We start from the raw sequence: 72,089 nt of genomic DNA, 5'->3' as shown, positions 1-72,089 counted from the left end.
AATGCGTGTAAATCACTCTAGCCACGAAGACATTGCACTGAAGTGTCTACCTCCACCACCGTGTCCCTCCACATGACAACGATTCTCAAGTGGTAGAGTAGTATATGATATTAATGGGGAAAAGTAACATAAATATAACAACAAGCTCCTCCGTCATGGACTTCCAACCACAAAAATGTGATATTTTTTACGGGGATGAAGTTCCTCTGTCATGGACTCCCAACCATAAATAAATTTGATATTTTTTACGGGGATGGAGTTCCACCGTCATGGACTCCCAACCAGAAAAAAAATTTGATATTTTTTACGGGGTTGACAATAAATATAACAATAAGTTCCTCCGTTAGGGACTCCCAACAAAAAAAAATTGATATTTTTTACGAGGTTGACAATAAATAATGGTATGAGGTTACTTCTTCTTCAATAATAATGTCTCATCAAAAGAGACACAATAGCAGTAACTGAAATGGGTTTGGCTTGGGCCCATTTAACACGACCCAAAATAATTCTTTTAAAATGACCCATGAAATAGTCCAATGCACATATCTAGACCAAATAATATGTTGACCAAGGAATAATCTTGTTAATTCATAAAAATTAACAATCCAGCCAGAGAAAAAAAAATTTACCAAGTCGCGCCGAAAAACCTTGGGCATGTATACCGAGGCCTAAAATAAATGGCCCGAGTCAGGTTGATCCGGATCCGAGTTGACCCAGACCAAGTTGGTCCGTGGTTGCTTGGGTTGCTCTCGGCCCGGTCCGGGTTGACTCGGGTGAGTCCGAATTGGTAGAATAGGAGTGGGCCAGGGCGCTGATTTAATTGATGTTTCCCAACTTAGTTAACATCTAATTTGGCACCGGTCATCTTCTTCCCCGTGGCAGAGCTGGAGCTTTGTAGAAACGACGCAGCATCGAGAGACTTCCCAAAATAAATCAATCCAGAAGATTAGTTTCCGAAAAAATAACGAAGATTTGTTTTCGCAGAAAGAGAGCTATTAGAATGTAACTCACATTTACCTTTTTAATGTTTTATTATTTCTTTATTCTGTAACTTATGTATTTTTTCCTTTTTCTCTTTGATGTATAAAACACTGTTCTATAACTTTGAAAGCCAGAAATCAGAAATCTATTTTTTCTCATTTGGTCTTCTCGATTGTGCCTCCCCGACGAGCAGAGCTCAACGGCTCTTTGTTGTCTAAAGTTCAAATATGGTATCAGAGCGAACGATTCTCCTCCTTCTTTGATTTTTCATCGTCGATGCAAGGTGTACCTTTTAATTCTGGCAATGATTATCGGCGCGTCCTCCTTTGTTTCCGACAGAGGGGTTTCCCTTTTTTTTCACCTCTGCTAGGGAGGGGCTCCGTGATTGAAGATATCAGGCGTCTATTTCCGGTGTCATCTGAGGTTCTGGAGCGGCATCATCTCTTGATCTCGGAGGTTCTTACAGCGTCCTCTAGATTCTCCAGGTTCGTTGGCCTCTTGTTGGTTTCTGGTTTCGTCGGTAAAGAGGTTAGATTTTGCCTCCTTTTTTTTCATTCCGTCTAGATTTTGTCGCCGAGGGATTCTTGATTTCGTTTTTTTTCTAGATTTGGATGTTGGTGACCGAGGGGCTAGCAGAAATTTTGGTTTGGTTGTTGGAGGCTGAGATTAGAAATTTTGGTTCATATTGTTTGGATTCTGTTGGATTCTATTGCCGAGAGGTTAGAAATTTTGTATTTGGTTGTTGGTGGCCGAGGGGCTAGCAGAAATTATGGATCTGGTTGTTGGCCGAGGGGCTAGCAGAAATTTTGGATTTTATTAGTTGCAGCAGTTTGATTTTTTTTGCTGCAAATGTTTGATTTATTGAAGTTGGATTTTATCAGTTGCCAAAGTTTGATTTATTGCTGCTTCCGTTGATTTATTATGGTATCTCATCACTCTATGGCGACTTCTTCCAATTTTGGTGTTCATACCAGTTCAACTCGTTCTGCCATTGAAGAACCTTCGAATCCCTATTATATTCACCATTCGGACAACCCAGGGAAAGTTCTTGTCTCATAGCTACTTATGAGTGAAAATTACATCAGTTGGAGTCGTGCGATGTTGATCGCCTTATCCGTGAAGAACAAAGTGGGATTTGTCGATGGTTCCATTTCTGAACCTCAGAGTGCTGATCCTAATTTGCTCAACTCCTAGACCCGGAATAATAACATGGTCATCTCTTGGATCTTAAATTCGGTTTCCAAAGAAATTTTTGCGAGTATTATTTTTGGTGCTTCTGCCCGAGAGATTTGGATCGACCTTCGGGATCGCTTTCAACAGAGAAATGGCCCTCGTATTTTTCAGCTTAAACGAGAATTAATAAACTTGCGTCAAGACAAAGATTTTGTTAGCACTTATTTCACAAAGCTGAAAACTATTTGGGAAGAATTGATTAATTACCGTCCTAATTGCTCTTGTGGGAAATGTTCTTGTGGTGGCGTTAAAAACCTTACTGATTATCATCACATGGAGTATATCATATCCTTCTTAATGGGCCTTGATGATTCTTTCTCCCAAGTTCGTGGTCAATTGCTTCTCATGGATCTGATGCCTCCGATTAATCATGTTTTTTTCTCTGATTGTTCAAGAGGAACAGCAAAGGAAGACTACTCATGCCTCTGATTCGAACACTCAAAACACTCCCATTGGCGCAATGGCATTTGCGGTTAAAATTGCTAAATCTTGTTCTCAAAACTCTCAGAAATTTCATTCCAATTACAATTCTTCCCGGAATCAGAACAATAAAGAGTTTCATTGTAATCATTGCAAGAGAGATTGACACACCATGGAACGTTGCTGCAAGCTCCATGGCTATCCGTCTACAACTAAAGCCAAAATTAACAACTATTTTAATGTTGCTGCTCATCAAGTCTCTACTGTTGATGATAGTCAAGGTTCTACCTCTGTTGAAAATTTTGTTTAGAATCTGAACTCAAATCAATATCAGCAATTCATGTCCATGTTTTCCACACATTTGAGTAGCTCTGCAAAGGTCACCACTGGTCCGAAATCTTCCACAACCAACTGCCTGGCAAGTATTTGTTTTTCTGTGTCTTTAAATCCTCTCATTTCTTCACAGCAAATCTGGATTGTAGACTCAGGAGCTACTCGACATATTTGTTCTCTAGCTCCTGCTTTTCTTTCCTTGCATTTTGTTCATCACACTATAGTTAATTTGCCTAAAAACATTCTCAAATTTTGGTCCATTTTGCTGGTGATGTTAAACTACATTCTAACCTTGTGCTTAAAGACATATTGTTTGTCCCTCAATTCAAATTCAACTTGATCTCTGTTAGTGCTTTAGTTACTGCATCTGGGCTTACTGTACGTTTCCTTCCTGATTGTTTTGTTATCCAAGATCTATCCACCCACAGGATGATTGGCAAGGGCGACAAAGTCCAAGATCTCTATGTTCTTCATGCTCAAAGTTTGAATTATGCTTCCACTGCTTTTGTTAGCAATGTTTCTGCTCATGCTTGGCATAATAGGCTAGGCCACATTTCTTTTAAGAAACTTGACTCTTTGAAAGATCAATTGCAATGTGATGCAACTAGATTATAAAAGTCAGATCCTTGTTACATTTTCCCTCTTGCTAAACAACGTAGGCTATCTTTTAAATCGCATAACCATTTATCAAAATTTCCTTTTGATCTTGTGCACTGTGATATTTGGGGACCATATCAAATTGTTTCCTATACTGGTCATCGTTATTTTTTAACTCTTGTTGATGATTGTACTAGATTTACTTGGATTTATCTATTGAAGAATAAATCTGATATTATTTCCATGATACCGAAGTTTTTTAATATGGTTTTTACTCAGTTTAATGCCAAAATCAAGGTTTTTCGATTCTGATAATGCCCTCGAGTTATCTTTTGCTGAGTTTTTTCAAGATCAAGGAGTTTTGCACCAGTTTTCCTTTGTTAAAAGGCCTCAGCAAAACTCAGTTGTTGAACGAAAATATCAACACCTCTTTAATGTGGCTCTGTCATTGTTTTTTCAATCCCGAATTTCAGTCTCTTTTTGAACAGAATGTATTCTTACTTTGGATTTCTTGATTAATAGAACTCTTTCTCCTCTCTTGCACCACAACACACCTTTTCATTTTCTATACAACCCAGCTCCTGATTATCCTTCTTTTCGCATCTTTGGTTGTTTAGCATTTGTTTCCACCTTAGTTGTTCATTGAACCAAGTTCCACCCTCATGCTCAGGTTTGTGTGTTTCTTGGTTATCCAACTGGTGTAAAAGGGTATAAATTCTTTGATGTGGAGACAAAATGGGTTTTTATTTCAAGAGATGCAGTGTTCCATGAGGAAGTTTTCCCTTTCCATACTATCACCAGTTCCGATCAAATTACTGATCCCTTTCCTGATTTGGTTCTGCCTCACTCCTCAATACAAGCTCATTCTCTTCCAAAACTTGACTCTTCACCTATTCATGATTCCCCAGCTATTTTTGATGTTCCAGTTGATGATATTCCAACTAATGATATTCCAGCGCTTGTTCTTTCCACATCTGCTGGTGCTAATCTTCGAACATCTACTAGGAAGACTCATTCACCTCATTACTTGCAGGATTATCACTACAAATTACTTTTTGGTTCTTCTCCATCTACTCCACCTTCTCTGTCTTATCCGATCTCTAACTACATCTCTTACCATGCCCTTTCTGATTCGTACAGGCAGTTTGTGCTCAGTGTATCTTCTCAGGTTGAACCTCAATACTATTACCAAGCAGTGAAGTGCCCTGAATGGAGGTTGGCTATGCGTGATGAGCTGACAGCTCTGGAAGCCAACAACACCTGGACTGTCACTTCTCTGCCTCCTGATAAACATACCATTGGTTGCAAATGGGTATATAAAATCAAGCTTAAATCTTATGGTTCTCTTGAACGATATAAGGCTCGTTTGGTAGCCAAAGGCTACACACAACAAGAAGGTTTAGATTTTGTTGACACTTTTTCTCCAGTGGCCAAATTAGTCACTGTGAAGGTTCTTCTTGCACTTGTTGCCTCTCATAATTGGCATCTAGCTCAGCTTGATGTCAACAACGCTTTTTTAAACGGTGATCTTTTTGAAGAAATCTATATGGATCTCCCTCTTAGCTATCTTCGACAGGGGGAGTCCTCTTCATCTCACAACAAACTAGTTTTCAAGCTTCACAAGTCCCTTTATGGTTTGAAACAAGCTTCGCGACAATGGTATTCCAAATTTTCTCATGTTTTAATCAATTTTGGCTTTCTCCAATCGAAATCTGATTACTCTCTCTTCACCAAAGGTAATGGATCCTCCTTTGTTGTACTATTGGTTTATGTGGATGATATCATCCTTACTGGTCCTTCAGCTCGTGCTGTTGCTGAGCTCAAACAATTTCTGCATACTCAGTTTAAGCTAAAGGATCTTGGTTGTCTCAAGCACTTCCTTGGTCTTGAGATTGCTCAGTTCAAGCAAGGTATTGTGCTTTCTCAAAGCCATTACACCTTACAATTACTTGAAGACACAGGTTACTTGGCTTGTAAACCCACTAGTGTTCCCATGGATCCCAAGCTTCATTTAACTGCCACTGAAGGTGACCTGCTTCCTGATATAACACAGTATCGATGGCTTGTTGGGAAACTTCTTTACCTCACTTTATCTCACCCCGATATTACTTTTGTCGTTCATAGGCTCACTCAATTTATGGCTCAACCCCGCCTTCCTCATCTCAAGGCAGTGCATCACCTGCTTCGTTACCTCAAGAACAGTCCTGGTCAAGGGTTGTTATTTTCTTCTACCTCTTCCTTGCAGCTGTGGGCTTACTCTGATGCTAGTGCTCCAGTGCGTTTGAAGGCTTTTTCTAATGCTGATTGGGGATCATGCCTTGATTCTCGCCGATCTACTACAGGTTTTTGCATATTTATTGGTGATTCTTTGGTCTCTTGGAAGACTAAAAAGCAGATCTCCATCTCTCACTCCTCCTCCGAGGCTGAATTTCTAACTCTTTCTTCTACTGCCAGTGAAATTATTTGGTTGCAGCAACTTCTTCAAAATTTTCAAGTCAAGGTTGCATCTCCTGCGTTGCTCTATTGCAACAATCAAGTTGCGATACATATTGCTTCTAATCCCACCTTTCATGAGCGTACTAAACATATTCAGATAGATTGTCATTTCATTTGTGAACGAGTTACTTCGGGAGTCCTCAAGTTACTTCCCATTCGATCTCAATACCAGTTAGCCGACATGTTCACTAAACCTCTTCCTTCTACCCAACTTTTTTCTTTGTTGTCCAAGATGGTTGTCAAGGACATTTACAAGCCACCTTGAGGGGGAGTATTAGAATGTAACTCACATTTACCTTTTTAATGTTTTATTATTTCTTTATTCTGTAACTTATGTATTTTTTCCTTTTTCTCTTTGATGTATAAAACACTATTCTGTAACTTTGAAACCCAGAAATCAGAAATCTATTTTTTCTCGTTTGGTCTTCTCGGTTGTGCCTCCCCGACGAGCAGAGCTCAATGGCTCTTTGTTGTCTAAAGTTCTGGTGATAGGATCCTACTGCCGTGATGAGCTGTAGATGATGGGAACCAACAATCTCGGATGAATTTCTGGTAGCATATAACGGGCTGAATTAAGTAACAAGTGGTTCACTCTGATTCATTTCATGCGGCGGCCTTTTGTCTTCAGAGATTTTCTGAAACTTGCAGACAATGCAACAGCCTGGAATCTTTGACGAAGAAGATTTCATTGTTGGAATATTTTGAAGTCTCGGCACTGCCAGAGTAGCAGTGACACTACCCGTGCCAAAACAATCTGTATGTCCAGAAACAGACCTACGATGGAATCGTCTATGAGAGGATTTGATAAAAACCACCACACTTCGAAGGTGGAGTTGATGATCAATTTAAAAGCTTTACAATGCCATATACAGAATATTACAATCAATCTTAAATGGAAATTATACAAAGAATTAGCCTGTAATCAGGGCTAATTATCCTCAACGGAATGTACCGAAATGAAGCCTTGAATCAAGGTGATATATCTTTAACAGTATCTTCAACACCCCCCCACAAGCGAAGCGTCGGATTGGAACGAACGTGAAACTTGGATCGAAAAAATTCAAAAAGAGGGCGAGAAACACTTTTGGTGAAGATGTCAGCAACTTGTAGATGAGAGGGCACAAACTAGGTGCGAAGTTTGCTAGTGACAACAAGTTCCCGAAGAAAATGGTAATCTAATTCATCATGTTTGGCCCGCTTGTGGGAAATAGGATTGGAGCTTAAGAAGATAGCACTTTTGTTGTCGCATAAGAGCAGGGGCGTTTGTGCAACTGGGACCTTGAGATCATGCAAAAGATGCGTAAGTCAAAGAAGTTTAGCAGCGGTCATAGCTAGGGCGCAATACTCAGATTCACAACTGGAGCGGGTGACAGTGGGTTGCTTCTTTGCACTCCAAGAAATGAGATTGTTACCAACATAAATGGAGTAGCCTGATATGGAACGATGAGTATCGGGGCAGCCAGCCCAGTCAGCATCCGAATAAGCGACTAGCGCACTAGGAACAGTGGATGGACGAAAACTAAGGCCAAAATGGAGAGTGCCCTTAACATAGCAAAGAATACGTTTAACAGCAAGAAAATGATCTTCAGTAGGGGCGTGCAAAAATTGGCTGACAGAATTAACAGCATGAGAAATATCTTGGCGCGAAATGGTCAAATATTGAAGGGTGCCAACCAGAGACCGATAGAGAGTAGGGTCAGAGAAAGGAGAACCATCAGCAGACAAGTGTTGGGAAACAACCATGGGAGTGTGAATAGGTTTGCTGTCGAGCAACTGAGCGCGAGTGAGAATATCCCGAGCATATTTTAACTGACTGATAAATAGACCATCAGAAGTGGGTGAAGCTTCAAGACCAAGAAAGTAGCTGAGGGAACCCAAATTCTTGGTAGCAAACTCAGAATGAAGCTTATGAGTAAAGCTGTCAAGCAGAGATGGATTATTGCCAGTAACAATAATGTCATCAACATAAAGAAGCAAATATATAAGGCTAGAGTGTTGATGAAAGACAAAGAGAGAGGTGTCGACGCGGTTGCAAGAAAACCCAAGTGTGAGAAGAAAGGAGTTGAAACGCTGAAACCAGGCACGAGGCACTTGCTTGAGGCCATAGAGAGCTTTCTTTAACAGAAAAACATGAGTAGGAAAACGAGGATCAATATACCCAGTCGGTTGTTCCATATAACCATGTTCAGTAAGATTTCCATTGAAGAAGGCATTCTTGACATCAAGTTGCCAAAGAGGCCATTTATTGGTAGCAGCAAGAGAAAGCACAACACCGACAGTAGTATCTTAGACAACCGGACTGAAAGTGTCAGTGTAATCGAGACAAGGTACTTGAGTATAACCTTTGGCAACAAGTTGAGCTTTGAGACGCTCGACAGAACCGTCCGAAAAATATTTAGTGCGAAACACCCATTTAGAGCCCACTATGTTGGTGTTGAGAGGACGAGGAACCAAAATCCAAGTGTCATTTTGTTGCAAAGCTTGAACTTCTTCATCCATGGCAGCAAGCCAAGAAGGATTCTTAGCAGCAGATTTGAATCCTTTCGGTTCAGTAGAAGTAAGAAGAGCTGGAAGAAGTCCAGAAGAGCCCAAGACACTGAGATGCGTTGGATGACGAGGCTTGAAAATACCAACTTTAGCTCAGGTAATCATAGGATGAGAACCCAAGGGAGAAGGCGGATGAGCAGCAGTCTCAATAGAAGGCGGATGAGCAGTGGTCTCAATAGAAGGCAGACTTGAGACCGAGGATGGCAAAGAAGCACCTGCAAGAGAATTATTAACCTACACAGACTCATCCAAAGGGTCAGAATAAATATTACACGGGGGGAGCTGGATCAAGGAATGTGCGGGAAATGTGGAGGAGGGGAAGGGATGTGTGGCTCAATATGATGAAGACGAGGTTCCAAGAAATTGGATATGTGAAGAGAAGAAAGTGGTTGGGCCTGGGAGCTAGGGATTGTAGGAAAGTGAGTTTCATCAAATTGAACATGACGGGTGATATATAGCCGAGAGGTGAGAGGATCAAGACAACGAAACCCTTTGTGAGAGGGACTATAACCTAAGAAAAGGCAAGGAACACTACGGGGAAAAATTTTGTGAGGCATATAATCACGTAAGCAAGGATAAACACGACAACCGAAAGGATGAAAATTTTCATAATTCGGAGAGTAGCCGTATAAAAGGTCAAAGGGTGACTGATGTAAAATTTAGTTACATCGGATTTTATACCTCGCAAGCGTACGAATCGTTCATGTAATTTAGCGGGAAGCGAGGGTCATATCCACAGGGAAGACTGAATTTTGTGTATTCTTCAGTCAACTAGTCTAACCAAATATGATGAATTAATCTGAACTAAAAAATAATTATATACTAAATTATCAAGCAATCATATGGTTAACTACTTGCACAATAGGAAACATCAACTCTGGATTTTACGGTTATTCGTGCCTCTCTCGAGTGCCACGTAACCACGGATCCGATTTCTCAATCCTTGCATCTAGACCCTCACGGGCACATAGAGTGAAAGACAGAAATCGGATTAAAATACCAAAATCCAACCTAAATTATAATCCTACCCTAACTAGTTAATTTAATCAAATATCCGGAAAACAAACATTCAATAAACATTAATTATCAAATCACATTTAATAAACATTCAAGACCTAAGTTCAAACTATAGAAAAATTAAATTCCAAAATGACGAATTACTCCCCTTCTCCTTCCTCTTGCTCGGGCAGCAACTCGTTCTCACGGGTGCTGCAATTTCCCAAAATTGGTGGCTTTGGATAGCAAGAGTGAGTGGCCGGAGGTAGAGATGATGCCGGCGACGAAGGATAGAAGCAGACGGACGGAGGTGACGTCCAGAGAAGAATGAAACAGAGCTGAAGTCCTCTAACCGGCTCTCTCGAGTCTTGGTCGGAGTCGGAATAGCTCCAGGAATGGTCGAAAATACGTAATCAACGCCAGAGGATGGTCGGAATGCGGAATTGGCACCAGAGAAGCCCTCTCGGATCACCTCTCGGTCTAGCGAGTAGAAACTGGCACTATCGAACTCACCGTGACAGAGATGCTCTCGAGCTCTCCTCGGGTCTGTTCTCGGTTGCCGAACGGCGGTGGACAGCAGTGGACGACAGTGGCTCGGCGAACGACGGTGGCAAACTCCTCTCGGGTCTTCCCCTGTTTCCAGTGCTCTATTTTGGTCGACGCCCCCCTCGCTCTTCTCTCGACGCTCTCCCCCTTTAATACAATTTTTCATTTCTTTTAATACGATTTGCCCTAAAAAATACCTCCATTTCACTAAGGGCATTTTGGTAAATATCTCCTTCTCCACCAAAATTCTCCTGAAATTCCATAATTGAATCCATAAAAAGCATTTCAGGAATAAATAAACCTTAAAAACAATGAAATATAATTCAGGAGAGAAAAATATGCAATATCGACAGTGATTAATGCCAAATTCAATAAATGCACTTTTCATTTGAAAACCGATAAATAACCACCTATAACATAATTATAAAGGTTATTCTATTATAATTAACCTAGTTCTCATGTCAGAATATGGCATCTATTAGTGACTTACCTCCAAGAAGTGGAGTAGGCAACCGGTTGATGATATAAACGGTAGTGCTGAAAGCGTCAACCCAGAAGTGAGGAAGATGAGAGTGGAAGAGAAGTGCTAAGCCAGTCTCAGTTAGATGACGATGTTTTCTTTCAATGCGACCATTTTGAGCAGGAGTATATGGGCAAGAGAGTTGATGATGAATGCCAGAAGAACGTAGATGGGCTTTGAAGCAATTAGTAGTAAATTCGGCACCACCATCACTTTGGAAAATCTTGATACGAGTGGAATGTTGAGTTTCCACAAATTTTTGAAATAGAAGAAAAATATCAAAGAAATAAGATTTAAATTTCAGAGGATAAAACCAAGTGAATCGGGAATAATCATCAATAAAAATGACATAGTAGACAAAACACGACGTTGATTGGTTGGGGAAGGACCCCAAAGATCGCAATGAATGAGATCTAACACATGAGACGACCTGCGTTCATTTTGAGAATAAGGCAAACGATGATTTTTAGCAAGTTGGCAGGTACTACATAGTTTGGGAGAAGGAAATAAAGACGTAAGAGAAAGATGTCCTTTTTTATTTAAAAATAAAATAACAGAGTGATTCACATGACCAAGACGAGCATGCCATAAATCATATGAAGCACACAGAGATTTATTTCAAAGAACAAAAAGAAAAGCAGAGTTGTCGCGCTCAAGCACATAAAGCCCTCCATCTCTTTTACCAGTTGCCACCACTCTTCTTGTTTGACGATTCTGGATAGTGAAAGAAGCATTATTAAATGTAACAGAGAGGGGAAATCAGAAATTAATTTACTAATTGAAAGAATATTTTTTGTGAGATGAGGAACACCCAAGACATCTAATAAGTGAATATTTGGAATAGGAGAAAAGGTACCAGTGTGGGTAATGGGTAGAGATGCACCGTTTCCTACAATCACAGAGTCCTTACCCGTGTAATTTTTGGACCGATCCAAAGTAGATGGATCGGTGGTCATATGGGCGGAAGCCCCAGTGTCCAAAAACCAGTCAGCAAACTCGGATCCAAAGAGAGAACAAGATGTGTTGAAGGTTTCAGCAAGATGAGCCGAGGAGTTAGTCTGAGCATACCGTTGATTGCAACGATCAGCATAATGGCCCTCAATGCGACAAATTTGGTAGCAGGGTGGATGGCGACCTTGACCAAAGTGGGTGCGTCCTCGGTTGGAAGAGTTGCGGCCGTGGGAATGAGTACGACCTCGGTGGTTACCACGAGAAGCAAAAGAAGTTCCATGGGTATTGGTACGACTGCGATTAGTGGCTGTGAACGCCACAGTGGTGGCAGGAGGCTCAAGAGACCGTTGGAACAACTCAAAACTTTCTGCTTTAGAAACTAAATCTGCAAAATAGGGGAGAGTGGTGAGAGCCATCAGAGCGGTAAAAAAACTGGAAAACTCAGCGCCGAGGCCACGAAGGAACTAGTGCACTTTGTCAATATCCTCGACAGGTCTACCAATGGCATGGAGCTGGTCACAGAGGGCTTCAAAAGTACGAGCGTACTCAGCAACTGGTTTGGTGTTGTGTTTCATCAGTTGCAAATCATCCTTGAGTCGTAGTTCACGGGCTTTCGAATGATGGCTGAAAATATTCTCCAACGCAACCCAGACATCACGGGAAGTGGAGAGGCCAACAACATCATCCATGGCTTCCTCTATGAGAGAGGATAGAAATAAACTGAGAAGTCGTCGATCAGCTGATTTCCATGCAAGAAATGTGGGGTTGAGTGTGGTAGAGGTGGCTGGTGAAAATCGAGGTGGCGGGACAAGATTACCATCGACGTAAGCTAACAATTCTTGACTCTCAAGGAGAGGAAGAAATTGGTTTTTCCAGAGAAGATAATTAGAGGAAGAAAGCTTGATGGTGATCATGTGGATTAGAGTGTTAAAAGGGAGAAGATGAGAAGAAGATTCGGAAGCCATGGGAGAAGCCAAGCGATTTTTTTTATTTTTTTACTTTGATTTTGACTTTGACTTTGAATTTGAATTTGATCAAAGAGATTTTGGGCGTCAGTCCATAGAAGCAGCAAAGCAGCGAAGCGGAAAAAAAAAATTGGGCAAAGCAGCGAAGTGAAGAAAAATAAATTTGGGCAAAGAAGGATCCGAAGGGATGATAGTCGATTCACCAAGAGGCGTGACGATGTCTTCTATAAATACCAAAGCGAGAAGCAGCAAAGCCGAAAATAAATCGGTGAAGGAGAAACCGGCAAACAGCGATCGGACAGCGATCGATGGTAGATTGGTTCGCGTTCAGTTGGAGGTTCGCTTCAGATGGTAGAGAGCAGACGATGAACAGAGGAGATGAACAGTGACGGAATGCACCACCACTGGCTCTGCCAAGAAAGCAAAGTTGTCATCTTTCTTCAATGGCGACGATGACAGGGGCGATGAACAGGGACGCCGCAGAAAAAATAAAGGGGTAGTGAAACTCGGCGGAGAGGAAAAAAAATTTAGAATCACTCTGCAGAGACAGGGTAGAACGCCTGCTTTGATAACATTAGAGGATTTGATAAAAACCACCACACTTCGAAGGTGGAGTTGATGGTCAATTTATAAGCTTTACAATGCCATATACAAAATATTACAATCAATCTAAAATGGAAATTATTCAAAGAATTAGCCTGTAATCAGGGCTAATTATCCTCAACGGAATATACAGAAATGGAGCCTTGAATCAAGGCGATATATCTTTAACCGTATCTTCAACAGTCTATTTTTGTTCTTTCCAGCGAGCGGATTCCCAATGTGTCTGTTCTCTTCTTTGTGAAGGAAAGGGATCCTCGAACAGACTTCCTCCTTTGTTCTCCATTGTGTCTCCCATAACCACGGAAGCACGGTGTTCCTCTATGCGGTAGAAGGAGCACACAACCAGGAGTAAGCACTCCCTGTTTCATTAGGAAACCTTGTTTGTCACAACCTCCCATGATTTTGAAGACATAACCCCTGAACTCCTCACCCAAAGCATCTCTGATGACCTCTTACGAGATCCTCTTATGATAAAAAGCCCACAGTTTCTGCTCATCTATGATCTCGAGCTTCTGCTGACATCCCGTAGTGGGATTAGCGATATTGAACTTCAAAGTGAATGGAGTTCTATAAGGGCTGGGGCCATAAGTTGAGAGTGTGCCATGGAGAAGATCAAAGATAGAAAGGACACTACAAAGTAATTGATGGCTTCGATGAATGTCCCACAGGATTCGAGAAACGTGAGAGGTTGGAGAAAAAAACTTGTATCGTCGGCTATTGCTAATGGCGAGAAGACTAAATAAAAAAGATAGCAAAGAAATATGGGCTGAACAAAGAAAACTATACTTCAACGACGCTGAGAAAAAAAATTCTTGGACCAGCTAGAGTGGGAAAAAAACAACTAACAAAATCAAACCCAATTGTTGCAACTAGGGGTGGCATTGAGCCGAGCCGAGCCCGAACCTACCTATGTTTGAGCCGAGCTTGATTTAAATATTTCGAGCGGAGCTTCGAGCCAAACCTCGTCTTGAGCCTAAAATTGTTTTCGAACTCGAGCCCAAAAATTTTAACCGAGTTCGAGCCGAGCTCGAGCTTCAACATACATTTAAAACTTTTCAAAATATATATATAAAAAATAAATTGTATATAAAATTATGCATATATTTTACATAAAATTGGGTATGACCTCTACATAAAATTGGGCATAACCTATATATATAATACATGTATAAGATTGGGTATGACCTCTACTTAAAATTGAGCATAATCTATGTATATAATACTTATATAAAAGTCGGCATGACCTCTACTTAAAATTGGGTATAACTTATATACATAATACCTACATAAACACTCCATAAATTTGTTTATACATTCCATAAACACTCCATGAAATCATTTATACACTCCATACACTTCATAAAATAGTCTAAACACTCCATACAATGCATAACATTATGAATAAAGTCCATACAATGATCAAACACAACAAAATTAAATGAAATATCACTACAAATTTTCAATCACCCAAATAAAAACTATAAATCCTTTAAATAAAATCATATTACTATTAGAGACTTACTAAACAATTACAAGAAATATTTTAAAATTTTCTTAGGAAAGTCAAATGGACCTCTTATTACCTTTTCTAAGGAAATAAATAATAATTAATAATTAATCTAATATATTATTATACTTATTGATAAATTTTTAATCAAATAAAAAGTTAAACACAAAATTGCTATAAAAATTGCCTCATGCTAAAAAGATTATATCATCAACTGTCAAATACTTATTCAAAATTTTTCTATACAGTTTGCTAGCCCATCTTGGCAAGAAAATCTTACTTAGAAAATTATATGATTTTTTAACAAGAATTTATAATTAGAAAAATATTTTCAAAAACCATGAGGCACTAATTGTCCCTATATTTCTACTAAAAATGTCTTTTCAACATTTAGTGAAAAAACCCCTAATAGTCTCTAGAAACGTATTTCTACTAAAATATCTTTTTAATTTCTTCAAGAATCATTAGGAAGGGACAGAGAGTTTTTTTTTCCTTGTTTATGATCTCACACGTAGGGGTGGCTTTGAATAAATTATATATAAAATTATGCATACATTTAAAAAATATAATGATAGGGGAGGTTCAGGATTGAATTTCAATAATGGATTAAAATGCACCAATATTAATCTTTTTTACTACAATTGTTGTCTAGCTTGTTTTGTAATTTTTAAATCTGGCTATAAATTTACTATGGCCTCCTTAGTGCCCCTAGATGAAAATTTATATTCTAGGAAAAAGTAGAAATATTTTACCTATGATACATATTCCAAAAAAAAACCTTTAAATAAAATCCTATTACTATTAGTGACTTATTATAAAATTAAAAGAAATATTTTAAAATTTTCTTAGGAAAGTTAAATGGACCTTTTATAGCCTCTTCTAGGGAAATAAATAAAAATTAATAATCAATCTAATATATTATTATACTTATCGATAAATTTTTAATCAAATAAAATGTCAAACACAAAAGTGCAATGAAAATTGCTTCATGCTAAAAGTATTACAGCATCAACTGTTAAATACATAATCAAAAATTTTCTGTACAGTTTGCTACCCCATCTTGGTAGAAAAATCTTACGTAGAAAACTATATGATTTTTAATAAGAATTTTCAATTAGAAAAATATTTTAAAAAAAAAATATGAGACACTAATAGATCATAGAAACTTATTTCTATAAAATGTATTTTTAATTTTTTGCCAAGAGCTACGAGGAAGGAGAGTTTAAGGAATTTTTTTTTTTTACTTTATGATCTCGCACGTGCAAAATCATCTTTGCATGAGGGAGGGGGGAGATTATTTCTCCCCTGGACTTACTGGTTCAGGTTTGCCGCCGAGACGATGCTGAGGGAAGGGGGTTACGACGCCGGGGAGGACCTGTCATCGGGGATGACGGTTGCGACGGCCGCGACGACGAAAATAGAGGCAACTGCGAGGAGAGGAAGAAATTGAAGGAAGAAATTGAACGGACAGGCACAGAGGTGGTCGACGAGCAGCTGTCGAAGGTGGTAGAGGCGGCGACAACAGCCAACGGGAGGGGCTCGGCAGTGACGAGGGGAGGAAATTTTTTTCCTCCCCTCGCTCTCGCTCCCGCTCCCGCTCCCCCGCTCCCAACCCGATACCGATCTTGACTCACCTCGAGCCAGCTCGCGAGCCGACAAACCGAACCTGGCTTCGGTCAAGCTCAGCTCGTTAAGGTAAACAAGCCGATTATCGAACTCGAGCTCGGCTCGAGATCGATAGATAACGAATCAAACCAAACCAGCACCGAGCCGAACTCCAGCCACTTGTGAGCCAGCTCGGTTCGAAGCCACCCCTAGCAGCAACTGTGACAAAAAAAAAAAAGAACCCTAAAAAAAAAAAGCCATAGTTGGAGTCTGAAATCAAAGCTCTGATACCATGTTGATTTTCAGGACTCCATGAATTTAACTCATGGAGAAAAAGGGAAAGAAACCCATTGGGAGAAAATTGGAGGAAGAAAGGTTATGGAATTGATTCTTCCTAACCCTCCCCTTGAAGCTCTATTTATAGATTTATGAAACTAAAATATTACAATAATACCCCTCAACTTAGGGTTTAGGGTTTAGGGTTTAGGGTTTTAATCCTGGAACTTTAACATAATTACATCAATATCATCTCTATGAGATAACCCTTTATTTACCATCCTGCCATCAATATATATGGGCCTATGGGCCTTCTCCTTGATTTGTAGGCCTTGAGCCCATCTTCTATATCTCTTGGATCTATGGGTCTTCCTTGGTCTAATGGGCTTAAGCCCATCTTCTTATACACTTGGATATGTGGGCCTTCCTTGGTCGTGTGGGCTTGGGCCATGTTTTCCAACATCAAACTCTAACACTTAAATATAAGTCCTAGCATTATTAAATAACCCAATATAAATAGAAGACTAACATGACTAAAATACCATTAAACTAAAACTCTTTTGTGACACCTCCTTCCATTATAATTGTGGCTCTATAAGACTTCTTTTTGTGTAAGACTCATAATGTCACCTCACGTGATAATGGTGGGTCCCACTAGTTCGTGTGAGCATGGTGGATCCATATCTTATGGGATTGGGCCCATCTTCCAACACACTTGTATATGTGGGTCTTCCTTGGTCGTGTGGGTTTGATCCCATCTTCCAACACACTTGGGTATGTGGGCTTTCCTTGGTCGTGCGGGCTTGGGCTCATTTTCCAATACTCCCCCTTAAACTGGGGGTAAGAGAACATCATGAATTCCCAGCTTGCTGCAAATGATGTATAGGATCTTCTCGTATAAAATGGCAGTCCTCCATATCTTTCAACACTCCCCCTCACGTTGATGCTCTCTTCCATGAGGCTCAACTAGCATAAGATAAGTGAGAGTAAAATCATTCCAAGCCATATGACATCGCTCCATACTCCAGTCATAACCCATACTGGATGTAGGGCACACTCCTATCATTCTCAAGTAGTGGCACTCCTATCTTTCGCAGGTAGTGGGTCTACATGTAGTGCTCAGAAGTATAGTTAAAACTCCCCCATCACCACCTCCATAGGACAACGACTCTCAAGTGGTAGGAGTAATAAATGCCAATTAAGGGGGGTAACATATATGTAGTAATAAGCTCCTCCATCACGGTGTCCCAACCCAGGCACCAACTCTCACAGCTAGAAATGGGTGATAAATGCCTGTCATTCACAAGACGGTGATAAAACACGTGATACGTGATAAATGCATGTCATTCACAAGACGAAAATAAAGGAAGTTATAAGTGGGTAATGCTTGTCATTCACAAGACGGTGATAAAAGACCCACGGGTATATATATGTAAAAAAAGACTCAATGGACTTAAAACACCCATATACATGATGGACTTAAACTCCCAACTGAAGCAACACTCAAAAGGTTGGCCCAAAAATGTATGTGAGAGTCAAATAAAGGATGGTAGGAGTAAGGTTGTCAAATAACCAGGAAGATTGGATGTTGAGGCCACCACTTCTTCAATAATAATGTCTCGTCCAAAGAGACACAATAACTGCAGCTGAAATGGGCCTGGGCCCATATAACACGAACCAAATTAATAAAATCCCTGTAAAAGGACCCATGAAATAATTCGATGTGAGTATCTGCACCAAATAATATATTGACCAAGGAATATGTTGACCAAGGAATATGTTGCGAATAGCTCAAAATAATAATTCAACCGGAGAAATAGAATCGAGTCGAGCCGAGTCAGGTATCACCAATAGTTACCACAATTATTACTGCGAGTCAGGATTCTTGATCTTTAATTTTCTTTGCTGAAAAAAATTTATTCTTGGATGCAAAAGTTTCATCTTTTGTGGTCCCCCTTTCTTGAATATTCTAGTCACATAAAACTTACCACAATATATGGAATAAAATACCTCTTGCTTGTACTTCTTCTACTTCCCCCTCAAACTGGGAGGTAATGACTATGTTTCCAGCTTGAACCAAATAATATAGATGTAGTAATCGAAAAAGGGGTAAGTGGGATATTTTCCTGATATAGTTGATCAATAACAATGACTAAAAAAGTGACGTAAAAAAATCGGCTTAAATTCGAATTTATCAATGCAACAGGATACCAGTATGACCTTTGATTCTTCCAATGAGAATATATCCTTAAATATAGATCAAATTAACATGAAATTTTCTCCTTCTGAAACTATACATAAATACCTTTCATCCAAGTATAAATTCTCTTCATAAAATATATTTCTATTGAGACTTATAATCTGATAGATCTCGGTCTCTACCGAACTAAGTACTCTTTCCCTTTTTTTCAGCATGACCATTGATTCTTCCAGGATCAATATCTCCATATAAAAAAGTCAGATTGAGAATTGTTTGAATAGGTAAGAAAATAGACTTACAGATCTTTCCTTTGATATATAATTCTCCATATAAAGTCTCGTTCTTGATAGCATAAAATAGCTCGAAAGTTGAAGCTTTCTACTGCTGCAGGAACCTCTTTTGTAGTCTGACCTTTGCTGCTTCAAATATCGATTTCTCTTTGTAGATAACTCCGATTGCAAAAAAAAGTTTTTTCCTTGGGAAGTAGACTCAAATATATTTCTTTAAATATATAACATACAATATTAAAATCTCAGTATAGAGGTAAAAACGTAAATCAAATAACGGGTATAGGGACTGAAAAAGATAAATACGAACCTAAACTGCTAGGGATAATAGATCTGAAAAGGATCACATTATCTCTGTGGGTTGACCGAGTCAACTCACAGAACCTACTTTGATACCATGTTGAATTTATGGAAAAGTGGAATAGTTCATTGACTTATTGTAATCAGAGTACATGAACCTCTATTTATAATAGAGGAATGTAGTAAAGTCCAATTACAATTAAACTACCTTTGTCCCAATTATACCCAATTATACCCAAACTCTAACACTTAAAGACAAGTCCTAGCATAATTAAATAACCCAATATAAATAGAAGACTATCATGACTAAAACACCTTTAAACGAAAACTCTTCTGTGAGACCTTATTCCATAATAATTGTGGCTCTGTAAGATTTCTTCTTGTGTAAGACTCCTAATGCCACTTCACATGATCATGTGGGTCCCACCAACTCATGTGAGCATGGTGGATCCATATCTTATGGGCTTGGGCCCATCTTCCAACGCACTTGGATATGTGTGACTTCCTTGGTTGTGTGGATTTGGGCCTATCTTCCATCACACTTGGATATGTGGGACTTCCTTGGTCGTGTGGGCTTAGGCCCATCTTCCAACAAGTTGAATCTCTGGACGATAGAAAATCCACCTCAGGGTACTATACCCAAGTTGGAGGCAACTTTGTGACTTGAAAAAGTAAAAAACAAAATGTAGTGACAAGATCTAGTGCAGAGGTAGAATATCGAGTTATGGCACATGCAGTAAGCAAACTTCAATGGAATAAATCCTTCCTAGCAGAAATGGGATTTAACAAAGGTGGCCCAATGGAACTCCATTGTGATAATCAAGTTGCAATCGACATTGCTTCCAACCCAGTCTTTCATGAAAAAACTCAGCATGTAGAAGTTGACTGTCACTTTGTTAGAGAGAAGTTACAAGCAGGCATTAAAAGTCTCAAACATGCTTCATCTCACAACCAACATGCGGATATAGTCACAAAATCAGTTAGCTTGAAAGTTCTCTCCACTATGAGCACCAAGTTAGGGATATATGATGTCTTCTCACCACCAGCTTGAGGGGGGGTGTTAGAAGGCACACATGAAGGGGAGGCATGGTTGGTAAATAAGGAGGATCTCACCCAAGTGTAGGGGTGGTAAAGTTATAAATAAGGATGACTTCTATAAAGAAGGCATAAGTGTGTAATTATGTAAGGTGATGTATGTCCACTTATGACTTTTTTTTTTTTTTTTTAAAAAAAAACATGTAGCCCTAAGGGCATCATAATCATTGTAAACATCCTCCCACAACTATAAAGAAATATATGTTGTCTTCTTCCACATATAAATTTCAGTTTTTTATTGTCAAATTGGCACTTTCCTTGCAAACCACTTTCTCTATCTTCCATTGTTTCTTATTAATGAGCTCAACTAAGGTCATGGTGCAACATGTAATATAAAACCTACTCAAGAATTCATGCTCCAATTGTTCCTAATTGTCAATTGATTCCAATGGAAGTTCAATGGACCAACTGGATGCATTCCCCATTCAATGTGCGTCCAATTTTTTTCACAAGGAAGTCCTCATCTATCAGCATTGTTGCACGTCTAAATGAAATAAGTAATGTGTTTTTTAGGGTTTGCATCATAGTTAAACTATTGAAATTTTAGTGGATGGTACTTGAGTGGCATTCTGAATGGTTGAAAATGTTGACTATAATGCCTCACGATTAGTTGGGATACTCCCCCCAACACGTCGACTAATGGACTACTTCGCAATATGTTAGTAATGATTTCATTAAATGTGCCCATAGTGAGTGTGCCTCCTTCTACAAGTTGGACACCACAAAATGTTGTTTGGTAATCTAAAACTAGATTAGAGGAGGTGATAGTAGAGGCTTGGTGTTTTCAACAATGTGAGATACCTCTCCCATGATGTTCGTAAAGAATTCTAGTTTATTCATCAATTGGGTGATTTAGGCATCCATTGCGAAGATTTGTTCATCCCCACCTGGAGTTTAGATATTTATTCCTGTAATATTTTTGCCTATGTCATCATTGCGGTAACTTTGATTAGAGGTGACAAGATCAATGACACAATGGGTGACGCATCGTTTGAGAGTGGTGAAATATATAATCCACATATTGGAAAAGTAACACTATGCAAAACTTCTTGAAATGTCTAATCATTGAGAGCACTATAGTTATGCACAAATATTGAAATTGCACCTTTTGCAGGCTAGTTGGAAGGCTATGTGTCAGTAATGTCATTACTATGCTCAACTAACTCTATCACCTTTGAATTTTTTCTAGAGAGAAGACGATGTTTTGGTTGTTGTCTTTTCTCCTAAAGGAAGGCTAATTGTTGGAGAGATTCTTTGTCATAGCATCAGTGTCAGGGCTAACATGAATCATAGAAAAAGTACCAGTGATGGCCCCCTTTTGGGAGAAAGAAGTGTTTGAATGCATAGTGGCCCTCTTGAAGGCGCATGGGTAAGTAGCAATTGGATCATAGGACCTCATGTTTGAGCGAGTAGGAGTCGAACCAGCAGCGTTAACTTGCTTTCCTTTGTAAAATCTAAATGATGTTGTTGAGTTGACAATGGAGAAAAAGATGAGATGTAGAAAAAATCCCACAAGGTATGCCAAAAATGTGTACATGCAAATGAACCGGTCCATGAAATGGTGCGACCATAAGTGTAGTACCATAACACAAGAAGATTACTAGTGATTTTTTGGGCTTCTGTAAAAGAAGTTGGTTGACTCATATATATGATGTTTTGAGATATATCTGCTTGAAGTTTGGATGAGAATTCTGATCTCACGCTTACCAACAATCCCAACTTCTAGGGTTCCTTTTCCAGCTTATTCAACTCTCCCAACTCTATGTTCAGCTTCCAATTTAGATCCTCCTCAAATAGCAAAGCAATCTCTATCTATAGAGGGTAGAAGTGGCTCAACCACACTTCCTTTTTCTCTCCCTAAAATTTTCTTTTACAAAGACCTTGTTTGCTTAGATGTTGACATGTGGTAGGACCAGGTTTTTATTCTTTAAGATCATGGTACATGGTGGAGCTTAGTTTATTTTGGAGCTTAGTTTATTTTGGTGGTAATAGGCTAGAAAAGTTGCATTATGGCTTTCCAGAAGGAAGGTGCAAGAGCGTATACCATTGGCCGTAGAATTCGCAGTTAACGTAGTCCTTAATAAAATTGAACACTGGCGGCTCAAATTTTCACGAGGGAAAAATGAAGAGTTGTTGAAACGTTATGAAAGCCCCATTCCTGTAGTAAAGATTGGGATGGTTAATCATTGACCTTGACTCTCCCAAAACGAAGACAGCTCGTTCTCCATGTCAATCAGACGGGTCGATCCATGACACAGGTTACCCAGCAAAAACTAGCAAACATGGTAATCTGAGGCTTCGCTCACCAAGATGAGGGAAGGTTTGCCAAGGAGAAACAAAATCTGAGCACAACAATAAACTCTTAAGTGCAGCCCTTGGCACCGTGGAGAAGACTGCAGCTCTTGGCACCGTGGACTGGTGGTAGACAAGAGGTGGCAGGATTTGTGAGAAACTCTATCCTGGTCAGATGCTGGCGGGGATTGTAAACACCCAGGGAAACTCGGTCGACACCAAAGATTCACACAATATTCAAAATGCAAAATATATTATATAAGTGCATCAATGCTGACTGCCTTCAGATACTAAAAAGGAAGTGCAATAATTATTCATAGGCAAAAAAATTGGCTGATATAAAGTAGAAGAGTACATAACATGATTATCTTGTTTTTCTCAACAAAAAAATACTTCAATTTTCTGTCGACCATTGCCTGCCTAAAATACCTTAATTTAGGACCCGCAATGTCTACCAAAATTTATGCACTTGATTCTAATTCATAACCACCCACAAATATATGAAAAGTGTCAACAAACTTCAGTTGACAACATCAAGAACCAATTTGCGTGACTTCAGAACAGACCATTTCAGTCTCCGGTAATAGGCTGCTTGCAGAAGAGCAAGAGACAGAACAAAGATCCATTTGAAACCCATCTGCAAATGAGAGGCAGTCCAATTTTAAGACAATAATGATTTTTCTTTTCTTTTTTTAAGCAACCTCATTGAAAATTTAACCGCAACATTTCAGAGGATGAATACATAAAAAAGTATCAGAGTAGTTCATCAATCAACTTACCAGCTTCCTCTCCTCCATTTCAGGTTCCGCTGCCCATGACAAAAATGTTACCACATCTTTTCCCATCTACATCCAGTAGTATGGCACAAAATTACAGGCATATGAGAATGGACACCAAAAAAGGCTGACAGAGAACTCTCACAAAAATAAGGCATGTTTGGAGGAGAACCTGTGATTCACTTGCTGGTGTTCCATCTTCATACTCAACAGCACCATCAATGAGCATTTTCGGCATTGCTATGGCACCACCAGGGAAGTAAGCGTTGTAGTGAAGACCATCCCGAATCTATACAAGAAGCACAACTTCTCAACTGGAGGGTATATTCTGGATAGCTACTACGATTGACCCTATTTACTAGTAAGGCTTTGCTCGCATTTCAAACTTCTTTATTTATTTTTTTTTCTTTTTCTCCTTAAAGAAAAGGTCGTAATATCTATAAAGGAACTATTTTAAGAAAATATTCATCCCAAAATGAAAAATTGAGGTAAAAAAATCAGAAGTGTATATAGACAAATCATTGAGTGATTTATACAACAGAAGAGGGACACATCGCTGGTAACATAAGCGCTGATGACATCTGATTGAACAAGGAGATGCAGGGATAAAGGAGAGCTGGACATTGGTTGATAACAGTAAAAATAGGAAGACAATTTCTCTATGACATCTTGCATTACTAAAGAGTAGTAAATGAATGAGCTAATAAGTTTCAGATTTCTAATTTACCAAGTGATAGTGTAATCTCATGTAATATTTTATTTGTACAATCGATTGCATACAACAGGCCAGTAGCATCAGGTCAGTAACATTAGTTCAATGGATCAGCGTTGAGCTCCCAGTGCACCCTTCAGAATTTGGGGGAAAATATTTGAGTAATACCAGAGTAAAGGTCACTAAAGTAAAAAAGTGTTAAAATACAAATATAAGGGTATTTTGATAATTTCCTATGGTTGTGTCAATTTTCAGTTTATTTTGAGTTGTATTTAGGAAGATATAAGAGTTTTTTTTACACAGGGGCAGTGTTATAAATTTATTTCTACTTTCACTTAAAGTGAGTTTATAAGTCAGGGGGAGGTTGAATTCCAGTCTCCAACTAGTGCTCTTCAGCACTCTTCTTCTCATCTCCTTCATTTACTTCTTTCTTCTTCCTTCATTTCTTTTTCTTTCTTTTATTATCACTTTTTACATGGTATCTGACAGGTAAAGTTTGAGTGTGGGAAGTTCTATACAATTCTTGTTCTCCTTTTTCAAGCCTGCGACTTCTACTAGAGGGATTTTTACAGATCTGCACATCTGAGTGAGTAAAAGTCAGATCTGTTGAATTTCTAAAAAAGAGAAATATTCATTGACTTGTTGTAATTTGGGTACAATAAGCCTCTATTTATAATAGAGGAAACAAGTAGAATCCAATTACAATTAAACTACCCTTGTCCTAGTTATACCTATAGTTAAACACTTTTTTTTTTTTTTTTTTTTTTTTGAAAATTTTTCGTTCCAATTTTATTGGATGTCTCCGAAGAGACACCTACAGTTAAACACTAAAAGATAAATCCTAGTATAATTAAACAATTGAACATAAATGGATGACTAACATAACTAAAACACATTTAACTGAGACTCTTCTATGAGACCCCCTCTTGTAAGACCCCATATTAATTTTAGCTTTGTGAGACTTCTTGCTATGAAAGTCATGTCAAACTCTTTGTACCTACTGTTCAACAAGATCTTTCCCTTGTTTTTGTGCCAGAACTACTTGGTTGATGGCCTGTACTACCTTTTGAACAGTTTCTGATAGTTGTCCCCAGAGGGTTTTCCCCTATATCATCATAGATTTGGAGTAGGTCTGGACGACTTGCGCAAACTTATCCAAGTTTGTTTAATGCTTGCATAATGTGATAAGTTGGAAAAATAGACATGCACTGGGTCTAAAAGTGATCTTTATTACAATTGAAGTTGTGAAATTGTTTTCTAGGGTTTGTGACATATCCTGAGGTAAGTGAGGCCCACTTAATCTGTCGAAGTTTTGTGTTACATTTCCAGTATACTTTTGGACTAATCTTTGACGTGACTATTTATTAATTGTCACTATATCAGATTTTGGTAGACATGGCTGAGACAGAGAAATTATTATTCCAATTAATCCATCTGGAAATTATGAGAGTAAAGATTCTCATTCTATTTAATTTCCCTCAATAAAATTGAATGGGAAGAACTCCTAGAATTGGTCTCAGTTAGTCCTTAGGTTTTTTAAACAGAGAAAAAGAGAGTATCTTAAAGAGGATCCTCTTATGACTAAGGACTGGGAGGCAGAAGATAGCTAGGTAATGACTTGGCTTGTTAATAGTATGGAATCTAGATTTAGTGACCAGGTGATCTATTGTGAGACATCTAAAGAAATTTCGGTTACTTTGAAAATCTATTTTATCTCGAGAGAGTAAACTATCCAAAGTGTATAATTTTTATGCCAAGTATTTCAACATGCGGCAAGGTAAACATTCTGTTACTAACTACTTTACTGAGATACGAGGTGTCTTGCAAGAAATTAATACATTACATCCTTCTACCACAAATGCAGATCAACTCAGAAAAGAAAACAATCGGGTCCAAATAACATGTTTCTTAAAAGGATTTAGACTGAAGTATGATGCAATCTAGGCCTATATGTTGGCTGATGATGAAGTAACTACCCTTGAGAAAATATTTGATCCCATGATTCGGGCAAAAAGTGCAGTATTGAAAAAGGTGAAAAGGAAACCAGAATAAATGAAACATCAACTCTCAATCTCAAATCTACTCCCACTAGATCTGAGGGATCTGACACCCCCAAAGGTCATGGAGGGGGTGGAAAAGGTCATGGTCGAAACAATTCAAGTCATGGTCATGAGCACAATGATAGAGGTGATAGGAGGTGTGTTCACTATAAAAGAAATAATCAGTTCTCAGAAAAATATTGGGATAAATTCGAAAAACTGGCATGGTCCAGCTCAAGTTTAACTGAAGGTGAGAAGTGTCCAATAATGAGACTCAAGAAGAAATTTAGCAATTATGTCAACAATATGAGCAAATTGACATCCACATCATCACACCCCACAACACAAGACACCGGATCTTCTTCCTTTGCAACTGCCACTATGGTAAACTCCGGTATGCTTGCTCTACATGAGTCATCTAGTCCCTCATGGATCACTAACTCTGAAGCGTCATAATATCAGGTATGCCCACCTTATTCTCACTTGTACTTCCTCTACAAACATACTGAATTGTCACCTTAGTTGATGGGTCCACTTCATGGTAAAGGTACTATACAAACAATTCAACGTATGTCATTGTCCCACACTTGTATGTTGCCAAATTTTCCGTTACTCTTTTGCCTGTAAGTAATATTACAAATTTTTTGAATTGTTTTGTAATCTTTTACCCTACCTCTTGTGTTTTTCAAGATTTGTAGACGAAGAAAACAATTGGTTCTAGGCATGAGAAGGGGAGCTCTATTTTCTAGATAGCGTGTCTATTCCAAAGGTTGTGGCATTATCTACAAAACACTTTACCATATTTGTGAACTAAGCTACATCGTTTCCTTCTATGTCATTGATCTATCTTTCGAGTGTGAATCCTATTAGTTTGGAAGCATCATAGAGCTAGTTTTACAACCAATTCAAGTCAAAATTCCAATTTTTTGGAATTAGTTCATTTTGATTTATGGGAAACATGTAGAATCCCAAGTGTATTTGGTTTCCACTATTTTGTCTCCTTTATGGACGACTATAGCAGAGTAACATGGGTATATCTCATTCAGGAAAAATCAAATGTCTTTGATGAATTTACCAGTTTTTCAATGAAATGAAAACCCAAAATGGGTCTTCTCTTTGTATCTTTTGTACTAATAATGGTCCAAAGTTCCTTAACCAAAAATTCAAATTTTTTCATGAAGTGCATAATTATACATCCAACTTTGTGTGCATACACTCCCTCAACAAAATGGGATTACTAAATGAAAAAATAGCCATTTACTCGAGATCACCCAAGTTATATAATTTTAGATGAATGTTTCTTTGTCTTTTTGGGGTGATGCAATCCTAACTTAATATTATTTAATTAATCGTATGTCATATTCTATTCTTCGGGGATGTATTACCAACAAAGTATTAAAACCTCAATACAGAATATTTTATGTATGTCCTAGAGAGTTTGGTTCTACTTGTTTTGTTCATTCATTTGGTAATAATAACCACATTGTCCCCTCCTTCCAGCAAGTGCATCTTTTTAAGTTACTAACGTTATCAGAAGGGATACAAGTTTTGCAATCCTATTACAAGAAAAATTTCCATCTCTTTTGATGTTACATTAAATACACCCTATTTTTCATCATCTTCTGTGTCTCCACCAATTACATTAAACCCTATTGAAGAAAGTTCAATTGTCCAAATCTACTTCCTATAGTTGTTATGGATAATTCAAGTGCAAGTACTCCACCCACGCATCCACCACCATCACCTTCGAAGCCACTACAAGTGTATCACAACGTTGTGTACATCAAACAGAGCCTCCTACTCAAGTCCAACCACTGAATTTTTCATTCGCAGATTCTGAACTTTCTAATTCCACCCGACCCGTCGCACTTCAAAAAGAAAGAAGTTCATGCACTTCTTATCCCAGGAATCCTGGGTACCAAATTGCCGAAGACACACCCTCTGCCATGGCTTCTCTCTCCTCAGCTACCGGATCGGCTCCTTCCCAGCCACCCACCTTGGTCTCCCCTTCTTTTATGGTAGACCCCTCAAGCAGCTCTAGATCCCGGTCATTGAGAAACTTGAATGTCAGCTTGCCACTTGCGAGGCCTCCTTTCATCGACTGGAAGACTCACGCTTCTTCAGGCTGCAATTGATGGTATTTCCACCTACTTCCTTTTCTTCCTCCGATGCCACTCGGAGATTTGCAACCAAGTTGATCGCCTTCGAAAACGCTTCCTGTGGAAAGGATCCAGCAACACCTTCAAATATCATCTAGTTAGTTGGGTTGAGTCTGTAAGCCCAAGAGATTCGGTGGACTAGCTCTTCGGCTGACATGAAATATGAATACTGCTCGTCTTCTAAAGTAGTTCTGGAGATTCAATCATATACTTAATGCAATTTGAAGACTGATGATTGCAAGGAATCTTAGATTAACTGGGCAGTGGTGGATCCATGGGGGTCTGCATCAGCATCTTTCCCCCCTATGGCGATCTTATTTTCCCCTGCTGAGCACCTTCCATGCCGGTATCAGCTTCTTCGCTTGGAATGGGAGGACTATCAGCTTCTGGTATGACTGTCAGTGCAATGGGATGGTTCTTTGCAATTCTTTTGCCCCCTTGATTCCTCTTTGCTCCGGGAGACGATGCAGCAGTTGCAGAGTTTTGGTCCCCCCACCCGAGATGCTGGGATCTTCACTTCAGACATGGCCTATCAGACTTGGAGTGATTGTTGGTGTCTCAGCTCCTCTCTAACCTCCAGAACATTGACATCCGACCGGTCCAACTCAACAAGATACTCTGGACGTCCGACATCAGTGAGGCCTTTTCCATCTCTTCGTTCACATGCTCATCACCGAGGGTATGGCAGCAATCCAATTCATGACAGAGCCATCGCTTGGAAGATCTCCGACCCCTGAAGGTTCGGTTCTTTTTATGGAGCGCCCTCTACAATAGAATTCTGATGGCTGACAACCTGCGAAGACGTGGAAACTCCACTCACTGCAATCTCTGCCCCTTTCATAACCAGTGTGAAGAATCTGTCAAGCACCTTCTCCTCCATTGCCATTTTTCCTGGTGTGTCAAAACCAGGGTGCTGCAGCTTATCGGTCTACAGTTTTGTATGCTCGAATGTCTGTCTGGGATCTGTCAAGGCCTTTTGGATCCCCTTCTTCCCAAGCTGAGGAAAGTTCTGGCATCCGCCCGCCTGGGCCATATCTCGTGGATTTTTTGGTAAGAGAGGAACAAAGGCCATTTTAATCAAAAGTTCAGTATTTCCAACTTGACGGTGGAGCATATCTCCTCCCGGTTGCACTCCCAAAAGGAATCCAGCAATTTTGATGGCATTTTTTTGAGGACCAACTGGCGATGCATTGCTAACATGGCCGGCCACCATTGCCCTCTAGCCTGCATTCCTTGGTCTCCTCCCCACCCACCCAACCGGGTTTATCAAGTTCAACTTTGATGGGAGCGCTAGGGGGAACCCTGGGCTTGCTGGTTTCCGCGGTGTTTTCCGTGATCCTGCCGGCACCATTCTGATTTCCTACGCTGGGCCTATGGGAAATTCAGAATCCAATGTTGCTGAGCTCTTCGCCCTTTACCATGGACTTGCCATATTTTGCGACCGACTTCATGGTCCTCTCGTTGTTGAAGGAGATTACCAAGTTGTTATGAGCTGGTGCTCCTCCTTGGCGACTCCCCCTTGCCGGCATTGGCATGTGTTCCATCGTATCTCTGACCTCTCTTCTACCCTTGTAGCTAGTCCCATGTTCCCCGCTCAGCTAACTCTTTAGCTGATGGCCTTGCTAAGAGAGAAGCTTCCCTCTAATCCCTTGCTGTTTTTTTAGGCCTCCTCTAGTTTGTTATTATTCTTTGGTTTCTTTTAATAAATTATCACTTCTTTCAAAAAAGAAGAGGTGATACAGAGCAACCTCCTAGATATATTGCTCAAGGGACACTAAGCAGGTGTGCAAATTGCAAAAGGCTATTTATGGTCTGAAACAAAGTCCTTGGGTTTGGTTTGAAAAATTCAGCTAAGCAATTATGAATTTGGTTTTGTGAGAAGTCAATGTCATCTTTCCATGTTTTTGTTGAAGAGACAATTTGGGGTTTGTAGTATTTGTAGTATATGTGGACGATATTATGCTATTAGTGAGCGATTGTAAAGGGATTGAACAAGTAAAGAGTATCTAGCAAAACATTTTCAGACAAAGGATTTAGGACAACTAAAGTATTTTCTTTGTATTAAGGTGGCCTGAAGCCAGAAAGGTATTATTCTATCTCAAAAGAAGTACATTTTAAATATGTTACAAGAGTATGGCTTACTAGGTGCACATCCAATGGATACTCCCATGGAAATCAATACCAGTCTTCATAATGATCAAAGTCCCGAGTTTAAGGATAAAACAAAGTATAGGCGCCTAGTGGGCAAGTTAATTTATGTCATTGTTACAAGGCCAAATATATCGTCTATAGTGGGAGTTGTTAGCCAATTCATGGAAAATTCATGCAAAATACACTTAGATGCTACTTATAGAATCTTGAAATAGGTGCTCTTGGAAAGGTCTATTATACACTCCTCATGGAAAGATTGAAGTGTTAGGAGACTCTGATGCGGATGATGCAAAATCCAAGATGAATAGGAGGTCCACGAGAAGATGTTGCTTTGTTGGGGATAACTTGGTTAATTAGAAGAGTGAGAAACAGAGTGTAGTAGCCAGATCCAGTGTCGAAGCATAGTATGAAGTGATGGCTTACATAATGAACGAGCTCATGCGGGTGAAATACATTCTTGTTGAGCTAGGATTTCGAGTTACAGAACCTATGGTAAGGAAGTGCACCCATCAGGTAGCAATTTTTATAGAGAGTAATTCAATCTTCCATGAGAAGACCAAACACATCAAGGTAGACTTTCATTTTATCAAAGATTTTGTAATGCATGGGAAGGTTGTTAAACCTTATGTGAAGTCATTTGAACAACTTCGTGATGTATTGACCAAAATCCCTTGGAAGATGTAAGCATTTAGCATTTTGAGACAAGCTATGACTATTTGATACTTACACTCCAGTTTGAAAGGGAGGGTTAAAATATATGTGTAATGGTATTTTGGTAAATCCTATAGTTGTATCACCCTCATAAGATAGTAGGAAGTTTGTCTTCACCTTAGGTTCTATGTTTCAATTTTCAGTTTATTTGAGTTGTATTTAGGAAGATATGAGAGTTTTTGTACAAAGGGCAGTATTATAAATTTATTCTATTTTCACTTAAGTGAGTTCATAAGACAAGGGGAGGTCGAATTCTAGTCTCCAACTAGTGCTCCTTCTTAGCACTCTTCTTCTCACCTCCTTCGTGCACTTCTCTCTTCTTCTTTCATTTCCTTTTCTCTATTTTATTATCACTATTTACAGTCTGGACAAAGTAGGAAGTTACACAGAAGGTGGACTTGTGTTTCATTATTAGTTAGGACTAGCCAGCAGTTTTATTATGATTCTTAACGTGTTAACTTGTTATGTATTACCAGCAATTGAACCTGGATATGCACTCCAAACTTGCAACAGGAATTTCCAAGTTAATTGCAGGAAACAATTCAACATTGAGGTGAAAAATCCATCACATCATATCACCTAATCCTTGTTCAACTATTCTAGAGATTGTGAAGATTATCACATTATCTTCATATAGTGTTGCAATGGAAGGAGAGACTTTATTCAAGACTGAGAAAGATAGATGATGTGACAACAATATGGTAATTGAACTTTCCAATGTTAAACCAATGAAGGTTAACAGGAATCCTAAAGAAAAGCCTCACCAGCTATTAACCAAGCACTCAATTAATAAAAATGAGGCATTCAAATGAGAATTTTAAGACTGGCTCCTATAGGTTCTAACAAAAAACTAAAAGACCATTTCAAAGATCCTCTTTGCATCCTACTTCAAGCCCTAGTAGAAGTTGAGCCAAAGAATTAAAAGAATATCCATGTAGCCATTGAACTAAAGGACCAATCAAAAGAAGATAACTTTAGTATATATTGATCACATAAATCTCAAAAAGCAAAAAGGCAAAAGGAGGAACTCTGAAGGAGAACCACAGGATATGAAAACATAGCAGTTACCAGAGTACTAGCTTAAACAAGAAAAAATTCAAATTGTTGAACAATTAAGGATTCAAAACTCAACTCTCTTTTTTTAAAATAATGAGAAGGGGGATTCTATTAAAACAAATTCCCAATGGAGCACAGGGGAACTACAAGGGGATAAAAACAAGAAAAAAAAAAAAAGCAAAGCATAAAAAGAAATCACTAATAACCTAGTCTAAAGGGACGGCCGTCTCTCGGCGAAGAAGAAGACAGCAGTTGTTTCGATTTTCTTACGGGAAAAATCAAGTTACAATCAAAAAGGTCATCCAGAGCTCGGGAACTGTCGTGAGAATCAATTCAACGAGCGGGACGAAGCTCTCCTTCATCTGTGTCTCCACAGCTACCATCTCAGCCTTCGTCCAGCAATTCCTTCACTGTACAGAAGATAAATTGAGGAGGACACGCAAACTATGGTCGGAAAATACGGTTTTCCTCTTCTCCGTGACCTCTCTCCGTGGTCGTCGTGACTGCAGAATCACGCAACGATGAGGGAGCACAATCCTTGCTCGCCTCTTCATCCCAGAGAGCACGAACTCCGGCTTCGGCTGGAATGAACTTGGAGAAGCTCCCCAGAGCTTTTCTCCAGTGCCACCGACAAGTTTTCCGGCGACAGTACCCTGGCTTTTCCACCTCTTCTCCCTGAGCCTCGCCAAAACCTTTTCTCCCACACACGACCTTTCTCCCCCCTTATCTCTCCTCCCCCAAAGCACCCCAAACCATACCCTCCGAAAAAGCCTACCGTTGTAAGCCTCTCTAAACCAGCAGTCCCCCCCCCCCCTTCCGAGCCTCAGAAAATCATTCACCTACCCCCAAACCTTCTCCGTGACGGGCGGCCTGCCCTGGCACAGTCTATTACCATCAACTCCACCCCTAAAACCGACAAATCCAGCATTCTCCAGTGGTTGTTGGATCGGCTAAACCTCACATACACCCCCTGAATCTCCTTCCTCCCAAACCCGGCTCGTACATTTCCATACCCAATCAAAGACATTGGCGGCCCGCACCCTCGCTCCTCATCCCCCTTCAGGAATCCTGGGAATAATTGAATGGCTTCCATCGACACCATCCAGTCAAGGCAATGGGTGACCATAACAGGTTTGCCAATGGAGCTTTGGCAGCCTTTGGTCTAATCCGGCATCACGGAGGAGTTCGAATCCATCAATGCTTCGGACCCACTTACTGAGCATTGGCATCAACTTGATAAGGCCCGGGTGCTCATCAACCCCCTCCGATAATGCGTTGGAGTACATTTCAGATGTGTATTGGTTGATAATGCTCGATTCTGGATTCGAATCGACATTGGAACTATGTCTGACTTCCGACACATGGAGCACCCATTGTAGTGAAGCCAGTTGGCATTGAGAACAGCGTGTACAGGCTTCACTCCTCGGGAAGTGCGGTCTTCCCCTTGCAATCCTGTCATGAGTTGTGTTGCTGCCCCTCCGGCACCTCAGCCTTGTTTATCCACATGCCCACCACGTTCTCCCCACATATCTCTCAACCCCAGACATGATGCAACCATTCACCACATTCAACCTCCCCCAAAAATTAACCTGTCAAACCAATCTCGAACCAGCCCTCAAATACAACCTACAGACACTCACCTCGTCTTTACTCAGAAAAAGCCCCCCCAGTCCCCCTTACCTCCTCAAGATTGCCATCAAAATCCCCCACAACCCACCATAGCTACATACTAGAGGAGAAACAGAGGGCAGTCGCGGCAATTACTTATGGGAGAGCCTAGTGCTCAAGCTCGCCTCCCTCGGGATCCTAAGACCGGCCCTTTCATCATCCCAGAATCGGGAAAACAATCTCAAAGGTTCGTAGAGGCACTCCAATCCGAGCAGCACAAGTATGACCCGGAAACCTGGGCACAAATCATGGAGCTAGCAAAATTGATGGGAACTGTCTTCACAGGGCCTCTTCTGGGGGACAACCACCCCTCGGAAATGTCAAAGAAAAAGCACAATGATCAATGATTGTGCTCTCATGGAATGTTCGGGGAATTGGCTCATCGTGTCACCGTGCGTCTATTCGTAGCCTCGTCGCCTCTACTTAATATAGCATTGTCATGCTTCAAGAGACTAAGGTGGCGTCTTTTCCGCTAGGCTTCATTCGTGATATTTGGCCTCTGAGAGAGCCCAGCTGGATCACTGTGGATGTCGTTGGCTCAACAGGTGGCAACCTTCTCATATGGGATACAGGCGCCATTGAGGTGATGTATAGCTTTCGAGGTAGCTATGCGCTGGGAGAAGCTGCATGACAAATGCTCAATTAACAATTGGTGTCTTGTGGGGGTCTATGGGCCTTCTAGACATAGCGAGAGACACCTCTTTTGGGACGACCTTTTGTTGGTCTGTCAGAGATGGCCCGTTCCACTTTTGCTTGCCGATGACTTCAATGTGACCCAATTCTGCCACTAGAAGTCCCCGCCATCTAGGAGGATTACTACCTCCATGAGGCTCTTTGTTGACTTTATTGGAAGCGGGGAGCTCGATGAAATTGCTTTCTCCGAGAAGACATTCACTTGGTCCAACAGAAGGCAGCCCCTTGTGCTTTCAAAGCTTGACCGGTTTCTTGCCAACGAAGATTGGATGCGGCTATATAGTGATGTTACTGGTAAAGTGCTTCCCCGGATTATATCTGATCATTGGCCGATCTTGGTGGACACTCACTTTGGCAGTTGGGGTCCCCCGCCATTCCGATTCAACAATGCTTGGATCAAGGACCCCTCATTTGATTCTTCAATTCAGTCATTTTGGAGGAGGATTGTTGCTATTGGGCCTAGCGGATGGTCCCTCCCGGTAAAACTCAAGCTTCTCAAGCCTCTTTTGAGCTCTTGGGCCCTCGAGCGCCAGTCCTCTCGTTCGACGGAGAAAGCTTCCGCCCTTGCTTAGGGGACTATCATTGACGAGGACGAGGAGGCTAGAAGCCTAACCTCTACTGAATCGACTCAACGCTTTGCTCTCATGGGGAAGTTGCAGAACTTCGATCATTGCGATCTAGTACATTAGAAGCAACGAGCTCGGTTCAAATGGCTTTCGGAGGGGGACGCCAATACAAAAAAAAATCGTGTTGTTGCCACTGCCAGAAGAAGAGCCAATTGTGTCACATCGCTCTATGTCAATAGTGAGATTACCTCAAACAGAGCCCTTATTTCTAACAATTTGGTGAGCTTTTTTGCAGATCTTTACACTGAAGGGCAGACAGTTCGCCCCCTTTTTCAGCGGATTAATCTTATGGCCATACCTGCTGCAACTGCTGGTCTTATTGAGCTCCCCTTTTCTAGTAGAGAAATCGAGAAAGCTGCAATGAGGCTCCTTCTGGATCGTGATTCAGGCCCAAACGGATTTAATGGCAAATTCTACCAACACTACTAGCCCCTCATCGATGAAGACATAGCTCGCATGATCCACCCGTTCTACCACAGGGGCATTGCTTTCAAGAGTATCGGGGCTTCATTCATCGCCCTTATTCCCAAAAAAGTCGAGGCTGAGCTTCCTTCGGAATTCCGGCCTATCAGTCTCACCACCAGCACCTATAAAATCATTGCGCATCTTCTTGACCATCGTCTCAAAGTGGTTCTTTTGATTGCTATTCACCAAGGGCAGAGTGCCTTCATCAAAGGGCAGAACATCCCGGATTCTGCCATGGTTTGTCATGAGCTTTTGCACCACTTCAAGACCTTGAAGCTCCCCAAATTTGTTCTCAAGCTAGATTTTGAGAAGGCATTTGACAGAGTCAATTGGAAGCTTCTTGATATTCTTTTGGAAAGAATGGGTTTTGGTGTTAAGTGGAGATTCTGGATTCAAAGTTGCATCTCCTCGGCCAACTACTCGGTGCTTCTGAATGGTACAATGTGTGAATTTTTTAAAGGCACTCGAGGCATTCGTTAGGGGAACACCTGTCCCCTCTGCTTTTTCATGTGGTGACAGAATATCTCTCTTATTTGATTTATTCGGCCAAGGATTTGGGGTTGCTTCTACCCACAACGGATATTTTGGCTTTTGACATACTGATTCTTCAGTTTGTGGATGACACTATTTGCTTCGGCGTGGGCACCATTGATCAGATCAAGTAGTTGGGAGTTGTTCTTGGTCTATTCGAGTTGGCTTCGGGTCAAAAAATCAATTAGAGGAAAACCACTCTACTGGGATATTATATAGATGGAGCTGAGCTCAGAGATATGGCTGATTTCTTGGGATGCTCTCTGGAGAGTACGCCTGCTACATATTTGGGCCTCCCCCTCTTTGATTCTCGCCCCACATCTGGGCTTTGGTCCACCCTTATTGAGAAATTTGAGAAGTGTCATGCAACTTGGCGGAGCAAGCTCCTATCCACAGCAGGTAGACTTACCCTACTAAAGTCTTGCTTGGCTGGCCTGCCAAATTTCTCTCCTATCTTTTATTAAGTGTCCAACTGTTGTGTGCTCAAAGATAGATGTTATTTGTCGTCGCTTCCTATGGAGAGGATTAGAAGACACATTCAGATATCATTTGGTCAGTTAGAAGGAAATTTGTATGCCTCAGAATAGAGGTGGATTGGGCATTCGGCCTACAAAGGATATGAATAATGCCCTCCTGCTTAAGTGGATTTGGATCCTCAATGTCAACCAAAGAAATTTGTGGAGAAATATGGTATGCCACTATCTTCAGATTCCAGGGCACTGGTGGAGAGAGGGAGGCACTCCTCACCGTCTATCCCCTATTTGGAAATCCGTTTATAAGTTGCTTCCAGCCTTCAAGGTCGCGACCTTCTTCTACCTAGGAAACAGGAGGACTCTTTTATTCTGGACCGACGAGTGGTGCGGTCCCCACCCCCTCTCTGAGGTATACCCAGGACTGTACAGGATTGCTATGGACCTTTCATGCTCGATAGCCGAATCTTGGAGTAATCTTTCTTGTAGTCTTCTCTTCCGTTGGAGCTTGAATGATGATGAAGTTGTTGCCTTCTACTCACTTCTTTCCAGTCTCAGTGGTACCATCCTCCGAGAGAGAGTGTCAGATAAGCTGATTTGGAAACCTAGTATCAGTGGTACATTCACAGTGGTTACAGCCTATTCCCACATCAGGGAAGTTGTTCTCAGTTAATCAGAGCACAAAGTAAACCTTACCTGGAGACTTTTAGCGCCTAACAAAGTTAAATTCTTTATTTGGACAGCCATCAAAGAGCAAATCCTCACGGCGGACAATCTCCACAGGAGAGGTTTAACTACCCCGGATGCTACCTGCTCCTTGTGGCATTTGTGAGGAGTCAGTACAACATATCCTTTTGCATTGTGGCTTCTCGTGGAGAGTTTGGATGGTTGTGTTCCTGAAAATCGGCATTCAGGTGGGCCTCCATCAAGACCTATTTGGCACTTTAGAAATGGTATTTGGGATTCGCCACCCCAAAATTGGCAAGATTTTGCTCTCTGCTTGCATTGCTCACATCCCCTAGTGTCTCTGGCTTGAGAGAAATAATCGGAGATTCAACTCCAAATTCAGCAATCTAGATAGTACGGTATCTTGCGTTGTGGGTATCGTTTCCAACTGGCACCACACCATGAAGGAATTTGCCCCTCAAGCTGGTATCTCCCTTCGATGGAATTGGTGTCTTTTGGTCCACATGGCGGGCCCCCAGAGGATTCCGATCTTGGCTGAGTGGGAGCCTCCCCCTAGAGGACACTGCAGAGGACCCCCAACTCCACTCCTATGGAAACATGCTGACCGAAGGGAATGCAGAAGACAAAGCATATAATGCCCATAGAGTGCTGAATATATCACCACTGCCAGCGGACCCAGGGTTTTCATGGGAGCTTTTGCTTGAGACAGTTGCCAAGAGGGAGAAAATACATGATATAATAAAGGGCAACCTAGCCCAAACTATAAATTTAACACAAATTTGAATCTTGACAACCTCGAGTGTTTGTGTGGACGGGATGTCTGTATATTGGATTTTCTAAAGGAGGTCAGATCAAATTCATGTGAAGCATTGACTCCATGAAAAATGTACATAATTCAGAGACAACACTAATCCACATTGTTCATCAATGTTGCTTCCAATCAAGAAATTAGAATGGATGATTGGGGTGACTTGGGCCTTTTGCTTAATTGCCACATAGGGGGCTTGTGCGGGCAGGCATTCTAGTCTTGGGTTCAAGTCTCACCAGGGGTAAGGGGATGCATGTGTGTGTAATCAACATTAAAAGATGAATGGATGATTGGGACTAAGAATCTAAAGTTTACTCAAGTAAGAGAAAAAAGAACTACCTATGGATGACTTTCTGCATTCTTACTCGTAATTAGCAGATTTTGGAACTAAAATTTAAGAATTTATTTGAGTTTTGCTTAAAATTTTCTTCGTTACATTAATTGGCTTGCCATTGTGGTTATATTCACTAGGGCTTTATTTAAGTTAGCTCCAATGCCCATTAGATCACCATTTGTGTTTATTGTTGACCCCTAGATTTTAATTGTTTTAGTTAATATAAAAAGCCACTAGAATCTTGTACCAGATCAATTTAGAATCCTGTATCAGCAACAATGAATAAAGCTGAGGACATTTTTATCTATATATGCTGATACCCGATGGCCAAGATCAGCATATTATCCCCCCAATGTCTTAATCACCTAGCAATAACTTATAGCATGAAGAAAATTAAAACTGCAATAGGACTGTTTCTAATGTTTCAACATCCTTTGCGCGCGTAAGAACATTTGGACATCCAAAACGACGAAGCACTATAGCAGCTACACATGCTGAAAGGTTCACTACTTTCATAAAAGTAATGGCTTTCTTTTGCCATTCAACTTTTAAAAACAAAGTACAGAGAACTCTCAGCAAATAGGCCTGCAGTATATGTCCATTTCCAATAAGCAAGTGCAGAGAACTCTCAGCAAATAAGCATACAATATAAGTGTACATCTGCCATTTTGTGTATATGCATGTTTTGCAGGAGACAACCACAGGCCTGGGTCCATATTTTATTTGGATTGGACTCAACCAATGATCTGAGCCAACTCCGACATAGACACATACTAGCACACAGAGGTCAGAGGAAGAGAATAAACATGATGTGAAATATATAAATTACAGCAGCAAACACTATAGGATAAAAGCATAGAGGACGAGAATGGAAGATGAAGCCTAGAAGTACACAAGCTGACACAGAAACTGATACAGAAACTGATACAAGGGGCACATTAAGATTCAAAGAATTCAAAAATGAATGATAGCTAGCAAAACCAAACAGGACTAGCATATCCATGTGTGCTTCAGATAACAAAATATTAAATGTCAAATCAGATGGGATAAGTATATTACAGATACACCAGCTGGAGGATCACGATAGCCAGTAAGCAGCGCAAATACATAATTCTGCCCATTATGACGAGCCTGAGTCCACATAACAGAACTATGAGTATTAAAAAAGCGAGATAAAAGAGTCAAAATGGTGTCAAATTGACAGCAATAGGATTACCTTAGTGATGAGGCTAAGATCAGGAGGGTAGGCCCCTCCATTAGCAAACCTTGCAGCCTGTTCATTAGAATAAGGCTGAGGGAAGCGATCACTTAACTTACCAGGACGAGTGAACATCTCACCCTCATCATTTGGCCCATCGACAACCTCAATCTCAGCTGCCATAGCCTTGGTTTCCTCTTCAGTGTATGCCACACCCACAAGATCACGATAAGAAACAAGAGACATTGAGTGGCAAGATGCACAAACTTGTTGGTAAACTTGATGGCCTCGACGGATCCTGCTCATGTCAGGTTGTCAGTTCAAGAGTATTATAAAAAGTTATCCATTGGAATAAGAAACTGTAAATGAAATGAGCTCACTAAGTTATGAATGTGCTGAATCAACTGATAGACAAAGGCAGTGATAAGCCTTCACTCACGATGCATGGTCATATGAGCTGAGAATGCCTTTGTGAGGCCAGGGATAGCTAGAACATTCAAGCCCATGCTCTGCTTCATCAGCAGATGCAACAGTAGCAAAACTCAGAAAACCAGATACACCTGCTCCAATGAGAGCAAATGCTCGGAATGCTTTGGTGCCAGAAGATTCAAAGCCATCTCGATCCTGCTTCAACTTTAACGATGATATTGCTGGAAGGGCCTGAAATTAAAGGTAACAATAAGAACAAGAAACACCTAAGAGATCTTCAACTATCAATGGTAAAAAAAAAAAGCCTCAGTTCAGTACCACTATCCAAAAAATAAAAATAAAAAGCAAACTAAAAAATAAAAATTACAAGCTGAAACTAAATCAAATTAACAATTTGATAACGAGATTTAAAAGCCAATTCTCAATGCAAAGAACATAATACTAAACCAGAGAAATGCTGTCAAAAATCAAAAGTATGCTCGTTAAAAACAGCAACCTCATAATATATCAGTTCCATTTACATTTCAAAAAAAAAAAAAAAAAAAACTGTCCCCTTTTGCATTCATTATAAAAATATTCCAAAGAAAAAAAGAAAAAAAAGGATTAAAAAGTTAAAGAAAGGCCTCTTCACTTTCTTTCAAGAAAATGACAAAGTATGTCTGCAAGTATAAGCCACTGAATTTGGTGATCAACTGGATTTAAACTCATTTAGGCTATTAACTTTCTAGTCAGCTATCTGGTTGGGTCCCTCATACTTTCACTGACAACTAATCTTAAGTAAAAAATATTTTAGACCAAGGCTAGAGGTGCCAAAGATCCAAACAGTCTCTCCCATTGCTAAATTTTTCAGACAAAGCTAAATCAAAGGTTTCAGGAATCCAACATTTTGCCACAAATAGGCAGAAGCGAAGACTTTTTAGTGGAATTATCTCCTCCTCCAGTTATCTTAGTTCACCACTGACATAGTGCCGGGTGTGAAGGGCTTATTATCAAGTGATAGCTGATAGCATATATTATCAAATAACATATTAGTCAGTGAGTTGCACATGTTGCTCATACCACCGTCTTCATAACTTGGAATTAGCATAGACCATTTCGTTACAATTTAAGGTTATAGTATCATGACTGATGCAACTACCATATTATGGTTCTCTTTAGATAGTTTGACTCAATATCATTCTTGAATAGATCACTACCAGCTACAATGATTGTACAGCATACCTCTTAAGCATATATTTGCAAAGCCAAATTATTGGAAAACAGTTTCTATCTAACACGGTTTGTTTTTCCATTGATATGAATTTTAAAACGAAAAAAAAAAAAACAACTTAAGCACACCGGTGATTACATCGGTCAAAAAAATTAATAACTTGGAAAAGCATATATTTGCAAAGCCAAATTATTGGAAAAGAAAAAAGAGCTTCTGCAAGAGGCAAAAAGTCTAGGGGTTTCCCAATATGTCATACTAGAAACTAACCGCAAAATACGAAAGAAGGTTTTTACTGATAGAATAATCTTACATTAGATTTAGACTGAAAACTCCTCTTCAGAAGCTGATTAATGGCTCTGCCCGCAGCCATTTCAGTGGATTCCACGCGTGTAAACTTCACTGACAAAAGGGACGAAGAGTATTGGAGATCAAAAACTTCGATAGGATTGAAGAAAAACAAAAAATAGACAGATCTGAAAGGGAACTGATTATGGCCCTCATTTACGCACCTGAGATCAACGGAGAGGACAAAACGCGAGCCCAGGCAAGGCGATTTCGATCTTCCAATGATGATACTTCGAAAACGAACGGTTTGAAAGCAAAAACGAAGAAAGGGCAATTTCGTAAATTACTGGACACTATTTGATGCTTCTAAAATTGCGACAAAACTTTGTCTCAGCCTCTCAGACTCTCAGTTAGCCACTTCACACCCGATCCCGAGTCGCTTCCGACTCGCCGAAGCCCCTTGACCTTTTAACGAGGCGACCTGGACATAAACAGGTTGCCAAAAACAAAAAATAAAAAAAATCTTCGTTAGAGTATATAATATAATTTATAAATTAACTAATATAAGATATAATATATTCTAAATAATTATGAATCTTTGTCGGCATGTTAGCATGCCTATAGGTTAAAAAAAAGTGAATTAGATTATAATATCACCTGGCATTAGTTGCACCCACCGTGTGGAAGTTCAAGTGGTCTCACCCGTGGGTAAGGGGGGTTAATCAACTTGATCCGTGAGTAAAGTGGGTAAGGGAGGTTAGTCAACTTGATATAGGAGATGAACTTTAACCATATTATTCAGTTCATCTTCTGATGTCGTTAGTGGAGTACCAGCGTTCAACGTTCATGTCATGTAGATAAATCAAAAAATTATTTTCATAGTTTAATTTCGGTAATCTAGTTTCAATAGTATATTACAAAACAATCAGATGAAACGGGCGCCGGGCTTCGAACCCTCGTCGACTTTTTTTTAGTCTCTCCCGCACCCTCCCTGTCTCGGTCTCCTCATTCTCTCGTCACTTCTTCCTCCTCGAATTTTTTTTCTTTTCCTCTGTCTATCTGCGGCCATCTCCGTTCTCCCTGCTCCATCTCGCTTCTCTCTTCTCCCTCTCGGTCTCCCTTTCCCTTCTCCCTCTCGCTGCGAACGTCCTCTCTTCTCGGCTTCCGTCTCTCTCCCTCTCAGCCTCCCGCACGCTTCTCCCTCTCTTCTCCCTCTCGGCCTCCCACTCCCTTTTCCCTGTCGCTATTCTCTTTTCCCCCAAAATACCTCCCGATTTCGTTCGATATCCCCCATTTCGATTTAGATTTTCTTTAATTTTTGACATTTTGGCGTTGATTTCTTCTATTCTACTTCGATTCGGCTTTGATTTCACTCTTTGCCTTTGATTTTCCCAAAATTTCAAAGGGTAAGTGATGCAGGCGAGAATCTGATGAGGGTATATATTCGGATCCGGAGTAATTAGTTGGATCCTTAATCGGATCGATGTAAATAGTTGGATCCTTAATCGGATCTTTAGTCGGAGTCGGATCCATATTCGGATATTTAGTCGGATCCTTAATCGGATCCTTACTCGGATCTTTTGTATTGAACCCGGTTGGACCAGAATTATTAGGGTCGGGTTCGTGTTTTTCCGAGCTGTAGCCCGGGCTTGTCGGGGGCGTTGAATTTGGTTAAAAGGTTGTTTAGGTTTCTTTGAAGGCAGTTGATGATATTTTGAATCGGAGTTAGAGAATTTCTCTACGATTTCCTGGTAGATTTCGTTACTCCTCCCGTGATTCTCAATTTGATCTGCCTATAGGATAATCGCTATCCTGTCCGGCGTCAGTTGGTATCAGAGCTTCAGGCTCGGGAAGAAGCAGATCTCGCCAGAGACGCTGCAGCGAGCAGAAGGGTCGACGACGACGACGCCGTCGCCATCGTCGTCACCGTTGAGCTACCGCTCAACACTGCTGCCGTCGCCGTTGAGCTACTGCTCAACACTGCTGCCCAAAAAAACAAAAAAAAAACAAAACTCGGGATTCAACCGAGCAGAGCTCGGGACTCGACCGAGCAAGGACAGAAACAGAGCAGAGGCTCTGGCTTTGCCGGAAAAGAGGGATTCGGCAGGAAAAGGGGTCGGCATCGACATCGTCACCGCCGGAACTGCCGTGCGACGTTGCCGTTGTCGTCGCCGTAGTCGGATCTGCCGTCGACGGAGCTCGATGAACAGATAAGGTTCGGGATTGACGGAAAATCGAGCACCGAAACAGAGTTTCGTGGTGCCGAGAAAGGGGGTTCCGAGACGGGAGCCCTCGTTGCCGGACCGAGCCAGCGTCGCAGGCGGCGACGAGCTGCCGGAGACGACGGCCGGAGAGGTCTTGATTTAGAAAACAAGGGGCTCCGAAATCCTGATTTCGGGAGGAACTTTCCATCGACGTCGGGACGTCGAGGTATTTTCGATTTGGGGGAAGTTATATTATTATTTTATTAGTATTAAAAAAAAAAAAAAAAAGTGGACAAATATTGTCTTCCATGGCTGGTGGTCGTGGTCGTCGCCGTACTGTTCAATCCGTGATAATTGACGATTTGCAGAGACAAGTCGCACAGTTAGTACAACTTGACGATTTGCAGAGGCAAGTCGCAAAGTTAGTGAAAATTTCAGATTTGCAGAAGCAAGTCGCAGAGTTAACCCAGCGTCTCACGACGCAGGAGTTCGGGTCTCGTGAGATGGAAACTCACCATTACGATCCCAGGTTCGACAACCCGAGTTTAGGATTCCAGGAGCACCGCGATCAGGGAGATCGACTTGTAGACCTTGGTTTTAGTGTACCGCTACCTGAGATTTCTGGGATGTTACAGACCGAAGGAGTCACCGCCTGGTTACCTGACAATGAAGCGTTTGGTGACCCTGTGTATGATGATGATGTTGAGGACCCTGTGTTTGATGCTGCTGATGTTGTTGAAGACGTGGTCGATGTGCTTGAGGAGCTTGATGACCATGTGTTTGATAATACGGATGTAGAAGAAGGCATGGTCGATGAGATTGACACGCTTGGTGACCCTATCTATGATGATGCAGATGTTGCGGAAGACATAGTCGGTGACACTGCGGGGCTTGGTGAACCTGTGTATGATGTTGCTGATGATGATGTGTTGTGTGGTGATGGCCATGCGCCTCTCGTTGTTCGTCCGAGTCTGGTGCCTCCCGCGGGGGCTTCCGGGGCTGCTTGGCTGAAGGTCACTCTTTTCCCCTCGACCTGCCCCGTTGTTGATCCAGAGTGCAGTGTGACCATTGACAGTAGTATTTGTGCGATTGTTGTGTCCGACGCGACTGTCCGATCTCGTCAGGCCCGACTCACTCATCCTCCGTTCGCCATGTTGTTAGTAGAGGTTGCACCTGGAGACGTCGCGGCGGGTCCTCCTCCTGGCCTGCCGCCTGAGCAGGGGACGCTGGCCATTCCTGCATGTCATTTGTGGACTGTCGATGTTTTTTATGTTGCCCCTTGTGTCCTTCGTTTTTGGGTTCCGTTGCAGTTATTATGCACTCGAGGGCGAGTTCTTTCCAACCCGAGGAGACTGATGCAGGCGAGAATCTGATGAGGGTATATATTCGGATCCGGAGTAATTAGTTGGATCCTTAATCGGATCGATGTAAATAGTTGGATCCTTAATCGGATCTTTAGTCGGAGTCGGATCCATATTCGGATATTTAGTCGGATCCTTAATCGGATCCTTACTCGGATCTTTTGTATTGAACCCGGTTGGACCAGAATTATTAGGGTCGGGTTCGTGTTTTTCCGAGCTGTAGCCCGGGCTTGTCGGGGGCGTTGAATTTGGTTAAAAGGTTGTTTAGGTTTCTTTGAAGGCAGTTGATGATATTTTGAATCGGAGTTAGAGAATTTCTCTACGATTTCCTGGTAGATTTCGTTATTCCTCCCGTGATTCTCAATTTGATCTGCCTATAGGATAATCGCTATCCTGTCCGGCGTCAGTAAGCCTATCTTTTGTTATGGTATTCTTACGGAAGAGCAATTAATCAGATGTTCTTAATCTCTTAATATGTGCTTCCAACCATTATATGAACTTCTGCTCATCATCTTTTCTATGATAGCTATTTGTAGACAATGTAATTAGTTATTATATTTGTATGTTCATTTATAGTTTGATGTTGAATTTCATGAATATGAAGTCTGATGAGATTAGCAATCTCAATCACCATTTGCATGTATCAATGAAGATGAGTTGGGATTTTTTTTTTCTTCAAAGATGAGGATGAACGTTCAACACCGCAATTGTTTCTCCAATTTACTATGTAATGTTTACTAGTCTAACAATAGTTGCCAGTGCGATAATGTTTAAGTTAAGGTTTTCTTTATTCTGTCAACATGGAGTGTTCGTTCCAGAAGAGTACTGATTTTTTAGATTTTTTTTCTTTGGAATTGTGGACTTGATTTTCTTTCTATGTTGGGTCAGGGTTGGTCTGGTCAAAATGTGAGTAGGATAGCTTCGGAGCTGTGTGGATTTATTACTATTCTTTCTAGAACTACCGTATTACATTCCACCAGAGATTAGGAAACAACCCTGCACCAGGTAAACTCCATTTGACCTGTGGGTAATATAGGCTTTGTACTTTCATATAGTATCAGAGAAACTACCTGTATGTGAGCTTCCATCCAATTTCTCCACATGCAAGATTATGAAGGAGGGTTGTGGTGAATAATGGAAAAAAAGTTTTAATGTAATATAGGGGTAATTGGACTTTATGTTTTATGGTTGGTTGGAATATTCTCTAGTTTAAAGGATACAACCTGCATTTTTATACCTGTAACTGGTTACACTTCTTCATAGAATTTGTACTGTCTTACCTGCTTCTAGTCTGTATTGGAATCTTCCTTTGCTTCACTAATGCAGAGCCTGTGAAGACTCGTACCAGTGGTTGAGTAGGCTTTATCATCATATTTTATAACATGTTTAGCATTTTCAGTCCCTTGGAAACTTTAGCAATTTCTATTTCTACCATTAATTGCACGCATTGAAACTTATGATTTGTCCAATTTACTGTTGCAGCATCCTTGTCCTAGTACTTGTGCAGTGGAGAACCATTGAAGAATTTTGAGGATGATCATTTTATGGCCCTACAGAGTTCAGATTATTTTGAAGCTTTAGCAAGAGATGAAGATGAACTTCAAATTTCATATTTGTTGATTAACCCCCCCCCAAATTGAGTAACCCCGGATTCCCACTGAAATCCTGGTTCATCCACTTCAACTCGTCGGCTCACAAAAGTGCGTTAGCTCTCGGCACTGTTTTTCCCGCTCGCTCTGGCTCTCGGCACTCTTTCTCCCGCTCGCTCTCGCTCTCCCATCTCCCTCTAGCTCTCTCCCTCTAGCTCTCCCATCTCCCTCTCGCTCTTGGCCTGCAGTAGCTCTCCGTCTCCCCCTCCAACTTTCCTGTGTCAGGCCGAGGAAGAGGCCGACCTGTGGAATTCCTTCGACACTCGCACCAAGTTCAAAAAGTCGATACCCAGTTCTCGGATCTCAAAGAAGTCGGCGAAGAGGATCGACAATGCTGATCACACCGTGGTGTCGTCATTATCGGTAAATATCCTTGACTGGTCGAAGATTCTTCATGAGGATTACAGAGACTTCAGAAGGAGAGATTTGACCTAGTGGATGATGATGATGTGGGAGACGGAGACGATGCGCGTCTCTTGCCTCACAAGTTTCTGGCAAAGCAATTCGCCAGGGCCCGAATCGCCTCTTTTTCTATTCACAAAGGAGCCGGGAGGACATTGAGAGGCGGGAATTTGAGACACGCAAGGAATGCGATTTGGGAGAAAATAGATTTTGAGGATTAACAGAAGTCATAGTTTGTGAGAGAGGATAAGGAGGGATTTTTTTTTAAAATTTCATTTTGACGGCTCTACCATATTCCTTTTTTGGTGGGTTATCAGAATATAGATTCCCTTTCTCTGGTCGATTTCAAAGGAGATGATTCATGGCTATAATTCTAACCGAAGAAGATGAATATATTTCAATTCTCATAATATTCCATTTTTGCCTTTTTCCTTATATTGTTCTCCATTAGAACCCATTATTTCTCACAAATCGATGCAAAAATGAAAAGAAACTAATGATTTTTATAATTTCTAAACGGTTTATCCTAAAGGGTATTTTGTACTGATTGTATTATTGCAGCCTACGTGAAACTAGAGACTGAAGTTACTGGCATACAATGAAAATTGCAACAACTAATGATTCAAAGACACTCTTCTGAGTTGAATTGAACTTTCAAAATTTCGATTGCCAATTGCCTCCTCGTTATAACCAACCAATCATGGTTTAAGAGTATTTGGTAAAGAAATCCCAATTATGGTTTTGAGTTCTTATGCTTAACACATTTTTCATTTTGGGCACTAACACAAGAAAGTGTTTTTCATTTTGGGCACTAACACAAGAAAGTGTTTTTCATTTTGGGCACTAACACAAGAAAGTGTTTTTCATTTTGGGCACTAACACAAGAAAGTGTTTTTCATTGCACTTTACATCTATTACACTAACACCAACAAGTGATTCACTTTCACTTTCACTTTCACTTACACTTGCTCAATCACTTTCACTTTCATAAGGGAGCATCTAGTTAATTTCATCTCCCAACAATTTTATGATTTTCTCGACTTTCAAAGATTTCATTGTGGCTAGTCCTAAAGAACTTGAACCCCAGTAATGGCAGTTCTAGACATAGTACTAAAAACTTGAATTAGCTAGAAGGGCTTACAGTTAGATTACTTACAAGATTATTTACCTGCTAAATGCTTTCATACTTAATCCATCATGATGCCCCTTAACTTGTAGGCCATTTCCAATAAAAGAAGGCTGAAAACAATTTTGAGAATCTGTCAAAGATAGAAGACATGTAATTGCACTTAAGTCCCTATATTAATAAAGATGAAGTAGAAAACACTTGTCAAGATGAGACAAACTAATCTTTAGATTTAGTCTATTTATCTCTTTTCAATTCTAACAACTTGCAAATTTTGAGAAACAACTTTCTCCTTCTGTGAAGAAACACAAGAATGGACACCCTCCCTCTTTGTTGATCTGTAAAAAAAAATAGGAATGAAGAGGAGAAAGTGGCAGTCCTCTCCTCAACCCTGCTCACCATGCAGAATCCCCTCTTCCCCTTCTATCCTCAAACAAGTCCATGTGTGGTAAGGGGAAGAGTGTTGGCCCTCCTCCTTTTCTATCTAGGGAAATGAAGAAGAGTTGGTTCTCCCTCAGATAAACTCTCTCTTAACTATAATTTTTTAAAACTTTAATGTAATTTAGTCATTTTGGTCCTTAACTACTTCAAGTCAAATATAGTAACAATTGGATCATATTTGTCCACTAGATTTTAACAAAGAGGCTATATTAAGATAGATGTCACCTAAAGGGCTACAAGTACAAAATGCCTTGTCATCCTTCTCACCCTTACCAATCATAGGCATGAGGGACCAATGGCCTCAGCCAATGGTAGACATCCTAGGAGAACATGTAATTGCAGTAGGATTAAAACACGTATGAAATCACTATTTTCGTAAAAGTGTTCGTGGGATGAAACAATAGTTGTGGGATACATCACATATGACTATAATACATGGTCCACCTTGATCGGCCCAAATTTTTTATTTATTTTTATCAAGTTCATATATTCACCTTACACCCTTTTCCTATGGCCAACAAACAGTTGAAGATTTTTGGGGCTTCAAGTCCTAATTCAAATGGTCTAACACTCTGTAAAGAGGGGAAATTGCTGTTCATTATTGAGAAATCTCCCTCGCTCCCACCAATTTTACCCATTTTATCTATCTGCTCAGATTCAGGATGTTCTTGACAAATTCTTCCTTGGACGCTCTTACATCAAAGCTGGTGCTGATGGCTCTTGTAATTATCTGGCCTCTTGATTTTTTGCATTTCCTACATCATTGTGTCAAATAGTCTAAGTGAGTGGACATTTCATTAGAGGCAGACTAGGTGAGATGATGAGACAGTAAGGTCTTGCAACTGATAATTTTTGTGGATACCTGTCTAATCGATGTTAATGGAAGGATAATGAACAGGGGATCCCTGGGAGAAGATTGTTCAGGGTGATAAGAGGTTGGTGCAGCAAGCTTTCACATTGTTCTTGAATGGAAAATCAAGCTAGTTTCCGTTCCTCTTAAGGTGACCATTATAAGCTTCAAGAAGATTGAAACAATGAGCCACAGAGCTGGTGAAGACTTGGTCAATACATTGCATACAAACTCACAGACACCCGGCAAACTGTAGATTTGGAGCGAACAATAAATAGAATAGTGTTTGTTCAAAACCAGAGTTTTTTCCTTGGTGTTGGAAGATAAGGCTCAAGCCCACAGGACCAAGGAAGGCCCACATATCCAAGTGTGTTAAAAGATGGGCTCAAGCCCATAAGACCAAGGAAGACCCATGTATCCAAGAGATATAGAAGACGGGCTCAAGGCCCATAGATTAAGGAGAAGGCCCATAGGCCCACATACAATGATGGCAGGATGGTAAATAAAGAGTCATCTCATAGAGATGGCATTGATATAATTAGATTAAAGTTCTAGGGTTAAACTCCTAAACCCTAAACCCTAAGTTCATGGGTATTATTGTAATACAATAGTTTTATTAATTTATAGATAGAACTTTAAGGGTAGGGTTAAGATCATCAAGTCCATAACCTCTTTTCCTCCAGTTTTCACCCAATGGCGTCTCTCACATTTTTCTCCATGACCTAAATTCATGGAGCCCTGAAAATCAACATGGTATCAGAGCATTAATTTTTAGGACTCAGATCTATGGTTTTCAAGATAAAAAAAAAACCATTATTTTTTTTTTCTTATACTTTGCTTACTTTTCGTCATATTGTTGTTATATTTTTATTTTTATTCTTACTCTATTCGGCTGGCTTTCTTGCTGCCATTGCTGCCATCAGCTCGAGTTAACTTGCAATCTCTTCTCTCTTTGATGGCGGAAAAAAAAAAGAAATTGGAGAAAGGTGGAAGGAGAAGATATCATTTTCTGCCAGTTTTGTGTGGCCAGTGCTGCTTCACTGGCCTCTATTCCAGAAAACTCATCACCAGTTCTATCTCTACGGAAACAAAAATATGTTATATTTTTTCTCCGAAACTCTCTACTACTACATGTTTGTATTGTTGCTTGACTGGAAAGTTTTCGTCCAAAGTTGAGGACTCGACTACTGTGCTACTGCTTATTCGGTTATGCCAGCGTCGCACTGAAGAACTTGATCTCGTGGGAAGATTTTTGATGGCTGGTTGGTATCTTTCCGGTAACTTTCTAAGATATCAGAATCCAGTCGGGACGTTTTTTTTCTTACCTTCAAAAAATAACTAGCTGGCATCCAAAAATAGCATCGGAGACGACAACTTCTCACGACGAGGAAGTCTCACTGGTCACTGCGACGATATGTCTCTGCTCTCTCTGGTTTTCCACTCTGTTCGGAACTGGAGAAGATGACTTTGTTGTGAGACTGCCGAGTCCAGTTTCTACTCCGTGAGGAAGACGACTCGTCATTCAGCGTCGTGAGGAAGACGAAGGCATTCTGAGAGTCCTTCAGCGCCGTGAGTTTTTGGATTGTTTCCACCAAGAGACCTTCGACACCATGGAAAAAAAAGATCTGCTTGGTTACCGCAGGACGACTTTGCTGCCTTGAGCTGTTCGGGGTTGTGGGGAAGAAGGAGATGTTTTCCCGATTCTTATTATTGCCTATGATATTGAGAAAGAGTTCATAATTCGAATTTTTTTTCTCGAACCACTGAGTCCTTCGGCCGCGTGAAGAAGATGACGCTGTTGAAATATTTACATTTCCTAACTTAGGAAACTTATTAAATCCGGGTCACCCGCCTATTCTGACCCGGACCCGGACCAGCCCGAGTTCACCTTGCAACGGTTCTGCTGACCTGAGGATGATCCTATTTTGTTGAGCCAACTTGGACCGTGTTACGGTCCCGGGTCATGGATCGAGTAACACGGCGTGGGATTTGTGAATCCAGCACTCAAAATTTACTCACTTCACGTTAAGGGTCTGTGTATGAGTATTTTTCCTTAACCAATGCTTGGCCAGGAGGAAAGATCCTCTTTTGAGGGTCCTACTGAGTTGTTGTGCTAGGTAGAAGACCCCACAACAATGCTGACCTTGCTAGAGCAAGGTGCTCTCTTTTCTTGGTCACGGCAAAGAGAGTTTGGTCCTCTTTGTTGCTGCTCTAGCTAAGAATGCAATCCTTCTTTCTTAAATAACTTGAAACACGAGTTTGGGATAGATTAATACCTCTTCTTTGATGCTATGATCAGCTCCCACGTTGTACCAGGAATTGCTCAAGATTTGAGGATAAAAATCCTCACTTTGCTGCTTGGTAAGGGAGGAATTGGGCCTCTCTTGCTGCTGCTGCCGAGAAGGAGGATAGACCTCCTCTTTGGGCTCGGAAAAGGGGCAGGGAGCTCCTTTTCTTAGTAGGGATGATGGTGGATGAATTTGGGTGAAGATGGATGGCAATGGAGGGTGAATGATAGGTTGGATTTTTGGAGTAAACCCTAAACTCGGGATCAAGAGGTGATCCCAACCTATTTAGACTAGGTTATTCTAAAATCTCAAAGCTTACCTATTTCATTCATACCTATCCCTTAAATAGGGAGTTTTAGGGTTAGGGTTACAATAATTTCCCATAATGCCCTTACATAAAAAGTAATTAGAAATAACTCCTACTTAAAAACAATATAAGAAATAAATCCTACTTAAAACAATATTAGAAATAAATCCTACTCAAAGAAATATAAGAATTAAATCCTATTGAGTGAGTTGTTGTTGTCTTCTTCGTTGTGTGACTCGGTGTGCTATTGAGTCCACAACATCTGCCTCCCCATGGAGAAAGAGCTTGTCCTCAAGCTCAAAAGCTGGGTAGACTTGTTTGAAGATGTCCACACGTTCCCATGTTGCAGCGTCGGGGTCAGTGTCCGTCCACTGAACGAGAATCTCCCAATGATCATTGGTCAGCCGTGCACGTAACACCGCAGCTGGGTTAAGAATAATCTCGCCATGATCAACTGGTGGGAGGAATGGAGTGGATGTAGGCTGTGCTCCAGAATGCGGCTTCAAAAGAGAGACATGAAACACATCGTGAATTTTGGCTGTGTCCGGTAATTTGAGTTGATAGGCGACTGGTCCCACGCATCGAAGAATGGGAAACGGCCCAAAAAATCTGGGTGAGAGCTTATGACGTGGAGGTCCCACTAGAGACTGCTAACGGTAGGGCTGGAGCCGTAGCCACACATACTTTCCAACCTCAAAAGAGACCTCACGGTGGCCTCTGTCGTATACATCCTTCATCCAAGCTTGGGCACGTCGTAGCCGTTCTGTGATATTCTGTAGCAGTAGATCCCTGTCTATGAGTGCCTGATCAATCGTGTCCATGCGGGTGGACCCTGGGTTGTACGAGAGGAGGCGAGGTGGATCCCGACCATATATAACCCGAAAAGGAGTGGATTGCAATGTAGAGTGGAAGTGTTGTAACAATATTCGGCCCACGGAAGCCATTGAATCCATTGCCGCGGACGATTCCCCACCAAGCACCGTAGATACATCTCGATGGTGCGGTTCACCACCTCAGTCTGCCCGTCTGTCTGTGGATGATAGGAGGAGGAGAACTTCAATTTCGTCCCACTCAAGCGAAACAGTTCCCACCAAAAGGTGCTTGTGAAAACTGCATCTCTGTCACTCACAATGGATTCTGGAATGCCATGTAAGCGGACTATCTGCTCCAGGAAAGTCTGAGCAACCGTGTTGCTGTATACGGATGAGCCATCGGTATAAAATGCCCGTACTTGGAGAATTTATCAACCACTATGAAAAGTACGGATTTGCCGGCTGACAGGGGTAGGCCTTCCACAAAATCCATTGAAATGTCGGCCCAAACCTGCGTTGGAAGGGCCAGAGGCTGGAGAAGACCGGCTGGACTCAAGTGCTCGGCTTTGTTGCGCTGGCATACCTGACAGTCGCCAACATAAGTCGCAATAGAGGCTTTCATGGCTTGCTAGTAAAAATCAGCTCGAATTCTGTGCAAGGTCTTCTGGATCCCCTCGTGTGTACTGTCGTGGTAGGCCGAGAGAATAGCTGGAATCAACTCGGACTCAGGTGGAAGGAAAATCTGATGCTTATAACAAATAAGTGAATCCTGGATGGACCACTTCACATTCATTGTCCCTTCTGAGATCTGCTGATGCAGTTCCTGCAGTGCAGGGTTAGTAGCATGTGCTTCTCGCACCAAGTCCATAATGAGAAATCTCGGCTGGCTGATAGAATAGACCGACTACTGATCTTCAAAACATCGTGACAAGGCATCTGCCGCCTTATTTAATCTCCCTGCACGATATTCCACTGAGAAGTCAAACCCCAACAACTTACTGATCCAGTGCTGTTGTGGCGACGTCGTCAAACGCTGTTCTAGTAAGAATTTAAGGCTGTAGTGATCCGTGCGTATGAGAAAAGCCCGGCCCCAGAGATAAGGCCTCCAATGTTTGGACCTCTTTGGTCAACCCAATCAATTCGCGCTCATAGGCTGCCAGTTTGTGATGGCGGACTGCCAACTGTCTGCTAAAATAAGCAATAGGATGGCCCAGCTGCTGTAAAACGGCCCCCATGCCCATGCCCGAAGCGTCGCACTCTACCACGAACAATTCATCCAAGTTGGGAAGTTGTAATATTGGCGCGGATGCGAGGGCAGCTTTGAGTGCCACAAATGACATGGTGGCCCCCTCATTCCAAATAAAGGAATTTTTCTTGAGTAAACTCGTCAATGGTGCTGCCACTGGCCCATAGTTCTGAATAAATTTACGGTAGTAGCCCGCAAGACCCAGAAAACCCCGTAATGCAGAACACGACTGTGGTTGCGGCCACTCGTGAATAGCTCGAATCTTATCGGGATCCACCGTAACCCCCTCATGTGAGATAATGTGTCCCAGATATCCCATGTGTGAAGCCGCAAAAGAATACTTGGAGTGTTTCAAATAGAGCTGATGTGCTCTTAACAAGTCGAAAACAATCCTCAAGTGTGCCAAGTGCTCCTCAACCGACTTGCTATATATCAAAATATCATCGAAAAATACAAGAACAAATTTTCTAAGATAGGGGCTAAATACCTCGTTCATCAAAGCTTGAAAAGTGGAGGGTGCATTGGATAACCCGAACGGCATGACGACGAACTCAAAGTGGCCATGGTGCGTGCGGAACGCCGTCTTCTCGATATCAGAGGGGTGCATCCGAACCTGATGGTATCCCGAATGGAGGTCGAGTTTAGTGAATAACCACGACCCATGTAACTCATCCAGAAACTCATCCACTACCGGAATCGGGAACTTGTCTTTTACTGTCTGCACGTTCAACTCCCGATAATCCACGCAGAACCTCCATGTCCCATCATGTTTCTTCACAAGTAAGACGGGTGAAGAGAATGGGGAGCGGCTGGGACGAATAAGACCTTGTTTCAACATCTCATGGCACTGACGCTCTATCTTGTCCTTCTGAAGGTGTGGGTAACGGTATGGTCGCACGACCACTACCTCAGAACCTGGTTTCAGACAGATCCTGTGGTCACAGTGCCTCATGAGAGGCAACCCCGAAGGCTCCTGGAAGAGGTCATAGAACTCCTCAACCAGACCATCACTAGTACTGTCAGGTTGATCCTGTGTCTGCAAAGTGTGTATGCGGTGGGCCCTGTCCACTTGACAGCCCTGTAAGAGCACCCGACTTCCGGCCAAATCAAAGCTCATAGTTAAAGCCGAAAAGTCCCACAGAATGGGCCCCAATGTTTGTAACCATTTAATGCCTAAAACCATATCAAATCCCGCTAGGGGAATAACAAAAAATTCCGCATTAAATGAAGTAAATCCAATGGAAAAAGTTACCGCCTTACTAATCCCATAGCTAGGGACCTTCTCGCCATTGGCCACTGAGACGGTGGCTGTCGAATGAGTGTGTATCTGGAGCTGGAGATGTTGTGTGGCTGTCAAACTTAGAAAATTGTGTGTACTTCCCGAGTCAACTAGTCCCACCAGTTCTCTGTCGATGACATGAGCTCGGACTTGCATTGTAGTAGGCGATTTCTGCCCAGTAATAGCATGCAAGGATATCTCTGGTGGTTCCTCCTCGATAATATCCTCTGGTTCCTCCGGATCCTCTGAATCCTCCATCTCGAGCCAAAATAATCGTTTACATTGGTGTCCGACCCGATACTGCTCATCGCAGTTATAACAGAGATTTTTGGACCGCCTTTCTGCCATCTCCGCACTCGTCAATTTTTTTATAAAGCTCGGTAGGGAATTACCAGGGCGGGGATCGGCTACCCGAGTCGTAGTCGGAGTGTGTCTGGATGGTGCTGCTGTAGATGCTCCCTAAGATGAATTATAGCGGCGCCCTTGCCACGTGGAGGAAGTGTTCCTCTCACTCGACCAAACCGGCTTACGTTGCTGCAACTGTTGTCGTTGTTCCATTGCTCGGGCCATATTCATGGCATGAGCTAGATCTGTGGGCATAAGGAGTTCTACCTCTAGCCGTAAATACTCATTGAGACCTGCTGTGAATAAGGAGACCTGCTGGTCAACCAATACCCTCTCTCCAGCACGAGCCAACTTTTCCTGGAAGAGTTTTTGATAGTGTTCCACCGAACCCGTTTGTCTCAATAGGACTAACTCTCCCAAGGGGTTGCTGTTGGCGGGAGGCCCAAATCTAACTGTGCATAGATTTTTAAATTCTCCCCAAGTCATTCCCGGTCTCTCTTTCTCTACTTGAGTCACCCATAACATGACTTCATCTGTCATATGGAAAGAGGCTAGTTGCACCTTATCCCATTCAGTAGTCCCTTGGTTCAAAAAAAAAATTTCACATCTATGCAACCAAATTACAGGATCCACAGAACCATTGAAAGAGGGAAACTCTAACTTGGTGTACCTTGGGATTGTGCCTCCATGCTGAGGTGCTTGGACAGCAGTGCGCCCAGGCCACTGCTCCCCTCTTCTGTGATATGGTTGAGCAACCTCTCTCACCTCTGGACTCTGATGTCTCTCTGTCCTCAACTCCTGTAGCATGCTAATGATTTGGCTCCTCTCTTCTTCCAAACCACAAACCTTTCCCAACACTGGTTGTGTTGTTTCAAGGCTATCTTCTATCTTTTGTATCCTGATTTGGATTTCTTCATTGCTGATATTATCCCCCATGTTACCCTGCTCTGATACCAAGTTGTTATGGTCCCGGGTCATGGATCGAGTAACACGGCGTGGGATTTGTGAATCCAGCACTCAGAATTTACTCACTTCACGTCAAGGGTCTGTGTATGAGTATTTCTCCTTAACCAATGCTTGGCCAGGAGGAACGATCCTCTTTTGAGGGTCCTACCGAGTTGTTGTGCTAGGTAGAAGACCCCACAGCAATGCTGACCTTGCTAGAGCAAGGTGCTCTCTTTTCTTGGTCACGGCAAAGAGGGTTTGGCCCTCTTTGTTGCTGCTCTAGCTAAGAATGCAATCCTTCTTTCTTAAATAACTTGAAACACGAGTTTGGGATAGATTAATACCTCTTCTTTGATGCTATGATCAGCTCCCACGTTGCACTAGGAATTGCTCAAGATTTGAGGATAAAAATCCTCACTTTGCTGCTTGGTAAGGAGGAATTGGGCCTCTCTTGCTGCTGCTGCCGAGAAGGAGGATAGACCTCCTCTTTGGGCTCGGAAAAGGGGCAGGAAGCTCCTTTTCTTAGTAGGGATGATGGTGGATGAATTTGGGTGAAGATGGATGGCAATGGAGGGTGAATGATAGGTTGGATTTTTGGAGTAAACCCTAAACTCTTGATCAAGAGGTGATCCCAACCTATTTAGACTAGGTTATTCTAAAATCTCAAAGCTTACCTATTTCATTCATACCTATCCCTTAAATAGGGAGTTTTAGGGTTAGGGTTACAATAATTCCCCATAATGCCCTTACATAAAAAGTAATTAGAAATAACTCCTACTTAAAACAATATAAGAAATAAATCCTACTTAAAACAATATTAGAAATAAATCCTACTCAAAGAAATATAAGAATTAAATCCTATTGAGTGAGTTGTTGTTGTCTTCTTCGTTGTGTGACTCGGTGTGCTATTGAGTCCACAACAGACCGAGTCAACTCGGTCCAGGTTAACTCGTCCCGGGTCAACCTGACTTGGGCCACTTATGTTTCTGCCTCAATTTATCCAGGTCCCAAAGTTTATACATATTTCTGCCGCAACTCGGATATATTGGTCTACTATTTGACTCGGCGTAACTCTGTAAAGTTTTTCTGTGGCTGGATTATTACTTTGAAGAATTGACAATTATTCCTTGGTTAGCACATTATTTGGTACATATACTTGCATTCAATTATTTCATGGGTCAATTTTATAAGGTTTATTTTGGTTCGTGTTATATGGGCCCAAACCCATTTCAGCTACTACTATTGTGTCTCTTTGGATGAGACATTATTATTGAAGAAGAGGTGGCTTCAATATATGTTACATCATCGTGACAGAGGAGCTTATTACAACATTCACTACCCATAAGGACATCTATGTTATTTCACCATGATGGAAGAGTTTATTACTAACTCTATGTTATACCCCCATGAATTGGCATTTATTATTCCTACCACTTGAGAGTCGTTGTCCTATGGAGGGACATGGTGATGGAGGAGTTTTTTTATTACACTTTCAAACAGAGTATAGACCCACTACCTACATTAATAGGAGTGACACTGTCTATAGAAGATAGGAGTGTGCCGAACATCCAGCATGAGTTATTTGACTGGATTAAAGAGTAATGTCATACAACTTGAAATGATTTTACTCTCACTTTTCTTATGCTAGTTGGGCCTCATGAACGAGAGCACCAGCGTGAGAGGGAGTATTGGAAGATGTGCCACATTATACAAAAAAAGATTTTATACATCATTTCCAGCAAGCTGGGAGTTCATGTTGTTCTCTCACCCCTAGCTTGAAGGGGAGTATTCGAAGATAGGGACCAAGCCCACACGACCAAGGAAGGCCAACATATCCAAGTGTATTGGAAGATGGGTCCAAACCCATACGACCAAGGAAGACCCATGCATCCAAGAGATATAGAAGACGGGCTCAAGGCCCATAGATCAAGGAGAAAGTCCATAGGCCCACATACAATGATGGCAGGATGGTAAATAAAAAGTCATCTCATAGAGATGGCATTGATGTAATTAGATTAAAGTTCCAGAGTTAAACCCTAAACCCTAAACCCTAAGTTCAAGGGTATTATTGTAATACAGTAGTTTCTTTAATCTATAAATAGAGCTTCAGGGGAGGGTTAGGATCATCAAGTCCATAACCTCTTCTCTTGTAGTTTTCTTCATATGGTGTCTCTCTCACTTTTCTCCATGACCTAAATTCATGGAGTTCTGAAAATCAATATTTGGGAGTGTTGAAAAGTTTCTCCTACTGATGAAAAGGAACTTCCCTGAACTGGGGCTAGAAACAAACACCGTATAGAATTGACTTGGGATTCATTCAATTGCATTCTTTGTAGGACTCCCCCTTGGGTCATCAAAGGATATTCCACTAAAAAGAACATCAGCCTACAACTTGCCATTCAAGCATACATTTGATTACATGGAAGAACCCATTCCTGAAGAAGTGTTAGATGGGTTGTGGGACTTTTTGTTGGAACAGTAGATGGATCAGTAATTCTGGATTCCCTAGGAGGGAAGATGGGTGAGATTCCTGAATCAGAAACACCGTTCCCCCATCTGAAAGGTAATCTCTTGATGTGCTTTACAGGGCTACTTGGCAAGATAAAGGAGAATCTGTGTCTACATGAACTTTTATGTATCAAAGTCTTCGAGGAGTGAATATGTGAATGTTAGGCAAGAACAGCTATTCAGAACCTAGAGTTTGGGCTCTAAGTGTTTCAAATTTAATTTAGGAGATTGGCTTTAGTGAAAAGCATGGTTGACATAGACAATTTCTTTAGGAATGCGTAGAGCTGTCCTCCTCTAGTTCCATCAGAAATGATGAGAAGGTCACTTCGTAAACAATTTATGATAAAAAAACATGTGATAAAGAACTGAAATTAAAATTACAACCCATAGAATTAGAGGCAGCTAATTATTAAATGTCGAGCACAATCTTTTAGTTATTGTTGAAAAATAATAACTGGGGCATTTAGGGTCTTTTTACCTTGTCATTATTAATATTTCTCAATGTAATCTTATTCTATATGTCAAATAATATACATGGACCAAATTTCATGTAAGGAGGATACGTAGAATAAGAGAAATAGAGAATTAGGGTTTTCACATAAAGTAGGGACAATGTTGTAAGTTTACTCACCCTGCTCAACCCTAAAGCTATAAATAGAAGCTGGGAGACGTCTAGGTCCCCCATCTCAGTTTCTTTTCTCAATTGCTCTTCTCCACTTACTCTCCCTCTCTTTCTCTCTCTTCAACCTTCCTTCTTCTTACTTTTTTTACTTGCTTGCTTTATAGCTACATTTAAGGGTTTGCACAATGAAGTAGAAATACTAGAGTTAGCTAAGTAGACAAGCAAAAAAGGTAAGTTTTTGTTTAATCCTATTGTGGTATAAGTTGTCAAGTGGAAATTAATAGACGATCAAATGCAGGTTTAGGGGGTCGGAGTAGTTCATATAATTGCTTCAATCAGAAAAAGCAATTTATAAACTTGCGAATAAAGAATTTTAGTTTTCATAATTATCTTGAAGAGTCATAAGGCAAAAATGTTTAGATTTATTAGAAAATTATAAGGAGATCATAATAGAACAAAGTTAAAACCAAAAGACCTCATATCCAAGTAATGCAAGTTACAGACAAGAGAACTTTTGTGTGTTTCAATAAAAAAGAGTCTAGCTTTACAATATATGCACTCTGTAATTCACCAATAGATGAAATTTTAAAATCAAAATATTCAACAATGTTCTGCTTAGGAATATATATGCCCTTTATGTATACAAATAAAAAAACATATAAAATTAGATGCATTTTTATTCAGATCTACGGACAAACTTAAAAAAAGATCTCCTCTACAGTTATCTGCTGATTTGATAAAAAACTGTAAGTAAAAGAACTATCTTATTTTCTCTTCAATGTTCATTCTCCCCTAGTTTTCTCCATACCAAATGAACTTCACTGACTGGATATCTTAATTCTTCTTCTTCTAAAAAGTCCAACCTTCCTCTTTTTTCTTTTTTCTATCAAACAATCCAATAAAATAATAAGGTTTTCAATCAAATATATGCAAAAAATCAAAAAGGGTTTTCTTTGCACTATTCTGCGAACTCACTAACACTGAAAGTAAAAAATTAAAAATGGTTGAGATGCTTGGATATCTTAACAAAAATCATTTAAGAACTTGCTGACTTGCCACTAGTAACATGGATTAATCACTAAACACATATATGAGACATTACCTACTTCAATGGTTTTCCTTGTTCCACCAAGTAAGTCTGTCAAAGAGAGAAATTGAATGAGAACTAGCAAACAAAAACAAGATAGGAAACATATACTATTTTGCTTATATTAATAAATCTGCCATCAACTTGAAATTAACAATAAGTCCAGTTCATCCTAAGATTAGTTGGGTGGTAGTAAACCCGATCAGAATTTTGATTTTTCCTAAGATTAATTTGAAGGTAGTCCACTTGGGGACTCTTCTGAATTGATATGTCACACCATGACAGTACCATTGTGTAGTTTAAACTGGTACATTTACTAAAGAATATGACTTCAATTTCTTTCATATTTTCTCATTCACATCGTCGACTTAAATAGCCATTTTATAAACTATACATGGAGAGTTTTGAGTGATTAACAGAAATCACGTAATTATAGAGATTACAGAATATGTACCGAGAAGGTAAGATTATGTTTCTTCGTAAGGGAAGAAATCTCAACACTCCCCCTCAAGTTGGTGCATAGATATCACTCATGCCCAACATGTCGAGACTATTGTAAAAAGCTCGGTAAGACAGCCTTGGTCAGCACATCAGCAAGCTGATCTTGAGACTGAACATGAGGGACTTCAATGATTTTTGCTTCTAGCTTTTCCTTAATAAAGTACCTATCAACTTCAACGTGTTTAGTTCTATCATGTTGGACTGGATTGTGGGCAATATCACACGCTGCCTTACTATCATAGTATAATTTCATAGGATTTGCCTACTCAATGTGTAGTTCTTGTAGGAGATTTTTGATCCATAATAATTCACATATTGCCTTGGCCATTCCCCGGTATTCGGCTTTAGCTGACGATCTAGCCACCACTTTTTGTTTCTTACTTCTCCAAGTAACCAAATTTCTTACTCCTCTATTGACCCAGCCCAATCAGTATCGGTATAACCTTCAATTTTCAAGTTGCCTCATTTTTTAAACAAAATTCCTTTTCCTGGAGATGATTTCAAATAGCGCAAGATACGATTGATGACATTCATATGTTCTTCACTTGGAGAGGGCATAAATTGACTAACCACATTTAGTACATAAGCTAAATCTGATCTAGTATGTGCAAGATACATTAACCTCCCAACTAGTCTCTGATAACGTTCCTTGTTAGCAGGGACTTGATCTGAATGTGTTCCCAGTTTCAAATTTTCTTCCATAGGAGTACTGACTGGACTACATGCTATCATACCAGTTTTCTTCAATAAATCCAAAGCATATTTTTGTTGAGATAGAAAAATTCCCTCCTTGGATCTTGACACTTCAATACCAAAAAAATATTTTAAGTAGCTAAGATCTTTCATTCCAAACTCTCGAGCAAGATGACTTTGCAATGCTTTCTTTTCTTCTGGATCATTCCCAGTTACTATGTTAGGTTCCCTCGCCAGGTTGACGTGCGACGTTGAAGGAGACTTGGAATTCTTTGATCGACCAATAGTTGTAATACGAAAGGATGGATAACTGAGCTTGTGAAGGGAAGTTCACCCTAGACCTCGTTAAGAAAGGGAGAATCCAACCTTGTACTAATTCTATTAATCAAAGCTTGATTACATTCAGACTACCTTCCTTCTTATAACAAGAAGGACCATGACGTTACATTGCCCAAGCCCCACATTTTCCCATGATGTCCACTCATTTTCCAAGTAATCTTTTCTCATGACGTCCATTCATTTCCCCAACCATACTCTTCCCAAAGTCTGACGCTAACCACCATTTCACAAAGCCTGACTCTAACCACCCAAACCATTTCCCAAAGCTTGACTCTAACTACCATGACGAGCCCAACACATAACGAAAAATTACATTAGACCCAACCCTTATCCTTATTTGAAAGTGACCCCACCTAAGTTCTGCGTCTAGCAATGACTCTAGATGCAATGGAGTCCTTAACATTACTCCCCTCCTGGAGAAAGAGCTTGTCCTCAAGCTCAAAGTTGGGGTAGAGGGCCTGAAATTCCACTAATGGTTCCCACGAGGCTTCCACCAGATCCGTCTCCGCCCACTGAACTAAGATTTCCCAAAGTTCCTTGACGCGACGAGCCTAAAAGACGCGGTTTGGAGTGGGTAAGACGCGACCATCATGAAGGGCCAGCAGAGTAGTGTGCAACATCGGTGAGTCACCCTTGAAAGTCTTTAGCAGTGATACATGGAAGACATCATGAATTTTGGCGTTGGGGGGCAGCTGGAGACGGTAAGCCATGCTGCCGATGCGTTCCAAGACCTGGAATGGGCCATAGTACTCTGGTGAGAGTTTGTTGTGTTGGGACACAGAGAGGGACAACTGGAGATACTTATGAAGACGCAACCACACATAGTCGTCAGGAGCATAAGAATGGTCACGGTGGCTCCTGTCATAAGTATTCTTCATGAGCGCTTGAGCCTTTTGTAAGTTTGCTCGAACCTGGACTATCATGCGGTCTCGTTCCTCCAATGCTTGATCAATAGCAGCAACTCGAGCAGAACCAACAATATAAGAGATAAGTCAAGGGGGTTCCTGACCATAAACCACCTGGAAGGGAGTGGTCTTGAGTGCGGTGTGATAGGAAGTATTGTAGAAAAATTCGGCCCACGCAAGCCAACAGACCCAAGTTTTGGGATGATCGCCCACCAAGCAACGCAAATACATTTTGAGAGTATGGTTGACTACCTCGATTTGCCCATCTGTCTGGGGATGGTAACCTGAGGATAAAGCCAACTTGGTGCCCTATAGCTTGAAAAGCTCCTTCTAGAAGTTACTCGTAAAAATGGCATCTCTGTCACTGGTGATGGATTCTGGAAGACCGTGGAGTCGGACAATGTGATCCATGAAAATTTGAGCTATGTGAGAAGCTGTATATGGATGTGAAAGGGAAATAAAATGCCCATATTTTGAGAAACGATCCACCACCACTAATATGATAGATTTACCAGAATATTTTGGAAGACCCTCAATGAAGTCCATGGAGACATCGGCCCAAATCTGAGTAGAGAGCTGTAGTGGATGGAGTAAGCCTGTTGGGCTTAAAGTTTCTATTTTGTTACGTTGGCAGACTTGGCAGGTGGATACATAGTCAACTACCTTTCTTTTCATTCATTTCCAATAAAAGTCACGACTAAGGCGGAAATAAGTCTTCTGCTGTCCTTCATGGGTACTGTCATGATATGTGGAAAGGATGGTGGACAATAAGGCCGAGGTGGTAGGAAGATAAAGTCGTTGCTTATACAAGATAAGGCGGTCCTGGATGGCCCAGTTGCTGTCCATGGACTGCTGTTCTATGCTATGTAATAAGGCGAGGAGGTCCGATGTTTGTTGAATTTCATCCCGAATTGAATCCAGCAACAAGAACCGAGGTTGACTAATGGCATTGAGTTGTGGTGCTGGTATATCTCTACGTGACAAGGCAGATGCGCCTCGGTTGAGTTGGCTTGGTTTGAACTCTACCTGAAAATCGAACCCTATTAATTTGCTGAGCCAGTGCTGTTGGGGTGAAGTGGTAAGGCATTGCTCCAATAAGTACTTCAGGTTACAGTGGTCGGTTCGAATAAGGAAGTGGCGGCCCCACATATATGGTCTCCAATGTTGAATGGCTTTGGCTAAGCCAATAAGTTCTTACTCATAAGCCGCCAATTTGTGATGATGTATAGCTAGTTGTCTGCTGAAATAAGCAATAGGATGACCCTGCTATTGTAATACGGCGCCGATGCCGCCCCCAGACACATCACATTCAATAATAAAGAGATCCTCACAATTAGGAAGATGGAGCACTGGTGTTGATGCTAAGACGTGCTTGAGTTGTGCAAAGGAGGATGATGTGGCCTCGGACCAGATGAAAGCATTCTTTTTATGCAAACTTGTCACTGGAGCTGCTATTTGGCCATAATCTTGTATAAATTTGCGATAGTAGCCCGATAAGCCCAAGAAGCCCTTTAACGTAGTTGCTGATTGAGGAGGGGGCCAGTCAATAATGGCCTGAATTTTAGTACTGTCAACCTTGACGCCAGAGGCTGAAATAACATGTCCCAAATCAATGACCTCCGGGTCGCCGAAAGAGCATTTCAAATGCTTGAGAAATAAGTGATGAGCACGCAATATGTGGAATACGAAACACAAGTACTGTAGGTGGCCTTCCCAGGAAGGGATGTAGATCAAAATATCATCAAAGAAAACAAGTACAAATTTCCGTAAAAGGGGTCAAAATACCTCGTTAATGAGCGCCTAGAAAGTGGAGGGGGTATTGGAAAGCCCAAATGGCATGACTAGAAACTTGAAATGGCCATGAAGGGTGCGAAAGGCGGTCTTTTCCATGTCTGCAGGGTGGACATGAATTTGATGGTACCCGAAGCGCATATCCAGCTTGGTAAAGAATTTGGATCTGAAAGCTCATCGACCACTGGAATGGTGAATTTATCCTTGACGGTGTGTGCATTTAATTCTCTGTAATCGACACAAAAATGCCAAGTATGATCCTTTTTCTTCTCTAAGAGCACTGGAGATGCAAAGGGAGATCTGCTGGCTTGGATGAGGCCTTGCTCGAGCACTTGGTGGCATTGGCGTTCAATTTCATCTTTTTGAAAATGTGGGTAACGAAATGGTCTTACCACTACCGGCTCCGTTCCCTTCTTTAGATGAATCTGATGGTCACAGTTGCGGATAGGAGGGAGTGATTCTGGCTCCATAAATAAATCTCCAAATTCTGCAATGAGAGAGTGTAAGTGACTGCGATTGGAATCAGCCGCTTGAAGGTGCTGGACTGCGCATAGCGAAGGGGTATGAGTCCCATGAAGGGTGATGTGGTGCTGGCCCGAAGTGAAACCCATAGTTAATGAAGTGAAATGCCACAATATCGGACCCAACTGTTGGAGCCACTTAATGCCCAAGACGAGATCAAACCTAGCCAATGGAATAACCAAGAAATCCGCTGCAAAGTAGTGGCCCTCAATAACAAATTGCACTACTGAATAGAAACCAATGCTGGTGAGCTTTTCCCCATTAGCTATTGAAACGGAGAGTCCAGAATTCTACTAAATTGCCAATCCCAAATGGGTGGCCGCTGTTTGGCTCAGAAAATTGTGGGTACTACCCGAATCCACCAAGGCAAGTAACCTGAAGTTTTGAATGCCCGCATGTACTTGCATAGTGTTGCTGCTGTGTAAGCCAGTCATGGCATCGATGGAGATGGCCGATTCTTCCTCCTCAGGGGTTTCTTCATCTGGTGGTGGGTAGTTCTCCTCTGGATCTTCTACTTCTAACCAAAAGAGCTGCTTGCACAAGTGACCCGATAAATATTTTTCATCACAGTTAAAACAAAACCCTTGTGCCTTGGGCTGCTCCATTTCTAATTTGGATAGGCACAACAGGAAATGTCAACTTTGGATTTTATCGTGATTCATGCCTCTTTCGATGCCATGTAACCACGAATTCGGATTCTCAATCCTTGCGTCTAGCCCCTCTCGGGCGCCTAGAGTTAAGGACAGAGATCGGATTATAATACCAGAATCCAACCTAAATTATAATCCTACCCTAACTAGCTAATTACTTAGAAAATTCGAAAAAAAAATATTCGATAAACATCAATTCTCAAATAAAATTTAATAAACATTCAAAACCTAAGTTCAAACTATAGGAAACTAATTAAATTAAAAAATGATGGATTACTCCCCTTCTTTTTCCTCTCGCTCAGGCAACAATTCCGTTCTCACAGTTGCTGCGATTTCCAGAAATTAAGGGCTTCGGGTTGCAAGAACGAGCGAGCGATTGGAAGTGGAGACGACGCCGAAGAAGAGGAATCAAAATCCCTTGAGGGAGGTGGTGTGGCGGAAGACGGAATGGAATCGAAATCCTCTGACTGACTCTCGAGTCTCGGTCGGAGTCAGACTAGGCTCCGGAAGTGGTCGAAAATGCGTAATCGACACCGGAGGATGGTCGGAATGCGGAATCGGTGCCGGAGGAGCCCTTTCAGGTCACCTCTCGGCCTGGAAAGCAGAAAATGGCAGTGTTGAACTCGCCGCTATGAAGATTTGCTTGAGCTCTCCTCGGGTTAGTTCTCGGTTGCCGGACGGCGGTTGACGACGGTTGACGACGGTTGACGACGGTGGCGCTCGGCGAACGACGACTGGAGGGAGCCCTCTCGGGTCTCTCTTCTTTCGGTCAACGGCCGACTTGAGACTCTCTTGAGCTCTCTTTTCCTCCCTCAAATCGATTTTGCCCTAAAAATACCTCTCCCTTTCACTAATGGAATTTCTATATATATCTCCTTCTCCACACAAAATTCTCCTAAAATTCCATAATTGAATCCATAAAAATCATTTCAGGAAGAAATAAACCCTAAAAGCAATGAAATATAATTCAGGAGAGAAAAATATGCAATATAAGTAGTGATTAATGCCAAATTCAATAAATGCATGTTTCATTTGAAAACCGATAAATAACCACCTATAACACAATTATAAGGGCTATTCTATTATAATTAACCTAGTTCTCATGTCAGAATCTGACTTCTATCAAGTGGACCGGGAAAGCTTTGTGGTCTGAGTAGTATTTGTCCCTTGGCGCATAGGGGAGTTGTCACCGTAGAAGTTTCTAGTAGCTGCTCGGCTTGGCCATGGTGGGCGTCGCCCCATAAAGTCTTTCAAATTCGTTGTTTGGCATCCAACGTGCGTGCCAAATTCATAGCATGGGCCAAAGAAGGGGGGTCATGCAATTCCACCTCAAGGCGAAGTGCCTCCACTAAGCCAGCAGTAAACAAATTAACATATTGATCGAAACACACATATGGACTAGCTCGGGCAAGGCGTTCCTGAAATCGTTTTTGGTAGGTTTCTATGGAACCTATCTCTTTTAGATTAACCAAATCCCCAAGAGGATTGCTGGGGCCCAAATCACAACATACAAAAATCTCGAAAAAAGTCCCTATCATGCACCAGATGCTCAAACTTAAATTGATGACACCACAGGTTGGCTTCATCCGACATGTGAAATGTTGCTAACGGAACCCGGTCCTTTGGCTGGGTTCGTTGGTTAAAAAAAATTGGTCACATCGTTGCAACCAAATCAGAGGGTTAGTGGACGCGTCATAAGGCGCAAAGTCCAGCTTAGTGTACTTGGGCACTGTTGAAGGGCTGTTGGTGTGAAGTCCTCCTGGAACAGGGTGGGCTGGGCGCAGAGGAACCATTGGTGGTGGCGGGGGAGGTGGCTGGTGGTGCTCCTGGTGCGGGTAAGCAGGAGGGGCAGCAGCCTTTGTCATAAACTCCTCCATTCGTAGAGCAAACTATTGGAAGGAGTCTCACAGCTCAATGAGTTCTGTGCAGACAGAAGCTATAGAATGTTGTGTCTCCATTCGGAGTTCATCTACCTGATTACTCACATTTGTAGGGGAAGAGGAATCGCCGACGGTGGTCCTGTCTGATACAAAGATGTTAGGTTCCCTCGCCATAGATTAAGTCACCCGACGATCACTCCTACCTTCTAGGTTGACGTGCGACGTTGAAGGAGACTTGGAATTCTTTGATCGACCAATAGTTTTAATACGAAAGGATGAATAACTGAGCTTGTGAAGGGAAGCTCACCCTGGACCACGTAAAGAAAGGGAGAATCCGACCTTGTACTAATTCTATTGATCAAAGCTTGATTACATTAAAACTACCTTCCTTCTTATAACAAGAAGGACCATGATGTTACACTGCCCAAGCCCCACATTTTCCCATGACATGCACTCATTTCCCTAGCTATTCTCTTCCCATGACGTCCATTCATTTCCCCAGCCATACTCTTCCCTTAGTCTGACGCTAACCACCATTTCCCAAAGCCTAATGGTAACCACCCTAACCATTTCCCAAAGCTTGACACTAACCACTATGATGAGCCCAACACATAATTAAAAATTACATTAGACCCAACCCTTATCCTTATTTGAAAGTGACCCCACCTAAGTTCTGCATCTAGCAATGACTCTAGATGCAATGGAATCCATAACATACTATCATATTATCAACATACACAATAAGAGTTGTGATTATATTTCAGGAAAAGAGTATGATCTGAGTTGTTTTGCTTGTATCCAATTGATTTCATAAAATTTGTGAATCTTCCAAACCACGCCCTCAGGGATTGCTTCAAACCATATAAGGATTTCTTTAATTTACTTGTTTGCATTATTTGTTTTGCATAATACATCCATGAGGTAATTCCATATATAATTCTTCTTCGAGATCTCCGTGCAAAAATGTATTTTTAACATCAAACTGATATAAGGGCCAATTAAGATTCATAGCTAGAGATAGTAGAATCCAAACAGTATTGATTTTGGCCACAGGTGTGAATGTCTCCATATAATCGATCCCATAGGTTTGAGTATATCCTTTGGCGACAAGACTTGTTTTGAACCTTGCAATGGAGCCATCGCCTTTATATTTAATGGTAAATACCCACCTGCATTCTACTGGTGTCTTTCCTACAGGTAGGTCAACCAACTTCCCATGTTGAATTCTTTTGGAGGGACCTCATTTATTCATTCATAGCTTCTTTCCACTTAGGATCTTTCAAAGCTTCCTACACACTATTAGGAATAGATATAACAAATAATTGATTCCAAAATACTTCATTTGCCTTTGACAATCTATGATAAGACACAAAATTATGCATGGGATACTGAGATTTAGAGGTAAGAAGGGGTTCATAATTGACTCTAGATTTTCCTCTTGTGGTTCAATGAGGTAGCACTCTTAGTTGAGTTTCAAAACTTACCTGAGGCTCAGACATGGACTCATACTCAAAAGGCAATTGATCCATTGGTACATTATAAAGGGGGGAAGATGCCGACTGAGACTCTAGTTGCATCACTTCCATCTGGTCTGGTCTGTCTCCATCTTGTGAAGATGTCGGCTGAGACTCTGGCCATCTAGTCTCGTCTGTTTCCATCCTGTGAATCATGCTCATTTGTATCATTTTGATGTCCACTGCTGTAATCTAAATACTTACCACTTGTAGTATCCAAGATATCCAAATGATGATTAAGAGTTTGTCATTCAATCCTGTTCTCTCCCTTAATTGAAGATTCGAGAGTAGAATAATACATGTGATCTTCATGAAATACCACATCAAGAGTGACATACAATTTGCGAGAGGGAGGATGATAACAACGATAACCTTTCTGATGTTGGGCATAACCAACAAAGACATACTTGAGCACTCGGGGTTCCAATTTATTTCTTAATGGCTTATGGAGATGAACAACGGCTACACACCCAAAAACTCTAGGTGGCAAATTCGTCACAACAGGTGAACTTATTGTTTCATGAAAAACACTCAAGGGAGTCTTGAATTGTAACGCACTCGAGGGTATTCGGTTGATATGATAAGCTGCAGCTGTGATGGCTTCACCCCAATAACTAGCCGACATATGAGCTTCAAACAAGGAAGCACAAACAACCTCAAGAAGATGGCAGTTCTTTCGTTCAACAACCCCATTTTGCTGAGGGGTGTACGAACAAGTAGTTTGATGACTAATACCATGATTATCAAGATATTCTTTCAAACCTTGATTAACAAATTCTCCACCATTGTCACTACAGAGAGTTTGTATTGTAGAATGGTACTTAGTGGCTATCATTTTGTGAAATTGTTTGAATAGTGAACTAACTTCACTTTTTGATTTCATTAAGCCAATCCAAGTCAACAAACCACCATTTATCACTCAGATAGGCTATATTTGTTGGACCCCATACATTAGAGTGGATAATCATAAAGGGTGTTGGACTCCTATTCATGCTTATTGGAAATGGAAACAGTTTCTTTAATTAACCAAAAGATGAGTGACCCAACCTTTATGCCATAACCAAATTTCATTTTATGCAGATTTGTTCACGGAGAATGCTTGAGCTAACTGATGAGAACTCTCTGGCTTCAGATCAAGGTAATAGAGTTTCCCCCTTCTAGTACCATAACCAATTATCTTCTGAGTTTGAATGTCCTTAAACACACAATGGTTAGGCCAAAAAATCACAATACAATGCAAAGGGCGAGTTATTTGAGCCACTGATAATAAATTATGATTGAGGGTTGGAACAACTAATACAGAATCAAGACTCAGATTTTCAATGAGGGTGATGGAACCTTCTCCAATAACATGAGAGGGAGTACCATTTGCAGTCGATACGATATGTTGTTCAGATGGTTTCATAATTCCAACATGATGATTGTCAAAGGTCATATGATCAGTAGCACCTGAATCAATTATCCATTCACTATTTCTACTAGGAGTGGAAGTATTAAAAACTTTACCAGATGTAGTGGAGGTGGAGGGTTCTGCTACTGCAACAGAAGTCTGATTATTTGGTTTAATGCTTTGTTTGCGAGGCGCTTTAGTAGAATCCCACCATTTTGGATACCCAATAAGTTCATAACATCTTGACTTTGTATGGCCAATCTCACCACAGTGAGTACAAATACGCTCTGGTTTTGATTCCTTTGACATGATGCAAGAAGATCAGTAGATTGGTGATGATCACCCAAAAAATACTGGTCCGATCCGCTTTCTGTTCGCTGGGTTGACCCGGTTTGGGTCTCTGATTTCGGTTCAGTCAGAGAACTGGTCCGGTCCGGTCCGAGAATTGGTCCAGTCCGATCTGTCAATGGGTTCACCTAGGTTGGGTATCTATTTTCAGTCCGGTCCGAAAATTAGTCCGGGTCTTTGTTTTCGGTCCAGTTCAAGAAGTTGTCACGGCCCGCGAGACAAACAAAATGCAGGACCAAAGTTAACAGAAGTGAATTTTTTTTTCGTTCCTTCTTCTTCTTCGTCAACAATGCGGCTTGCGGTATGCTAGAAGTCCAAGCAATGGC

The 72,089-nt window shown here is 41.1% G+C and overlaps 1 protein-coding gene across 1 annotated transcript; it reads right to left on the bottom strand.

Moving 5' to 3' along the window:
* Positions 1-23,010: 23,010 nt before the first annotated feature.
* Positions 23,011-42,060, bottom strand: LOC137962644 (cytochrome c1-2, heme protein, mitochondrial-like). The gene is made up of 8 exons (XM_068809642.1): positions 41,983-42,060; positions 41,784-41,872; positions 40,274-40,494; positions 39,853-40,132; positions 39,696-39,767; positions 23,699-23,815; positions 23,530-23,595; positions 23,011-23,387 (listed from the first exon to the last, which is right to left on the bottom strand). Exons 2-8 carry the CDS (start codon positions 41,841-41,843, stop codon positions 23,271-23,273), a joined length of 933 nt encoding a protein of 310 aa, XP_068665743.1. The 5' UTR covers positions 41,844-41,872; positions 41,983-42,060; the 3' UTR covers positions 23,011-23,270.
* Between the last annotated feature and the right edge of the window lie 30,029 nt (positions 42,061-72,089).

Source organism: Aristolochia californica, unplaced genomic scaffold (assembly GCF_029961685.1).
Source record: "Aristolochia californica isolate CCGP_79_NKW_82.1479 unplaced genomic scaffold, dmAriCali1.0.hap1 SCAF_4, whole genome shotgun sequence".
NCBI classification, from domain to species: Eukaryota; Viridiplantae; Streptophyta; class Magnoliopsida; order Piperales; family Aristolochiaceae; genus Aristolochia; species Aristolochia californica.
The sequence above is the reverse complement of the archived record's forward strand: the minus strand, read 5'-3'. Positions and strand labels throughout refer to the sequence as shown.

Coding starts and splice junctions, on each gene's coding strand:
- LOC137962644 (XM_068809642.1), bottom strand. CDS start 41,843: ATGGCTGCGGGCAGAGCCATTAATCAGCTTCTGAAGAGGAGTTTTCAG. Junction 40,495..41,783: donor GTTTTCAGTCTAAATCTAAT/GTAAGATTATTC, acceptor CTTTAATTTCAG/GCCCTTCCAGCAATATCATC. Junction 40,133..40,273: donor AGCTCATATGACCATGCATC/GTGAGTGAAGGC, acceptor TGACATGAGCAG/GATCCGTCGAGGCCATCAAG.